Below are 71,203 nucleotides of genomic sequence, written 5' to 3'. Positions count from 1 at the left end.
GTAGTTTGCTGGGATGGCTATTGGATGTAATTTGTAAATCAATCTTTTGTTGTCAGCTTTCCATCAATGGTGAATTTCTCAAGTTCCATAAAATGCCTTTGGAAAAAATGATAAAGCTATTAGGAAAACGCTGTGTAAATGCTAATTTGTTTTTACAGTTTGGCTTAGAACTGGGTGGCACATTAAAATAATTCTTTGGCCCTTATGTGCAAATGAAATAAGCTGATAGTGCCCCAGGGGCACCCTCCAGAATGTACTGAGCATTGGAGAGCTGCTGTACGTCATTTTCGAGTCGTCTCGGTTTAAAAAACATCTGGAAACTGAAGGCGTACCTCAGGACCGAGCTGCATCGGCTGAGTGCCAGTCTGTGGTTGCCTCCATTGTGCTAGGTTTATGAATAAGCAGGAGTGGTCAGTCACACCACCACAAAAGCCTGATATATGTCAGCTGGATGAAAGAGAAATAGATGAGAAACAGTCTGATTGTGCATTGCAAGCTCCCTCTCTCTAGAAAGTCTCTTTTACTAATACACGTCTATTACAGGTATGGGCAAACTCTTGTCCTGAAGTGCCACAAGCAAGTCTGCTTTCCAGAGATGCCTATGGGGAACATTCATGAGATTTGCTCTTGGCAGCTCAAATTAATCATTAATTTACACAGTTATACTGTCCTGCCAACAAGGCCTGCTTGAGACAGGGCATAACTTGCTATCCTGTTCTAGGCTTCTTATCAAACCAATATTACGGCACAGCTGTCCACATTATCACGACTGTGCATAGGTTAGCAGTGAAGCCACAGACTGAAGCCCCGAGCGAGCCGCCTCCCACCCCCTTCAGGATAGGTTGTGCAACTACAGGCCTCATTATACTTACCTGGAAATGGGCCTGAAATGAATTTTTTTTTTTTTAATGCATTAAAAACTCAAATATGTTTTAATTTCTGGGAGGGACAAATGTCGAAGATACTGTATGGGCCAGCTAGGTGGCTCAGTTGATGAGTGAGGTGCACTCTTTGGTTCAATCCCCAGGGTGGGTTTTCTGCTCTCTGGGTCAGCTGGGGTTAGGGATGCAGTATTCACATCCCCCGGGTGGGGGTCATGGTTATTGCCTAAGGGTGACACCTAGTGACCTGATTCAGTGTCCGTGATTACAGAGTTCCAGAAACAGCCCTGGTGCATGGCCCCCAGCCCAGGACCATCAGTGTAATTTGTTTTTGGTTTTTTTTTTTTTTTCTTTTTTAAAATCTGCCTTTTGTGAAACTTCAAAGGGGATTATATTCAGGTTCTGTAGATGCTTCCCTATCCCCAGAGGGCTCACAGTCTAAGTTTGGACCTGAGGCAACGGGGGGGATGAAGTGACTTGCCCAAAGCCAGGACTGGACTGAACGTAAGTAGGGTGGGGGATATAAAATGGGGAAGAAGCCCCCCGGTAGTTGCAAATTAAGACTCGTGGCGCCAGATCCCAGCCCTGGTTCCGGCTGAGTTGGAAGTACAAAGGAGGAGGAGGAAACTGCCAGGTCTTAAAAAGAAAAGAAATAAAACAAGGTGGTGTGTAAGAGTGGGGCAGTGAGGGTAAGGTTTCCCTGCATTGCAGGTAGCAGAGTTATGTGCTCTCTGTTCTGGGCAGAACGGCCATGTCTCCAGTCACCTTGCACTCATACGTCGGCATCCCCCCCCCTCCCCCTCCTCCACTTTGTCTCCTTAGATGGGGGGGATTAGGCTCTGCTTTTGTCACGCTGAGTGGTAGTGAACCCTTGGACCGTTGTTACGTTGCCTCTGCCTATTTTGTGAAAGCACAAGATAGGCTTAAACAGGTGGCCGCTGACTTGCCAGGAAATGACCTTCCGCCTGACCAACCACCTCCCCCTTGGGTTGAGCCCTCAGGTTCTGGTGACCACCAGGACTTTCCAGGCTGAAGCAGAAGCGGAGCTGGGGTCCTGTCCAAGATCAGGCACGAGGAGTCAGACTAGGAAGACCAAGACACTGTTGAACACAGAAGGGCAGGACAAACTGAGGAAGGCAGGGACAGAGGAGAACCACAAAGCAAGCAGGAAACAGGACCACCAAATACACTCAGAAACTAGCACTGCTAAAGCAGGAGACCTGTTGCAAAGGAACTGGGTAGTGGCTCTGAGCTTCCTTTTATACAAGGCAGGATGTGATGTCATGTGAACATGTCACAGGGAGTGACCTATAAAAGGGCTGCAGGAAGTTTAGCCATGATACTAGGATGTCATATGATGCTGGATGTGCTTCAGACCGGAGGTGAGAGGTATTACAGCTCAGTACTGCATCTGATACCCTCTCCCCCACTATCCTGTCCTTCCACTCTCAGCCCTATTCTGTGTATTGTACCTTTTGCACGGGTTCCTACTTGCGTGTCATCTTATGATCTTAGGGCTGTGTCCTAGTCTACTGTTTTCTAAATTGCACTGGGCCAGCACAAAGCCCAATTTAAACAATCATCAGCTTGCCTCCTAACTGTACCCACTACACATAATCATGACCATCATCTCCTTCCACCTGTATCTGGGCCACCTGTGGACCATTCTGCGAGTTAAAATGACTTTACTCTTCTCCCCAAAGCCAGGAATATGGTTCTCTTAGCATAAGTTTAAAGCTTGTGAGCGGTTAACATCCCACAACTAACGAGAATCCAACAGCACGTTCTCATCCTGACCCAAGCAGCAGGATCTAGCCTTGGTTCCAGTCCCAATGTACTTCTCATGGAAAAATTCCCTAACTTTGCCCCCCCCCCCTCATCCAATGCACTCCCCAAGTTTGAAAACAGAAAAGTAAGGTTCCCCCGCCCACCTCCCAATGGCGTAGCAGCTCCACACCAAGTTTGGCTGAGCTAGATCCAGCCGTTCAAAAATTACAAGGGGATGGGCTAGGGGAGAGATGGAAATCACAGCACCCACAAGACATTGATACGTGCCGAATATATAAAAAAAAAAAGGGACATCCTGGAGGCTGGGGGTGTCACTGGATGCTGTACTGTGAGAGCAGAAATTGGAAAGAGATTGGATAAATGGTTCGAAGGTTCTTGCTGGGGGGGGGGGGGGGATACTTACATACAACACAAGCAAAAATGATCAGGGTTGGGTTTGCCTGTCGACTGCCCCCCTCTGAAGTTTGGGAAATGTGGGGGAAGGGAGAGGATCAGACCGGGGGGGGGGGGGGGCGGGTGTTTTGGAGAATGTGGAGGAGGTGAGCGGCCCTCCGATTTGGCAGTCTCAGTTGGATCATTAGTGCCTCCATCCAGGTGGCTTTCCAGTCACCTGAGCCCACAGCAGTGGACGGAGGATTGCGCGGACAGAACATTGCGGCGGCGCGCCTTCAACACAGTGACACCCCCCCCCCCCCCCCCCGCTGGGAAGGCTCGCCTCTGCTTCGTGAGCATTCTGGCTCTGGAGAGGACGCCGTGAAGAGGGGCCAGCTTCTCTGGGGGGAAAGCAGGGCAAACGCAAGACTCCCTCGATGAAGGGTATAAACGGACCTGCCCCACGCGCGTGTGCCGTTCGGTATCAGCTAGCTGGTGACCATCGCACATACTTCAGATGTGGTGCACTTTTGGCAGAGACTGTTATTATTTTATTCTGGAAATCAATATTTTATAATTTGACACATCCATCATATTCTATAATGTCAACGTGGCCATTCACACACAAGCCTGAAACGCATCAGACACTACTGTGTGGGAGGAGATGGCGGGAGCAGGTCACTGGAGGCGGGGGGTGGGGGGAAAGGAGTGACCCAAAGAGAAAGAAGGAAACAGATGGACCAAAGAAGCAATAGCAGCAGGCAGTCAAGCAGAGGTGGGATGGAAAGGGTCCAATGAGGTCCACCTTTAGGACTGGTGGCAGCCTGTGCAAGCAAGAGGAGCAGTGCCCGCTATGGCCGATGACCCCCCCCCCCCCCCCCCCCCAAGAATGATGTGAGTGGCGGTACCCTTTATTCAAGTTATATTCTGCCCATCCTTATAGGCCCAAGGCAGGATTTCAGAACACAAAACACAATAAAAAGACATGTAAAAATGTATTTAGGTAAAAAAAACCCCCCAAAAACATTAATTCTACCCTAAATCCTAGGAGAGTTACAACGACCTACAACTACATAAAAATATAAACGAAAGTTGACAAAAACATAATAATAATAATAAGCCTTTAAAGGCACCACTGTGCCCCTGAAGCAACAGCAGCATGTTCTCCCTAAAGCCGGTCCTGCGCAAAAGCAGGGGCCTGGCAGGACCAGGTTTCCGGCCTCCTTTGAGAAGTTAACGCAACCCCACCTCTGTGTCTGATGAGTCACCCTCCCCAAGGCAACTCTGCTCAGAATACACCTACAGTGTGTCAACCTTCTCTGTGAAATTTTGCAGGTTTCCATGTCTGTGTATATGTCTGTATAGAAACTTTGATATCACAGACCGGAAGAAATAGTAAGCTGTTAAGTTTAGAGTTAACAATCAGTATAAAGAGTACATCCCACTATAGCAAGGAGATTACCAGAGGGAGTTTCCCAGTACAAATAAAAACCCCACTATTGCACTCTCTCTGCCCCCTCACCCCTTGTAAAAACTTGTGGCACTCCCCTATGTCACAGAGTGTATAGGAGTTGAAATGTTTAAAAGGGTTATGGTAAAGTGGAAAGTTTCCCCTTATGGGAAACTTTTGGTGTCTAACAAGTCTGAACCATCTGCTAGTGGTGCACAGGATGTGTAGAGTGCAAATGGGTCTAGAGTGAGAATGTTCCAGTGCTTGCAGGTCATCTTTTGGTAAGGGAGTGTTACATTCCCTTCTTGACGGACAGTGAGGTACATCCCCTAAGGGCTCGGTCAACAGGGAGAGTGATGAAAGCCCTGATTCTATTGAATCTGGGCCTGCCCTCTAGATTTGGAAGCACAGAAACAGGGTTACAGAAGGGAGTGGCAGGAGTGGGGCAGAGATTTTCTCCAAAAATCTCAGGAGGCCTGAAGGGAAGAAATTAAAGGGTTGAAATACTGCTTGGAAGGTCCTACCGGACCTATCGTGCATTGGAAAGAAGTAGGGCAGATCTTAGAGAGTTGCAATTGGAGGATGTAGAGAGAGCAATATGTTATTCTAGGCAGAGAATCTATGAGTATGGGAACAAAGCAGGGGCTATGTTGGTTCGTTTATTGAGGTGTAGGAATCAGAGGACCTTGATCACTGGCATTCGCTGGGCTGACCGATCTTCAGTTCACACTAATAAGGCAATAAATGAAAGGCATACAGAATATTTTCAGTGTTTATATACTGCAGATAGGACAGTTATGGAAGAGATGATATCTAGGCATCTGGATGGTTTGCAACTGCTGACTTTATTGCAGTTTCAGAAGGACAAGTTAGCGGCACTCATAACTACTTTGAAGTTGCAGGAGGTGATTCTTCACCTACCAGGTAAGAAAGGTCCAGGGCCGGATGGTTACTCAGTGGACTTTTATAAAAGTATTTTATCTGAAGTGGTGGTTCCCTTGAAATACGTTTGAAATTATTTGCAAGTGCATCTAGATCAGACTGGTAGTTTAATGGATGCCATTATTGTTTTGTTACTTAAACCTGAGCGAGATAATCTCGAGCCTGAGGCATATCGGTCCAAATCCCTGCTAAATAAGGATGTGAAGATATTGGCAAAAGTTGTACAAATTAGATTGGAAGATTGTATGATGTCTTTAATTGGGGTGGATCAAACAGGCTTTATTAAAGGTCGTACCTCGATGAACAACACTAGGAGATTGTTTAATATAATGGCATTGCCAAGAGGGATAAGATTCCTGGGTTAGTAGTAAGCCTGGACATTGAAAAGGCCTTTGATAGGCTTGGAAGGCCTTTTTTGTTTTCTGTTATGGAGGAATATGGTTTTCCTGAGCAGTTTTGTGGTTGGGTGCAAGCGTTGTATGATCGCCCTAAGGTTAGAATTCTTACTAATGGGTATCTCTCGGTGTCTTTCTCTGTTGAGAAGGGCACTAGGCAGGGTTTTCCTCTGTCTCCATTGCTTTTTGATTTAGCGATTGAGCTCTTAGCCATGAAAATGCGAGCCAATCCAAGGATTCAGGGTTTTAGTGTGGGAGGTAAACAGCATCTTCCCTATATGATGACGATGTACTATTATTTTTGGCTAACCCTAAGAGGTCCTGGGTTGCATGTTGACCTGGCGGCATGTGGAATGGTGGCAGGATATAGAGTTAATTACCATAAATATGAAGTGTTTACCATCGTACCTGTAAGCCCAAGGGTATTCCTGGTTGTTTTGCTCCCTTCAAAAAAGGTGCTGTCTTATATTAAATATTTGGGTATCTGTAATCTTAGTCATCTGGGAGATTTATATAAATTCAGTTATGCTCCAGTATTCACTAAGATTAGGAAAGACTTATAAGATTGGAAGGGACATTACATATCGTTGGGGGGGGGGGGGGGGGGGGAGGGAAGAATCAATGTGTGAAGATGAATGTACTTCCCCGACTATTCTATTTATTTCAACATGTGCCTTTTTTTCTTCCGAACAACTTTTTTGCTTTGGTTAATAGAATGCTTTTAGATTTTCTCTGGGATGGTAAACCGGCAAGGATAAGATTACGCACTCTGTGGAGGCCCAAGTGTTATGATATTGAGGTGTTTTGTGGATTCTCAGGGGCAACAGTGATGTTATCTCCTACAGGGAGGAGCCCCATAGGGAACTGAAGCACCGGGCTAGACTCAGATGCACAAACACAGAGAATGTATTTTTTATTATACAGCTATTGTGGACCACCAGAGGTGGCAGTAGAGAGTAGAATAGATAGCAACAGTCTGTGATCCTTGGCGTAGGAGACCCGTCCTACAATGGTGGTGTAAGGCCCTGATGCAGATGTCCAGTAAGGCACTGTAGGAGAGACAGACTGGCAGATGTTATACACACCCCTTGTAGCTGAGTAGATAGAGTTCCCAGTGAGCAGTAGAGAGAGGATATGTATCAATAGTCGGCAGAGGAGACCCGTTCCACAATGGTGGTGTAGGGCCTGATGCAGATGAACAGCGAGGAGCTGAAGATGGACAGATGGAGAAGTAGTACTCACTCTCTGTAGCTGTAGGTAGTGTTCCAGCAGGTTGAAGAATATGGAGCAGGCACCAGGATAGACACACAGGCCCTCGAGGAGCAGTACCTGTATCAGGATAGGCACCTGGAAATAAGCAAAGGGCCCCCGAGGAGCGGGTACCCAGGTTAGTAGACCCCGAAGGGTGAAGGTGGCTTCCAGCAGAGTAGAAGCGGCAGAGCAGCTTCAGACCGGAGCGAATCCAATCTGTTGCTAACTTGGTGAGAGTCAGCAAATGGGCAAACCTTTGAAGGAGAAAGCAGTGACATCATTTGAGGGAGACGTCCCTGAGGTTCGCGCCAACACTGCTACAAGACGAGAGGCGTGCGCGCGCGCCCTAGGAGGCCTCAGGTCAACATGGTGGAATGCTGCGCCAGAGCCGCTCCAGGGAAGCCGGAGGGTGAGGCATGGAGATGCTACGGACGCCATTCTCCCGAGGCTGGTGGAAAAGGCTGAAATAGAGGTGAGGCATGTCGGGCGAAGCCGTCTAAGACCAACAGACGCAACAGTACCCCCCTTCAAAGGGCCTCCTCCAGACCCCCTACCTGGTCTTGGTTTCTGAGGATGTGAACGATGATACTGGTTCAGCATCTCTTTGTCCAAAATGTTAGATATAGGTTCCCACGAGTTATTTTCTGGTCCAAAGCCCTCTCATGACAGGAGGTATTCCCATACTCTGCCTCTCTTCCGTACATCAAGTATAGCGTCTACTTTGTACTCGAGGTCCTCTTCTGTGTCAACAGGAGGGAGATCTTGTGTCTTGGTGCTGAATTTGTTGAGTATGAGCGGTTTCAGTAAAGAGAAATGAAACGCGTTATGGATCTTCATTGCTGGAGGAAGTTTGAGACTGTAGGAGAGATTGCCCAGACGTCGAAGGATGGGTAATGGTCCGACATAGCTGGAGCGAAACGAGCAGATGGCAACTTCAATCTAAGGTGCTTTGTAGACAACCAGACCTTATCACCAGGCTTAAGTTCAAGAGCCTTGCCATGATGCATGTCATAGTGTCATTTTGCTCGAATTCCAGCTTTGATGAGCAACTCCTTTGAGTCTTCCAAAGTTGATGAATTTCTTCGGCAGTGGCTTGTGCTGCCAGGGACGACACGGAAAGTGGAAGTGGCAAAGGTGGTGAAGGTAGTCGTCCATATACCACTTCGAATGGTGTTGATCCAGTAGATGTTGATGGATGAGAGTTGATGGAAAACTCCGCCCACGGTAGAAGTTTAGCCCAGTCATTTTGGCGTGAAGAGACATAGGCTCTAAGGAACTGTTTGAGGGTATGGTTCATCCTCTCAGTTTGACTGTTGGATTGCGGATGGTAAGATGAAGTGAAGTCGAGAGTGATATCGAACTTCTTGCAAAGAGTCTTCCAGAAAGTGGCTGTGAACTGTACACCTCGTCTGAGACTATGCGCTTGGTTATTCCGTGCAGACGGAATATGTGGCTGATGAAGAGCTTTGCAAGTTCACTGGCAGATGGTAAACCAGGAAGCGCCACAAAGTGAGCCATTTTTGAGAATCTATCCACCATTACCCAGATAGTGTTGTTGCCCCTGGAGAGGGCTAAGTCCACCACGAAGTCCATGGCAATGTGAGTCCAGGGCTCATCCAGTATGGGTAAATGTTGTAGTTGGCCCCATGGATGACCAGGTGGAGGCTTTTGTCTGGCACAGTTTGTACAGGCCGCTACATAAGCGAAGGCGTCTTCTCTTATAGACGGCCACCAGTAGAATTTTTGCAGCTTTGCCAGGGTTCTCCGTTGATCAGGTTGTCCAGCCAATTTAGAGTCATGAGCCCATGCTAGTACTTTCTTCCGGAGGTTGGCAGGCACAATCGTCTTACCCGCAGGTACTGGATGAGTGGCTGAAAGAATGACTCTCTCAGGTTCAATGATGTGTTGCGGAACGTCAGGCACATCTTCAGATAAGAAGGAGTGAGATAGAGCGTCCACTCTGATGTTTTTATCTCCAGGTCAGTACTTTAAGATGAAATCAAACCTGTTAAAGAATAGGGACTACCTCGCCTGTCTATGGTTGAGGCGCTGGGCGTGAAAAACCGTAATCTGGTGTTGAGCACCCTCGAGCCTGGGTCTTCACTCTTCAAACGCCATCTTTATCACCAACAATTCTTTATCTCCAATTCCATAGTTCCTCTCAGCCAGTGTGAATCGTCTAGAGAAGAAGGAACATGGCCGCAGGATCTTGGAGTCACTGTTTTGACTTAATATAGCCCCTACGCCAATATCAGAGGCATCCACCTAGACAATAAAGGGGCGTGTAGGATCCAGGTGATGGAGACATGGCTTGCTGGAGAAAGCGTCTTTCAGTTTTTGGAAAGTGGTGACAGCCTCTATAGACCAATTGGCAACATTGACACCTTTCTTTGTCAGAGCTGTTAAAGGCACAGTCAGTGAGGAGTAATTCTTAATGAAGGTTCTATAGTAATTTGTGAATCCCAGAAACCTTCTGAGAGCCTTTAGACCAGTAGGTTGGGACCATTTCTGAATACTCTCCAGCTTTTGTGGATCCATCTGGAACCCCTTGTTAGACACTATGTACCCTAGAAACGGTACAGATTCCTTGTGGAATTCACATTTGGACAGCTTAGCGTATAGACGGTTCTCCCGCAGTCTTTGTAACACTCTCTTGACATCCGTAATGTGGGTACTCAGATCTTGAGAGAAGATCAAGATGTCGTCCAAATAGACAACGACACATTGGTAGAGTAGATCGCGCAGAATGTCATTCATCATGTTTTGGAAGACAGCTGGGGCGTTGCATAAGCTGAAGAGTGGCAGGAGTGGGGCAGAGATTTTCTCCAAAAATCTCAGGAGGCCTGAAGGGAAGAAATTAAAGGGTTGAAATACTGCTTGGAAGGTCCTACCGGACCTATCGTGCATTGGAAAGAAGTAGGGCAGATCTTAGAGAGTTGCAATTGGAGAATGTAGAGAGAGCAATATGTTATTCTAGGCAGAGAATCTATGAGTATGGGAACAAAGCAGGGGCTATGTTGGTTCGTTTATTGAGGTGTAGGAATCAGAGGACCTTGATCACTGGCATTCGCTGGGCTGACCGATCTTCAGTTCACACTAATAAGGCAATAAATGAAAGGCATACAGAATATTTTCAGTGTTTATATACTGCAGATAGGACAGTTATGGAAGAGATGATATCTAGGCATCTGGATGGTTTGCAACTGCTGACTTTATTGCAGTTTCAGAAGGACAAGTTAGCGGCACTCATAACTACTTTGAAGTTGCAGGAGGTGATTCTTCACCTACCAGGTAAGAAAGGTCCAGGGCCGGATGGTTACTCAGTGGACTTTTATAAAAGTATTTTATCTGAAGTGAATCAAAGGCAATCAAACAGCTCAGAGATGAGTGGTAAGAGATAGCGGTCTTTGACCGTGATCTCGTTTAGATCACGATAATCAATGCATGGGCGTAGGGTTCCGTCCTTCTTCCCCACAAAGAAAAACCCTGCTCCTTCAGGAGACTTAGATGGCCTTATGAAACCTTTTTGTAGATTTTCTTGGATGTATTCCGACATTGCTTTATTCTCCACCACCGAGAGGGGGTAGACTCTTCCCTTGGGTGGTTCGGTTTTCGGTTTCAAGTTGATCGCACAGTCATAAGATCTGTGTGGAGGAAGGATATCAGTGGCTTCTTTAGAGAACACATCTTGAAATGATGCGTATTGAGGTGGTAACTCAGGCATCAATGGAATTGTAGGCATACACGGTAGTGGTGAAACTTCCTTCAGGCATTTGCCATGAAAATCTGGGCCCCAATGTGAAAGCTCTAGTGTAGCCCAGTTGAATTGAGGCATGTGCTTTTGTAGCCATGGTAACCTGAGTACTAAGGGGTGCATAGCCTTTTCAAGCACGAAGAAGGAAATGGATTCCGTATGAAGAGCTCCAGTCCTTAAGCTGACCGGTTCTGTTTGTAGGGTTACTTCACCTGATAAGGGCTCCCCATGAATAGAGGATAACAGAAGCAGAGGCTTCATAATCATAGTGGGGATTCGCAGATGTTCCACTAGACGTCTCAGTATAAAATTCCCTCCGGCCCCAGAGTCCACTAGGGCAAGAGTCTGGAATTCAAGTGGTCCGTTTATCAAGGAGACTGGCAGAGAGAGTGGAGGAGAAGGTGCAGTTAGACCTAAGAAGAGTCCTCCCACAGGACTTAGGTCTGCCTGTTTCCCGGACAGTTAGGGCATGTTTGTACTGCATGGCCTGCTTGGCCACAATACATGCAGAGGCCTAATCTTCTCCGCGTTCTTCTCTCCTTAGAAGTCAGGTGACTACGGCCCAGTTGCATTGGTTCTTCTTCCCCACAACCGGTTTAGACTGAATAGGCTTAGGTATTGTCTTGACTTGGATTTCTCCCTGGCTAGGTCTCTTGGAACCTTTAACCTCTTGAACCTTATTCCAAAGTCATTGGTCAATTTTTGTGGCTAACTTCATCAGGTCCTCCAAGGTCTCAGGCATTTCTCGAGCTGCCAATTCATCTTTCAATCGGGAGTTCAGGCCTTCAAAGAAAAGAGTCTGCAGGCATCTCGAGTCCCAGTTCAACTCTGAAGCCAAAGTCTTAAACTCGATGGCGAAGTCTGGTAAATGTTTATTACCTTGCTGTAGATGAACAAATGTGCATCCTGTGATTGTGTACCTGGCAGGGTCATCAAATACGGACTTGAATAGTTCAAAAAACCCAGCAAGGTCCTTCAGAATGGGGTCATCACGCTCCCACAGAGGAGAAGCCCAAGTTAATGCTCTTCCATCCAGATAAGACAGGATATACGAAGTCTTGTGGGATATATGTAGGCTGTGGGAAAATTGTTAGGTTGAAGTGCAAAATGCATGCAGCATTGGTTGACGAATCCCCTGCATCTCCAGGCTTCCCCTGAGAAGCAAATAGGAGCAGAGAGGGGTACAACTGTTTTGACCGCCACTTGTGGCGGTGTTTCTTCTTTACCTGAGGTAGTAGAAGCGTTCATCTGTGAGTGCAGTAGATTAAAGGCCACAGTCAACCTATCCAACGATTCGCTGGGCCAGGCCTGGAATGGCCTGCAACGCGGTGAGCTGAGCCGAATCCATGGAATCTGTTATGATCTTGAGGTGTTTGGTGGATTCTCAGGGGCAACAGTGATGTTATCTCCTATGGGGAAAGCCCCGTAGGGAAATGAAGCACCTGGCTAGACTCAAATGCATAAACACAGAGAATGTATCTTTTATTATACACCTATTGTGGACCACCAGAGAGTAGAGTGTAGATAGATAGCAACAGTCTGTGATCTTTGGCGTAGGAGACCCGTCCCACAATGGTGGTGTAAGGCCCCGATGCAGATGTCCAGTAAGGCACTGTAGGAGAGACCGGCAAATGTTATACACACTCCTTGTAGCTGAATAGATAGAGTTCCCAGTGAGCAGTAGAGAGAAAGGATAGGTATCAATAGTCGGCAGAGGAGACCCGTTCCACAATGGTGGTGTAGGGCCCGATGCAGATGAACAGCGAGGAGCTGAAGATGGACAGACTGGAGAAGTAATACTCACTCTCTGTAGCTGTAGGTAGTGTTCCATCAGATTGAAGAATATGGTGCAGGCACCAGGATAGACACACAGGCCCTCGAGGAGCGAGTACCTGTATCAGGATAGGCACCTAGAAATAAACAAAGGGCCCCCGAGGAGCGGGTACCCAGGTTAGTAGACCCCGAAGGGTGAAGGTGGCTTCCAGCAGAGTAGAAGCGGCAGAGCAGCTTCAGACCGGAGCGAATCCAATCTGTTGCTAACTCGGCGAGAGTCAGCAAATGGGCAACTTTTTGAAGGAGGAAGCAGTGACATCACTCGAGGGGAACGCCCCCGAGGTTTGTACCAACACTGCTGCAAGACGAGAGGCGTGCGCGCCCTAGGAGGCCTCAGGTCAACATGGCGGAACGCCGCACCAGAGCCGCCGGAGGGTGCGGCAAAGAAATGCTACGGACGCCATTCTCCCGAGGCTGGTGGAGAAGGCTGAAATAGAGGTGAGGCATGTCGGGCGAAGCTGTCTAAGACCGACGGACGCAACACCAAGGAGTGGGGAGGTATGGCATCTATGAATTTGCAAGCTTCTTTTTGGGCAGCTCGATTAATTATGGTATTTTCATGGTTATATAGGTATTGAACTTCTCAGTGGTATGCTTTAGAAAGAAAACTGGCAGAGGGGACGAATTTAATCTTGCTTATAACATCGCCGTCCCTGATGCCTGGTGGGAGACGGGATTACCGACATTGCCTCCTTATTGCACGCAGAGTCAAGGTTTGGAGATCCATATGCAAGGGGATGGGCATAGCTGGTCAAGGTCCCCTGGCTTTTTCTTCCCTCTGGCCAAACCTGGCATTGACAATTCACTCATTTAGTCATGAGGCTAAACAGTGGTGGGAATCAGAGTTATATTGCCGGGGCCATCGCTTCAAGGAAAATAGATTAAAGCCCTTTGCAGAATTGCAAGAGAAGTTCAATATTCTGGATCAATCTCAGGTAATGCTATGATAACCTGAAGAGAGTTTTAGATAAATTGGAAAATGAGGGATGGCGTTGGGTGAATCCTACCCCTATTGAGATTGCTTTCATGTTGGGTTTGGTCAAATGGAAAGCGTGTTCTGTGCTATATCAGGCAAGAATTCAAACATATTGATACCACATTTATTGCATGCTGCTTGGTTTGCCATTGTTTGGAAATGGAAGTCTGTGTCTACACTGGAAAACTGGCCCAGATTCATTCAGCAGCTTTAATAGAAAAGTTAACCCATAAGTTACGCGATAATGTTGCATTTTATGGTAAGATATTGGATCCATACTGGAAGCTTTATAATTCTGTTTGAATGTGTCTGGGAGGTAATATAATAATGTACCTATTCTTGCTCTGTGTGTTTTTGTTATGTGTACATATGGGCTTTGTTTGTTGTCTGTCAATAAAATAAAAAGTTAACAAAAAATAAATACTGCTTGGAAGATGTAGGGAAACTTGGGCTTAACTGCAGCGGGCACCTGTCTGGACCAGGAGGACAGACTGTACCAGAAGTGACTTTTTGCAGGGTTTGGTGGGTTCCTGTCTGCTGCACCAGAGGGAATCTCTCCTTGAGCTGAACAGGACTGAGTGAGCAACTATTTTACCTAATGATGGAAAGGAAGAGAGGACCAGGCCTGGCATTGGAAGAGACTGAGAAAAGCAAAGGAACAGACACTGGAGTAATAGGAGAAATAAATTGTACCAACAGCACAAAAGATTGTAAACCAATGTTCAGGTATTGTATGAAGAATGGTTTATTCTGTTGTTTACTTATGATGGATGGCGACACTAATAAAAAAATTTTAAGTTAAAAAAAAAGAAGAAATAACTTGTACCAAAGGAAGAGAAGTTTGAAATGAGAGGACTTCAGGAGTTTGTCAATATGTTAGCCTCTGAAGAATCTACAGTAAACTATTTTTATTTTGGAACACAACTTATGTCTGGACATTGTTTTTTGTGTATGGAGTGGCCTCGGTCCAGTACTGGCCCTGCAGGTTATTCCAGTGGCACAGCCACAGGTGGGCCCTGGCCCACCCACTTTGAACTCAGGCCCAACCACTTAGCATTGCTTGGTGGCTAGAGAGAGGCCCTATCGCAGGGACCCCCAAACACACCAGGTGTGCACACCCAGCGAAGCAGTGGCTGAAGAGGGGAAACAGCCTAGGAGGCCTCCGGTGGGCCCTGTCCTACCGGCGACCGAAGAGATTAGGAGGCCTGTGAGGCAACCGGTGGCTCCCATCCACTGGCGACCAGGAAAAGAATGAGGCCTGAGAGACTGCCAATGGACCACGTCCCACCCGTGGTCGAAGAAAGAAGAGGCCCGAGAGGCCGTATTGGACACCATCCTACCAGTGACTAAGAAGAGAACCCTGCCAGGAGAGAGTCCATTTGACTGCTCCTCTTCTTGTGCTGGTCCTTCGGAATTCCAGACTCTTGCAGCTAGCGTGTGCTCTATGCTGATCTTGCGATGCACGAGATCAGCATAGAATTGCTAGCTGCAAGAGTTTTGTATAGCGCAGAGGCCAGCACACGAGGAGAAGCAGCAGAACAGCTCCGCATTCTGCTCCCGATGGGGAGACTGCCTGGGTTTTGTGTTCATGAGTGAATGGGAGCTGCCTGGGTATGTGTTTGTGTGAATGGGAGCCTGACTGGGTGTGTGTGTGAATGGAAGCCTTCCATGGGGTGAATGGGAGGCTGCCCGGAGGGGGGGGTGTGAATGGGAGCCTCCCTGTGGAGGGAGATGTGAATGTGAGCCTGCCTGGGGGTGAGTGTGAATGGGAGCCTGCTGTGCCGTGGGGTGGGGTGGGGTGGGGGTGTGAATAGGAACCTGCCTGGTGTGTGTGTGTGTGTGTGTGTATGGGAGCCTGCTATGGGGTGGGGATGTGAATGGGAGGCTGTTTGGGTGGGGGGGAGGTGTGAATGCAAGCCTGGGGGGCTGCCTGGGGGGGGGGGTGTATGAGAGAGAACATGTGGGAGTGGAAAAGCAATGTGTGTGTGTGAGAAAGAGATTATGTGGATGTGAGAGCCTGTGTGTGTTGTGAGGGAGCATATGTGTGTGGAAGTGGAAGCCTGCATATGAGAGTGAGATCCTCTGTGTGTGAGCCTGCATGTGAGAGAAAGCATGTGAGAGACTGTGTGTGAAAGAAAATGTGAGATCTTGCGTGTGTCTGAGGGGGAATGGGAGCCTGCAAGTGAGAGACAGTCTGGGGCGGATTTTAAAAGTGTTAACACGCGTAATATACACGCGGAACCCTTTTAAACCCGCTTCTGCACGTGCTGACCTATTTTGCATAGGCCCACCAACGCGTGCAAGCCCCGGGACACGCGTATGTCCTGGGGCTTGAAAAAAGGGGCAGGGAGTGGGTGGGGCAGGGGCAGGACCGAGGCCTCCGGCACAGTGGCTGTGCCGGGGGCAGGACCGAGGCCTCCGGCACAGTGGCTGTGCCGGGGGATTGCGCGCCGGCATTTGGCCGGCGAGCGCAACCTACGCCTGTCCAGAGGCAGGCGTAAATAAGAAAACAAAGGTAGGGGGGATTTAGGTAGGGCTGGGGGGCGGAAGGAAAGTTCCCTCTGAGGCCCAGGCCGATTTCGGAACGGCCTGGGAGGGAACGGGGAAAGCCATCAGGGCTCCTCTAGGGCTTGGCGCTCGCAACGTGCACAAGTGTGCACCCCCTTGTTGTACGCCGACCCTGGATTTTATAACATGTGCGTGGCTGCATGCGCATGTTATAAAATCTGGCGTAGATTTGTGTGCGCCGGGTTGCACGCACAAATCTACGCCCGCGCGTATCTATTAAAATCCGGCCCTCTGTGAATATGGGGGGGAGTGGGGGAAGTGGAAGCCTACATGTGAGAGAGAGCATATGAGAGTAGGAGCCTGTGTGAGAGAGCGCATGTGAGATAGAGTCTGTGTGTGTGTGTATGAAGGAGGAAGGAAAGAAGACAAGAGGAGCGAGAAGAAACAAAGAATAAAAGAGCCCCTGAAAAATGAATTAGGAAAAAACAAACAAGGGAAACAAAGAGACTGGGACCAACAGATTAGAAAAATAAAACGTATTAGACAACAAAGGTTAAAACAAAATTATTTTGACTTTCAGTGATTGAAATGTGCCATCTTTGGGAATGTGCATTTCTTATATATTTGTATTTTGCCCTTTCTTCAGTATTCCAGTGTTCACAGAATCTAGTTTCTCAGGCTTTCCATTTCAGTTTTGTTTCTAATTTGTAGCCCCTTATTCTGTATTGAATAGGGGTCTGTCTGTACTGTGCATGTAGAGGTACGGTGTTTTGGCTGGCATGTAGTTTCTCTGTAGGGATTTGTAGCAATTCAGCTTGTTTTGTTTGCCCACTAGGTGGTGTATTAGTGTTCTAGGGCTTGGTGTAATGCTTGCCTTTGTTGTCTTTTTGTAGATAAAGTTGCTGCTGTTTGAGTTCTGAGAACTACTCCTGGTATGGTATGGCAAGGTTCTAGGCATTGGTTTTTGTTGCAGGGATTTGTCTTACTTCACAAAATGTTTGGCATTAGAGGGAGTTAGTTTTATTGTCACTGAGGTGGCACCAGACTTTGAATATATTTTTTGCATGTCCTAGTTCTGTTCTGTACCTGTTGCAAATCTTAAGTTCTTATGATTATGATTATTGCTGTTTTATTGTAGTTTTGATATTCTCTGCATTTTTTGAAAAAAGGATTCATAAAAGAATACGTTGACATTTGTTTTATTACATGATTGGATCTGATGTGTCTGTTACATGTTTGTTTTCTTTTTACACGATGTGTATTTATAAACTGCAATAAATATAAAATAAATTAATACAGATTAATAAGGTATTTTTAATGCTGGTAATTGCTTGAAATAATAGAATTAAAATATTTTAAAGCATCACTCATGATGAAACTGCTTAGAATCCCATTGCAGGTGCACTCTAAGCCATTATTTATCGCTAAGAGTACAACTAATAGCCTGTATGTCAACTGCCCACAAATGTTAACCTTGGGCCCCCCCCCCCCCCAAAAAAAATCAATTTCTGGCTACGCCACTGGGTTATCCTGCTCCCAGTTCATAGCCCTTGGGACCTGATCCCCCAACCTTGAGAGAGTGAGAGGAGAGGATCACCTTGCTGGTGGCTGAAAGGAATCACTAAGTTTTTGCTTGGGAAATTTTCTTTTTTAAAAGTATTGGGACGAAGTTAACTATTTGGGAATATTATTTAGTGTGTTTGTGCTTGTGTGCTTTTAATAGTCAGTAAGGCAGGGAATAAACTGAAGTTAGACTGTTTATATTTTTAAATAGTCAGTCAGTAAGGCAGCTAATACGCAGTAGTTAGTGTGTTAGTGCGGTAATAATGGGAGATTTCAATTACCCCAATATTGACTGGTTAAATGTATCATCGGAACACGCTAGAGAGATAAAGATCCTGGCTGGAATAAATGACAGCTTTATGGAGCAATTGGTTCAGGAACCGACAAGAGAGGGAGAAATTTTAGATCTAATTCTCAGTGGAGCACAGGATTTGGTGAGAGAGGTAATGGTGGTGGGGCTGCTTGGCAATAGTGATCATAATATGATCAAATTTGAATTAATGACTGGAAGGGGGACAGAAAGCAAATCCACGGCTTTCGTGCTAAACTTTCAAAAGGGAAACTTTGATAAAATAAGAAAAATAGTTAGAAAAAAACTGAAAGGAGCAGCTACAAAGGTAAAACGTGTGCAAGAGGCATGGTCATTGTTAAAAAATACCATCCTAGAAGCACAGTCCAGATGTATTCCACACATTAAGAAAGGTGCAAAGAAGGCAAAACGATCACTGACATGGTTAAAAGGGGAGGTAAAAGAAGCTATTTTAGCCAAAAGATCTTCATTCAAAAATTGGAAGAAGGATCCAACAGAAGAAAACAGGATAATGCATAAGCGTTGGCAAGTTAAATGTAAGACATTGATAAGACAGGCTAAGAGAGAATTTGAAAAGAAGTTGGCCGTAGAGGCAAAAACTCACAATAAAACCTTTTTTAAATATATCTGAAGCAGAAAGCCTGCGAGGGAGTCAGTTGGACCATTAGATGATCGAGGGGTTAAAGGGGCAATTAGAGAAGATAAGGCCATCGCGGAAAGATTAAATGATTTTTTCCTTCAGTGCTTACTGAAGAGGATGTTGGGGAGATACCCGTATCAGAGAAGGTTTTCATGGGTAAAGATTCAGATGGACTAAACCAAATCACGGTGAACCTAGAAGATGTGGTGGGCCTGATTGACAAACTGAAGAGCAGTAAATCATCTGGTCCGGGTGGTATACACCCCAGAGTTCTGAAGGAACTAAAAAATGAAATTTCAGACCTATTAGTAAAAATTTGTAACCTATCATTAAAATCATCCATTGTACCTGAAGACCGGAGGGTGGCTAATGTAACCCCAATATTTAAAAAGGGCTCCAGGTGCAATCCGGGAAACTACAGACCAGTTAGCCTGACTTCAGTGCCAGGAAAAATAGTGGAAAGTGTTCTAAATATCAAAATCACAGAACATATAGAAAGACATGGTTTAATGGAACAAAGTCAGCATGGCTTTACCCAAGGCAAGTCTTGCCTCACAAATCTGCTTCACTTTTTTGAAGGAATTAATAAACATGTAGATAAAGGTGAACCGGTAGATGTAGAATATTTGGATTTTCAGAAGGCATTTGACAAAGTTCGTCATGAGAGGCTTCTAGGAAAAGTAGAAAGTCATGGGATAGATGGCGATGTCCTTTCGTGGATTACAAACTGGCTAAAAGACAGGAAACAGAGAGTAGGATTAAATGGACAATTTTCTCAGTGGAAGGGAGTGGGCAGTGGAGTGCCTCAGGGATCTGTATTGGGACACGTACTTTTCAATATATTTATAAATGATCTGGAAAGAAATAGAACGAGTGAGGTAATGAAATTTGCAGATGATACAAAATTGTTCAGAGTAGTTAAATCACAAGCAGAGTGTAATAAATTGCAGGAAGGACTACTGAGACTGGAAAATTGGGCATCCAAATGGCAGATTAAATTTAATGTGGATAAGTGCAAGGTGATGCATATAGGGAAAAATAACCCATGCTATAGTTACACAATGTTAGGTTCCATATTAGGAGCTACCACCCAAGAAAGAGATCTAGGCGTCATAGTGGATAACACATTGAAATCATCGGTTCAGTGTGCTGCAGCAGTCAAAAAAGCAAACAGAATGTTGGGAATTATTAGAAAGGGAATGGTGAATAAAATGGAAAATGTCATAATGCCTCTGTATCGCTCCATGGTGAGACCGCACCTTGAATACTGTGTACAATTCTGGTTGCCGCATCTCAAAAAAGATATAGTTGCGATGGAGAAGGTATAGAGAAGGGCAACCAAAATGATAAAGGGAATGGAACAGTTTCCCTATGAGGAAAGACTAAAGAGGTTAGGACTTTTCAGCATGGAGAAGAGACGGCTAAGGGGAGATATGATAGAGGTGTTTAAAATCATGAGAGGTCTAGAACGGGTAGATGTGAATCGGTTATTTACTCTTTTGGATAGTAGAAAGACTAGGGGGCACTCCATGAAGTTAGTATGTGGCACATTTAAAACTAATCGGAGAAAATTTTTTTTCACTCAACGCACAATTAAACTCTGGAATTTGTTGCCAGAGGATGTGGTTAGTGCGGTTAGTGTAGCTGTGTTTAAAAAAGGATTGGATAAGTTCTTGGAGAAGTCCATTACCTGCTATTAATTAAGTTGACTTAGAAAATAGCCACTGCTATTACTAACAACAGTAGCATGGAATAGACTTAGATTTTGGGTACTTGCCAGGTTCTTATGGCCTGGATCGGCCACTGTTGGAAACAGGATGCTGGGCTTGATGACCCCTTGGTATGACCCAGCATGGCATGTTCTTATGTTCTTATGCTCTCCAAGGCTAGGAAGGTGAACCTGAGTGGAACTGGGGTTGCAAACTTATGCGAGCAATTGTTTGCAGGGTCCCCATTGCTACTGGCATCCAGCTAAAATGAGGAAACTAGACTGGTGGGGTGGGGGGGGGGCGGAATGTATGAATTTGAGGCAAAACTTAATGCTTTTGGAATATTTATTTATTTATTTATCAAGTTTTATATACCGTCGTTTGGTTTCGCCATCACAACGGTTTACAAAGTATCGATGTTTAACAGAGTGTATAGAAATTCACGTACTTGTAAACATTATCGTAGACGTTATGAGCATAGTTCATTTGATAAACTGTACAGGTTAATTACGTGCATTGGATTGGTTCTGCATGTTTATATGTAGCATAGTGTCATTGGGTGTTTTGGTAGGCTTTAGTGAACATCCAAGTTTTTAGTTCTTTTTTGAAGGTTTTTAAGTTTTGCTGTGTTCTCAGTTCGGTTGGGAGGGTGTTCCAGAGTTCGGGGCTTCCTAGGGAAATGGCTCTCTTCCGAGTTGAGGTAAGTTGTTTGTGGCATGTAGGTGGAATTTTTAATAGACCTTTGTTAGCTGAACGGAGATTTCGGTTTGGTGAGTGGAGTTTTATGGATGCACTTAGCCAGTTTGTTTGTTCTTCATATATTATTTTGTGTATTATGGATAGTATTTTGTAGTCTAGCATGTATTTTATTGGGAGCCAGTGTAGTGAAATGAGAGTTAAGAGTAATGTGATCGTATTTTTTCGTTCCTGTGAGTATTCTGGCGGCTGTATTTTGAAATTTGAAAATCAAAATTCACTGGATTTGCAATTTCAGGGGAAAAGGTAAATATTTGTTCCCTTATATTTTACATCAAAGGGAGTAAATGCGCTGCCTCATCTCATTTCTCTACATTATTTTACCCCAGCAAAATCTTCTCTGGTTTCTTTGAAAGATGGCACATTCAGTTGCAGTTGTTATACCCTAACCCCCTAATAGTGCCTGTGGCAAACCACCAGACCAATGGAGTCCTAATAACTGGGCCAACCCTCTGCTCCATGCCAGTGCACCAAAGGGAAGCTCCCAGTTTGATCCCAGAGTCTGCTCTTCCAGTCGGCTGGAGGCAATGCTCCCTGCCCCTGGAAGGGGAAGAGGGTAGCAGGGGAGAGATGGGGGTCATTGCTTCAGGGGTTAAAAAGCTAGTGGCCAGATTCGGGGCCCATGGCTTCCAACAGGAAGACTTGAAAAATCCAATCTACATTCATTTCCCTGCAATTTAGCTAAAAGTTACCTTCACTGTGGGACTCTGCATGTGCTTCTATCCGGACTGAGCAACTTGCAGAGACAGGATTCACCCAGGTAAATCACTTTTGACAGTAGTCCTCTTTAAACATAGCATAAAATCAATAGGGGGGGTGGAAAAAAAAGGTTTGGTTGTTTCATTTGTATTTAATGCGATGAGCGGGCCTGCCTGTTCCCTTTACCCTTCCAAGCTGGATCAAAAGATGAAAGTGCTGCTCATGTATCAAGTCTGTCCTTTTGTTTGTAGGGCTCACCCCTCCCCCACCCCCCTACACACACCACATCCTTTGATAACCCTCTCACCCACCAACCCACACTGTTCACTCTATCTACTCACCCTCTTTCATCCCTCCAATTGCTCAGTTTCACCCACCCCAGGTGCCAGAGCTCACTCTCTCCCACAGAGAAAGCCCGCCCCCCCTTAAAATTAATTTTTCTTTTCTCCCAATGTACTCCCGCCCCTTCTAGCAATCTTTGCAAGAATAGCACAAGCGCAGGGGCACAGCGTGGCTCAGTCTTCCAGAGAGCCACGTGGGGGGAGGAGCCACGAGTCAGCAGCAGGGTGTGTGATACACACGGAGCGCTTCCTCCCAGCCCCCACAGAACAGATGCAGAGACGGGAACAGACCCAGAGTTTAGAAATCACTGCCCGAGAGGAGAGATGGGGGAGGGAGAGATGACTCCAGGATATAAATCGAACATAAGAAGCAGACCTTTTTCAGAGGCAAGAGGCTTTAGTGGGGGAGATTTAAGAGCACATTGGGAATTATTTCTTCACAGAAAAGATGATGGATGCATGGAACGGCTCTCCTGATGGAGGTGGTGGGGACAAAACTAGGAGGGAGGAGAGCAGAAAGCTGCTAGCTGTAAGGAAGTGACGTCTTCAGCGGGAACTAATGGGATCCCAGTGTGTGAGGTCATTTGTGACAATCTTTCAAGCGTGGCTAGTCCCCAGGGTTCTGGGGAAAAATGGGGTGAGATTATATCTCCTAAAGGCAATCTAAGAAAATGTTACTTTAAAGAGAGGGCGGTGGACACATGGAACAGCCTCCTAGAAGTGGTGGTGGAGACTGGGTCAGTATCAGCATAGACGTTGCTACAGGATGGCAAATGCCACCCCCCCAAAAAATGGCCTGCCACCCCAATTTTATACATCGGGATTGGGCAGGAATAAATCAAACTCCTGCCTGATCCGATGCTTAGATGCAACACCAACAGAGGTCACGCTTAAACCTACATCATCGCCTGCTGTTCGTGAGGCCAAAGTTACAGCTCTTAGCATGAGACCAGCCCCGCGGCAACAGGAGGTAATGTTCATTAAATGTGACATCTGCTACCACCCACGCCACGACCTGGCAGCCACCAGTGAATCCTGGTGAAAATGGAGAGAGGCCTGCCAGGCTGCCATGGAACCCATCCCACAGAAGCCAAAGAGGGCATCAGACCCCATCCCGCTAGCAACCGAAGAAGAAGCCCAAGAGAGAATGTGTGTGTGTGTATGTGTGTCTTCCCCTCCTCTACCCCACTAATCCATGACAATCTCAGGGCATCTGGAAATCAAAAGTTTCCAGGTATGGAGAGAAGGATTTTTAAAAACCCTATTTGTTTTAATGATTGCTTGGTGATTGACATTTCTGCTGTTTTGAAATGTTTTATCGGTCTTTGGGAAGTTTTGGCTATTCTATTTAACTGTTTTGAAATATTTATTCTTTTTATGAATACGTTTACTAGTATGATTGATGTTTTATATTTCTTGATTTTGTTTGTTTTATGAGAAATGGTGACATTTTTGTTTTTCCATTGTTGCACTGCATACAGAGTCTGGCTTGTGGTTTCCAATTCAGTTGGACTGTGCTTTTCTGTTTATGGTCACTTTATTCTGCATGTGTGACCGAAGTGAGACATACTGCTAGTGAGTAGCTTCTGTACGGATCTTTTGCAGTACACGTATTGTGTGATCCACATAGGAGATTTATTGTTGTTCCAGACTTGGTATAATATTGTAGTGCTGTCTTTTCCTAGGTAGAGTGCTTGCTATTTGACTTCTGGGAGTTAGTGTGATTATAGTATGGCAGAGTTTCTACACAGGTAGAAACCTTTATAGAAATTCTGCGCTGCTGCAGAGCACAGAATTTGTGCAGAATTCCCCTTCTGTGCAGAATTTCCATTTTCTGTACAGAATTTGGAGCAGACCCTAGTGTACCGTGACTGGACCCCCATCCTGCTTTGGCAAAGATGGAGCAGACCCACTTGCGATGAAGAAAGAGCAGGCCCCGGCGCACCATATCACAGCAAAGAAGGAGGCTGCGGCGTGCCGCGTTGTGATGAAGAGGAAGAAGGTCCCAGCATGCAACGTCACGGAGTAAAAGAAGGTCCCGGCGTGCTGCAAGCGGAGCATGTACCACAAGCAGAGTGCATCCTGCTCGTGGCAAAGATGGTACAGGTCCCAGCGTACCATCAGTAGAGCCCACCGCACTCACAGCGAAGATGGTACAGTTCCTGACATGCTATGGCAAAGCCATCCCGCTCGCAGCAAAGAGAGAGCAGGCCCCGGTGAGAGGGAATTTGTGTGTAGAAGTTGTTTGTGTGAGAGACTGCGAGGCTGTGTGTAGAGGTGTGTGTGTAAGACTGCAAGCCTGTGTGTAGGGGTGTGGGTGTGTGAGAGACAGCATGTGTGAAGGTGTTTGTGTGTGTGCTAGAGAGAGGGAATCTATGTTAGGAGATCATGAAGGAATGTGTATATGAGTGAGAGATTGGGAGCTGGTGTGCGTGAAAAAGGAAGTGTGTGTAAGTGAGGGAGTGAAGGTGCTTGTTTGTGAGTGAAGCAGCCTGTGTGAAGAGATGTGTGTGTGTGAGAGAGAGAGAGAGAGAGAGAGAAGGAGCCTATGTGAGAGGGAGCCTGTCTGGAGGGGTGTGTGTGTGTGTGAGAGAGAGAGGGAGCCAATGTGCAGGGCTGTGTGAGAGAGAGGGAGAGGGAGCCTGTGTGAAGGTGTATGCATGAGAGAAAAAGGGAGCCTGTGTGAGGGGGTGCGAATGTGCACAATGGAGAGGGAGCCTGTGTGTGAGAGAGAGGGATAGAGGGAGTCTGTGTGAGGGGCAGTACTGAGAGAGGGGTCAAACTCTGGGAGTGGAGATAGAGTGGAAGGGGTTGAGCCTAGCAGGGAAGGGGAGAGATAGTGGAGGGTAGAGAAGCTGGGGGACCTGAGAAGACAAAGTGAAAGGAGACTTGCCAGGGGAGCAGGGAGACATTCTTACAATGTACTTCTAGGGAAATTCTGTTCAAAATATTTAAAACTCTGCATCTTTAAGTAATAACTTTTTTTGTATTACATTTTAAATTATTTACTTAAAGACTGTCATGTATATTTTGTTCTACTTACCAAATTTTGCAGATTTTTCAATTTTTGTATGCAGAATTTTCAATTCCCCTATGAGTACACAGGTTCTGAGCATTGTTTTTGCAGGGTTTTGTGTTATTTCACAAAGTATTTTGCATTGGCAGGTGTTTGTGTTGCTGTTACTGAGGTGACACTAGAATTTGAAAATATTATGTATGATGAGTTGTAAGGGGAAAACATCCAAAAGTCTTTTATTGAAGAAATGTATATGGATTCAAAATATGTTACAGAACTGTAGGTGCAGGGTTTTATATTGAGATTATGTCCCTTCATGCACAGATTCCAGACTTCACTCTGGTATCTGTACCAAAGAACTGGATGAATGAGGATATCATATAATTTAAATTTTATTTTTACTGAGAAGATGAAACTGGCCAGGTTTTAAAAAAATTTTGCAGAAGGCAATTGGGTTTTTTTCTTATTGCATTTTATAGCCAGTTTAAAAGCAGGGGACCCTGCTATGGGGGTTGGGTGTGATTTGTGGAAATCTTATTTTGCTTTGCTCCTCTCCTCCCCTCCCCTCATAGCTCCATCTAGTGATGCCACACAGTATCAGAATTCAAAAATACATGAGACAAGCACAGAGGATCTCAAAGGGTGGGAAAGGGATTATAAACCGGCCTGGTATGGATGGGTCCCTATGGTGTTTATCTGCTCTCATGTTTCTATTTTGCTCGCACCCTACAAGTTATTTCATAATAATTTTTAATGGCTGTGAGAAAAATAGAAAACAGGGAGAAAAAAAATAGATGATATCCAGCACACACTTCTCTTTGTTATTCTATAAATCTAATAAGTTGCTTACCTTTGTAGTTTAAATGAGATCTCTAAATTAGGTTCAACTGTATCTTGGACCTGCAGTTCTCACCTAGGTGCAACTGCAATTATATTTGGTGTCCTTTCCTCCAGTGGGCACCATCCCTCAACAGTGCCTAGGATGCGCACACTGGAATATGGTATTTAAAAAGTTAATTATGCAAAGCAAAGTATGGTCATTGCATTTAGACTAAGTGGTAGCAAGATCGGCGTTCTCCTGTGCATGTATTTTTTTATGATGAAAATGCGGTTTTCAATGCTAAACATGGAACATGTTAAAAAAAATAAAATTAAACGTTTTCAATATGTACACTAATGAAAACCTAGTGTTTACTGGTTTAAAAAAGTACATTCCTTCAGTTTTTATTTCACACTTGAGAGATGCGGGACGTGCATCACTAGAAAAACATTATAAGTCGAATTGGGTGCGCTTCTTAATATTACCAGGTCAGAAAAGTGAAATATAATTAAAAAAACAAAAAAAACCCAGCAAAGGCCTTCCTTTTCTACTCTGATTTTTGAGAACGATTATAATGCAGCAAAGTCATGCAATAGACTAATTAAACATAAAAAGGTAAACTAAAAGTTGAGTAGAATCCGGCAAAACAAGCTAGAAACTGTCGACTACAAGGGTAAAAAAAATAAATAAATCAATGACAATCGTTAGTTCTGAGAGTTCTTGCATCTGGTGCCGTGTTCCTTGCAGCAGCGGCGAACGGGTTAAGGCGTAAAACGTGCAGAGGGCGCCGGCGCTGGCTGTCTCTTTAAGGCTCTGAAAGGCTTGCAGGGATAATGTGATTGGGGCGGCAGGATCACTTACTTCTGACGTTCCGAAGCCTCGGGGAGTTGGCTGGAGATTGCTTCCCTTTGATAAGGTCCTGGCAAGTTAGTAGCAAGCTCCCGCTACGAAAGCCAGCGTCTAATCCACCCTGCCACGCACGGAAAGAGGAAAGGGGGCTTGATCGATAACAGCACCCTCCTCCCCCCCACCGAAAAGAAACCCCCCAAAACAACATATCTATATCTATGTATGCACACATGTCAATGCAGCCGCCCAAGTCACGCTGCAAGGGTTTTGTCTGGGGAGGAGGCAAAGCTGTGTGGCTAGGCGCCAGATTTTGTTGGGGGAGGGGTGTTGCACTGGTGGTGGAAAAAAAAAAAAGCGCTTAACTCCCTTGCAGGACCCTCGCGTCGGCTCCTGGCTTTGATGTTCACAGTTAAACCCACAGCTCAGTTTTTGTTGGAATAGCCTGGAGGACATTTGGTGCATGGAATGACTGCTTGAAACAGGACCTGCGTCGAAAGGGAGGGGTGGGGGGGGGGGGGGGGGATCAGATCTTTTGTATGAGGAGGAGAGGGGGAGAAAAAAAATCACATTCAATTCTTTTTGATCGTGTGTGTGTGTGTCTCTCTTTCTCTTTCTCGTTCCCCCCATCCCAACCCGAAGCCCCCACCAAATGGATCTGCTGCTCCCGAAGCGGGAGGATCCCGCAGCCGCTTTGTAAAGCGGAGGGGGGAGGGAACAGGACCCCCCCCCCCCCTTCCCTCACCTCCTGGATGAATGGTAAGTTACTAGAATGTATGTGATCCCGCTGGTGGCCCCTCTCTGGCTCGCTTTGATGTGCTCTTGGCTGGCTTTGAAGTTTTGTTGGGTTTTTTTTTCCTTCTTGTTTTAAGGAAAGCAGTTTCCCCGAGCTGCAGAATTTGCAGAATGCGCCGGTTTCAGGGTAAGGGGCAGAGCGGGGGCTGAATCCTGGGTTGTTGTGGGAAGGGGCGAGGGGGTTTAGGGGTGGTGGTGTTTTAGAAGGTGTGATAAAAGGCCTCCCCCCCCCCCCCTCACCCCGCTTTCTCCCCTCCTCCTCCCCTCCCTCCTTTTCCCCTCCTCCGCCGCCCCCATCAGCACGCCCCGTGAACTCAAAAGAGGCGCTGCATGCTTAGTTAGGGGTCAGTTGTTGCATGAGACTCGAAGAGGGGAAGCAAGTGGCTCGGGACTTTTTTTTTTCTTCTTCCAGGCATCGCCAAACCTCTATTGAAACCCGAGATTTTCCCAGCCTGTCGCCATTGCTGCAGCGTTTGAAGGATTATAGTTTTGTGTTTGGCGCCCGGTGGATTGCTTTTTTGTTTGTTTTATTTTTTTGTGGGGGGTATGTGTATGGTTTTATTGGGGGGTTCTCCCCCAATTATTTTTGGTGGGTGTATGTATGCATGCATGTCTTATTATTTTTTTATGGCTTGTTCCTCCAAACTACTTTGAAATCGGAGGGGATGAGAGAGCGCGCCCCGGTATGCGGTGCATTAAGGTAGGGCAGGACTTTTATTTCGGTATTAAAATTGCAGAGGCTGCTTTCGGAGCAGGTTTTTGCCATGCACTGAGCTGCTGCTGGCTCCAGCAGGTCCGTTTTACATGTTCTGTAATGTGGCGATCGTGCTGAATGTTTGCTGCTTTTCCTGAAGCTTTGTAGGTATACGATGACATTTTGTTGTCAGGCGGATCGTCTGTGCTGAGGCATTCGACTTTTTTTTTCCCCCAACTTCTTTTGTGACACCCCCTGGGGAGGCATAATGCTTTTCTGAAATGTACCCCAGAAGTAATCAAGCCTCCTAGCACACTCCCTTTTCTTGTCTCCCCGCGACCCCATCGGTCAACATTTGCATGTGGGTAACTACACAATTAGGGAAAATCCACGAGATCGTGTGTGATTTGATTTTTTTTTTCTTTGCAACGCATTTTACAATAAATATTGTGTACACTTTTTGATGCCTTGGAGCAACATTTCGCATTACTCTGGAGGGGGTTTCTGTTAATCTCAATCTAACGTTTTTGATGGAAGGAGATGGAAAGCAGATGCCGGAGTAGGCAGGTTTTTTACTTGCTTTCGAGTTTCTGATGGGGAGCGTTTGTATTCAAGTCCTCCTTTTTTTTAAGTATAGCCGGCATAACCGATGCAAGTATTTTTTTTTTATTTTTTTTTTGTAATGTTCACATAAAAGGGGAAGGTGTGCAATGTAATGAACCTTTTAATTTACAATTGCTTGCTCGAAGTCATTGCATGTGGCCCTTTCTGTACAATAGCAGACTGGCTTCGTTTGCAACCTTCCCCAGGTACAAAATAAATGTAGAATTGGTAGCTTGGATTGCACTTTAAAAAAACAAAACAAAACACATCTGCTACTTTTTGCTTTTCACTGTAGATAGTTGCGTCGCCTTATTTGAATGCGAGGAGTTGAAACGCCTGTTTACTTTTGTCTTTGATGTTGGGCGGATCTGGTTTTGATTAGATCAATGCTTTCTTCTTTTTTTTTTTTTTTCCCTTTCTTTTCAGAGGGAAGACGGCTCAGAGGATCCCCTGCTGACTTGAGAAAAGAGAGAGAGAGAGAGAGACTATTACTGTGGAGCTTAAAAAAAAAAAAAAAAACCCCCACCCACAAAAAGCCACCTCGCTAGGAACTTGAAGAGCCATGAGCAGCGCCGTCTTGCTGCCTCACCTCCCGGATCACGGCGGCGGCGGCGGCAGCTTCCGAGAAGACGCCCCGCGGCCCCCGGTACCCGGGGAAGAAGGCGAGGCGCCATGCCCGGCCCCCAAGAACCGCAGCGCCCAGGCCGCGTGGCTCTCCCCCGCCCCCCGGCGGAACGAGGACGGCCTGGGAGAGCCGGAAGGCAGCGCCACCCCGGACTCGCCCCTGGCCCGGTGGACCAAGTCCCTGCACTCCCTGCTGGGCGACCAGGACGGGGCTTACCTGTTCCGCACCTTCCTGGAGCGGGAGAAGTGCGTGGACGCCTTGGACTTCTGGTTCGCCTGCAACGGCTTCAGGCAGATGGACCTGCGGGACGCCAAAACCCCGAGGGTGGCCAGGGCCATCCACAAGCGCTACGTGGAGAACCGCGGCGTGGTGGCCAAGCAGCTGAAGGCCGCCACCAAGAGCCACATCCGGGAGGGCATCAAGCGGCAGCGGATAGACTCCCTGATGTTTGACGGAGCGCAGACGGAGATCCAGACGGCGATGGAGGAGAACGCCTACCGGATGTTCCTGACTTCTGACATCTACCTCGAGTACGCGCGCAGCGGCGGGGAGAACCCGGCCTGCCCGGGCAGCCAGGGGCTGGGCAGCCTGAAGCTGCTCTGCGGCTACCTGCCGACGCTGAACGAGGAGGAGGAGTGGAGCAGCGGCGGCGCCGACTGCGGGGGCAAAGGGCCGCCGCCGCTGCCCTCGGTGCTGGGGCTGTCCGGCAAGGCGCTGAGGGCCACCGCCGGCGTCCGGGCCACGGAGACGGTGGAAAATGGATACAGGTAGGTCCCGTTTTAGGAGCCTTTTTACTCCCTTTTACTCCCTTTTTTTGTGAAAAAAATAATAAAATAAAATATGTGCATTAGCGATTGGTAACCAGCACGAAGCTGGGGGGTGGGGGGGGGGAGATAACGAGAAAAGTGGCTTTAGCTTGACTTGTTGAACTTTATCGCTTGTCCCTTCTGAAGGTCCTCCTTTGTAGATTTATTCGGTGTCTGTGGGTAGATTTTTGTTAGTTTTTAAGATGGATTTGTGAAAAAAACAATAGTGGATCTGATCAGTCGTGGTGGCAAGTTGATGGTGCGTGCTGTGGGGCTTGTGACGGGCTTCCCAGGGACTCACGCGTTTACCTGTCATGTTTGTGTTTTAATGATGCCTTGAATGGAGCCGGGACCACCAGGGCAACCTTCCCTGCCGACTGTGGTCCATGAAACGCCAGTTATTTCACACCTGACACGGGATTGATTTCTGCGGAGGGAAAGTCCCCCTCCCCGATAGGCTGTGCTCTGCTTTAATAGGTTCTCCCTAAGCTGGGCTCATCTGCCTCCCATTAAATCTTGTATTTCAACATCAGTGAGAGTGGCCTCTCGCTTTAAGTATGTCGGGGGCTAACAGATGGCCCTCGGTTGGCTCAAACTGCTTCCTGTCCTTTGAAAGAACTGGTTGATGGAGCTCATTTTGTGTGAAGTTATTGGACCCGAGTTTGGCTTCAGTTATCAAAGTAAATGATGGTTTTCTGAACCAGTGATTGAAGTTCTGTTCCTCGGTTCGAGTATGCAAGTTGTGATTAACATAGTTTGCTAAAATACACTTTTTTTTTTTTTTTTGCTCCCGATTGCTCAATGCTGTTTCATTTGAAAACATAAAGAGAATTTTTTTTTTAAACAAGTGTTCTACATAGCTTTTTTTTTTTTTGGTGTGCTTTATGCAAAAGCTTTGGCAACTCTTGAGGCTTTATTTTGGAAACCCTTAATTTGACAATGGAATTGTCGCTGGGGGAAAACCACAATAAATCAACCTGACAACCAATGCAGAATGGAACACTAGAAAATGTAATGTAACATTTCATATCGCTTAGGAGTTGGTGTAAGCACTGTCATACAGAGGACTGCAAATTGTGTCTCTCACAGTATCAAAAGCTGACAATAGGCTGAAGTACATCATCCATTTATCCTTGAGGCTCTGAAGCAACTGTTACCTGACAGCTGAGAACTTCCCATGTTGAGACTGAAGTGGGGGTTGGAATCTTTTCAAGTTACTTTAAAAAAATTTTTTTGGGGAGCTTTTTTTTAGTTTTGGTTTAGTTTGGATTTTTTTTTTGTAGACTTGGACTGAGGAGGCCACTAGTTTCCAAAGGAATTAAAACATTCTTGCAGACACCTTGATAGAAAAAAGTGTTTGAGGATTGAATCAAACCATCATCTGGGGCAATTACAGTAGGGCGGTCACTCTTTTTTTTTTCTTAAGACAATCCTAGGATCCGCCTTGATCAGTTAATTCATAAAAGATCATGTAGGGATTTCTTCATAGCTCTGTGGTAGGAACTGAGCAGCCTTATTTGTTTAAAATGAGATAACAGGAAAACAAAAATGGTTTTTTTTTTCTTCCCTACAATAATTTAGGTTGCTGGGTATTTAGTGGTGACACTATTGTATAATATAAGGAGCATATTTAAGATGTAATCTAGATAGAAGAATGTTAATTCAGTGGGGGGGGGGTGTGAAAGATTAATCTTTATTGTCACCAAAGTGTTGAGTTTTTAAAAGATTAAGCAGTGGCTGCTGTTCTGCAGAATCAAGAGAGTAGCATCAAACAAAAGATAGTTAACCACTTAAAAGCAAGAGTTGGTTATGTGCAGCGGCAAGGGTCTTGAAACCAAATACTCTAGCCCAGTAAACCGGCTGGGCCTGGGTTTTGTAAAGTCAGACATGTGGCAACTCCCAAGCACATTGATTAAAAGAGAAGAACTGGGGCTATGGAAAACTTAACAGGAATGAACAGGGGGATGTCTTGGGGTGGGACCTCACAAATAGCCAGGCCTCATGAAGACGAGTCACTCTTTCTGAGTTTCCCCTCCCAGCTCTCTTGTGATGTAATCCCATCTTTCATCAAAAGCATGTGGAACTAATTTATTTTGCAACTCGATTTTCTTTCCTGTGCCATTCATTGCTATCTCCCATTTAAAATCCCCCCCCCCCACCTCCATTTTATTTTTTTGTTTTGATCTTCCCACTGAAATAACTGAACATGCTTTCAGAAAGAATGTAATTCCCAGCTGTGCTAAATACCTGACTCTGCAACAGGGCCTCCTGCATTGGTCAAGTGAGAACTGAGGCCTAAAACTTTAGTCATGCTGTTTTGTGGTAGCAGGCCTCTCATACTGAAGAGGCCCATCTCCCCCCCCCCCCCCTTCCTTTTTCTTAAAGCCTGTGCAAAAAAGCTCATGTTTTTTCTTCTTGCCAGCAGAATAGAGGAATGCGACGCAGCAGGGGAGCCAGGAGAAACTTGTTGTTTTGTGCGAGCAAGGGAGTAAAGACTGCTCAAGAGGTCGAAAGTGGATAACCAGGGGCAAGGGAAACAAAGGGACCAGAGATACCAGAGGCAGGGGAAGTGCTGCTTTCCATTAAGACAGCTGTGCTGCTCACTTAAATCAAACTCTGCCACCTCCGAGCCCTGCAAGTTGCTTTGATGGTGGGAGAAGGGAAACTTGAAAGGCCCTAAGACACCCACCGGGGCCTGCTGTCACCTCCCTGGGGGGGTGGGGGGGGGGGCGCGTTTCTTGTCTAAATGCGTCTAATTATTAAAATCAGCAGAGCTTGGCAGAAGACCAAGAAGTTTTACTTTTTTTTTTTTTATATTCACCCTTCAGAGCTTAACATCCCCCAGAGCAGCATTTTGGATCAGCTGCATAAACAAAGCACATTCCGAGGGGAGTGCAGTTGGTACAAAGAGATTATACTCTTTCTGGTTAATGGTTACAGGTATTTTGATGGCTAAAAGTGAGTCAAATTTTTTGCCTGTTGAAAGGCAACATCCAGGCAGGAAAATACGGGTAGCAAACCTTTTAAAGCAAAACCACTCTTGCTACGGGTCCTCTGGTGTGCACTGGGAAGTGATTTTCTTCAGAGTTATCAGTGGGTTTTATCTGGCTGCATTTTGCTGATGTGAAGCAGCTCTTGGTAGCAGTTTCTGGGCAGTGGGGCCTGAAGTTAGTGAAAGTGACTCTTGCAGGTATTTGCAGTGGAGAGTTCAGATACCGATAGGGGTTTTGTCTCCTGGAGATTGTGCTCCAAAATTGTTCACACTTCTTCTGCTTTCTTCTTAGGTCCTACAAAAGAAATGATCCGGTTAATCCATACCATGTGAATTCTGGCTATGTTTTTGCACCTGCAACCAGCGCAAATGATAGCGAAATATCTAGTGATGCTCTGACAGATGATTCCATATCCATGACGGATAGCAGTGTGTAAGTATTCGATTTAAGTAGAATATTTCTGTCCTTCTCTCATTCACTTCTCCCCTCTCAAAAGGCAGATGCTGGGAATATAATGCACAATAAAAATCCATTTCTCCGTAATTCAGGTTGCCTAGTTTTTTTTGATCTTGCTATTTAAGTCTACAAGATGAATGTCTGCTTGGGATATGTCATCCCTGAAGAGCCTTCAACCAGTTTGAGCCCAGGGAGGTTAAGTGAACTTGTTGAAGGAACACAAAGTGAGTGATAGAGGTATTATTTGGGACTAAGGATAACTCCAATCATTAGGCGGAGGGTAAGGCAAGATCAGGAAAGGGGGGGGGGGGTGTTCTGGTTTTCAGAGGCTTGGCTAATTTGCATGTGTTGGCTAGCAGGAAAACCAGACGGGGGTGTTAGGCAATCCAGTCTTTCAAGAGTCCATCTCTGCACAGGGTTATATTGCCTGTCCTGGGTCATACTAGTGACTTTTTTTTTTTTTCTTCTTCTTCTATTCTCCTTCCATTTATCTTGGACCTAAGTTTCAGGCTCATTTTAGAGGGCCTGCTGAAATCCAGTATCAAATCTCAAAAGGTTTAAAGGCGCCACACAGTGAGTTGGTGAGTGCGGTGGCTTTATTCCAGAATCATAGCTAGCTTGGTATGTGCAACACCCATTTAGTGATGGGAGTATGTGTGAGAGTTTGCTGAGGAAGCATTCTGATTCAACAGTTTAGTAGAACAAAGCTGTTGGCATCCAGGCTGAGATAACACACAAGTAGGAACTGAAAACATTGACACCTACCTTTTTGAGTGTATTTGTACTTATAATTTTTGTTGCTTGCACTTCTTTTTTTTCCCCTGGGACTCTTGCCTGCCATCATTAAATACCAGAGCATACATAATATTCTTGGTTCGGAACCATGAGCCCAATTGGAGAACCCTACTACCATTAAGGCACTGAGGGAAAAGAGCTATAATTCTCTCTCTTGAGTATTCTGCACTTAAGTCTCCATTTAAATATAATTTGACAGAATTACACGTGATTTAGAGAGTATTAGGACCACAGGCACTTACTTTGAAGAGGTGAAAATATGTGACTGGAAAATAAGTCTTTCTATCCCCGCTCAAAGTGAGGGTTTTTTTTGGCTTGGGGTTGGAGAAGTGTGGTAAATACACCCATGAATTTGCCAGCCCACACTTGTAACTACATCTGTCCTCGGCAGAGTGAGGAACGACACCAATGTCTCTTATCTCTTCATTGGTGTCAGCGTCTGATGCATGGTTAGATTTCTCATCTGGAGCTCAGAGACTTACTTAAAATGATTCCAATGGTCCTTTTTTTTTGACTGGATGGTTTTTTTTTGTTTTTTTTTAACAATATTATTGGTATTTAAATTAAAGAGACCCCCCCCCCCCTGTTTTTTTGTTTTGTTTTTTTGGGGTTTTTTAATTTCTTCTCACTGGCCCCGCTTGTATGTGATCATGTGTCAACGGAGCATTCATCGGGTTAGTCATTTCTGGACCAGAGTTGGGGGTCACCGGGGATTTGCAGGGTTGGGATTATAGACCTCTCTTCACATCCATGCCAATTGTAGGCTGTATACAGATGAGAGCACTGATTGAGAAATAAAGTGCTTTTGGTGGATGAAAGGCTTAACTGAATCGCTTTCAGCCTATTGTTAGTCTACGGGAGCTTAGAGGGGATAAGAAGGTACCAGGCTGCTTTGAAATTTACTTGAACAAGTGAATGGGAGATGCCCCATAAAGCAGCCCATGAAAGGCCCCCGGACTGTTTTTTCCTGCCGTAACAATAGGCAGGCAGGCTGTGAGTGGCTGGGGGAAGCTTGGCTGATTAAACTCCTGGGAGCTTCAGGTTTGAGGGGCGGGGGGAGGGGGGGGAGCATGTGTGACTTCTTTGAATAGACAGCAAAGGGGGTGTTTGTAGGGGATAGGAAAGAAACCTCTTCAGCTCCTGCTGCAAACGAATCTTGGTAAAAGTATTGGTGACAATTGCAGAGTGGGAGATAGGCTGGAGTGACTAGTGGTGAGTGTATGCTTACAGTAAAGGCTCGCCACGAGTTCCTCTAGTGGTGGTCCTGCAGCATAACATTCTGAACTGTGAATTTTGGATGAAATGTGCAGCTTTTTTCTTATTTTAAAAACATTGTTAAAGCTTTAGTCTCATTCCTCTTTTCTTGATGTGGTGTGTTTTGTTTTTATTTTGGGTTTTTTGGGTTTTTTTTGGGTCCCTTCTAATAGCAGTCAGAGGCAGGCTGTTCAGTTACCCACTATGACTTTTATGCACTCCCAGTAGGCTTCAAACACCTACTTCAAAGGGGTTAAACCTGTCTGCTCTGTTATGTTCTTAAAGAGTAGAAAGGCCACACCCCAGCGCCCATCCGTTCAGCGTAGAGCCGGGCTCCATCACCAGAATCCTTACCTTTTCCTTTCTGAAAACTATCGGCGTTACCATCATGCCTTGGGATAATGAGATGTAGTCAGCAAAATCGCTTTATCATTGGAAATGGGCTTTTTTTTTTTTTTTAAATTGCCCCTCTTGCATATGGGCAAAACTTCCCGGGCGTAGTGCCCGCAACATGAAGATGCTTTTTTTGAGGACCGAGATTTGGAGGGGTTTGTACCCATGCATACACTTCTGAATATTCAAAGTGAAGTGTTTTTGTCAGAAAAGCTAACCACATAGCTCAACGGATGTTCATGCGAGCCAGTGGCTCTCTTGGAAGACGTTTGTTTGTTTCAAAGTGAAAAGGAAGCGGATACTGGTGCAGAATCCAGCGGCAAAACTTACTCACAGACTTTGCCCCAGTGCGGGCGGTTACGAGGCTGTGTATTTCGGGAATGGGGGAGGCATGTAACTTTGTATTTCAGAAATCATGTAATTAACAGTGGTCAGCAACAGATTATATGGATCCTAGGAATAAAATCACCAGAAGTGATGGGTATCCAAAAATTGAGATGTTGCTATTCAAAGTCAGTCGAGAGTCAAGGGTGCTGCTGTTGCTTTAAGAGCATAAGTCCTCACCTCGCTAGCCCTGAACTGTTCTGTATCTGAAATTACATAAGGGCCATTTTTATTTTTTTTTAGTTCCTATGGTAAGATTGCCCAGCATCGTTGCTGGCTTTCTTTTCCAGTGGGGGGGGGGGGATTTGATTTGTCTAGCACTTGCCAAGTGCCATAAAGCATCCTAGAAATGCATTTGCCATTTTGTGCTCAAGGGGGGAGGGATTTCTTTCTCGAATCCTTATTTATGGATTTACTTTGGACGCAGGGGAATGGCTGCTGAGTGAACTTCAAACATTCCCTTATCTTACAAATCGGGCTTTTGATGTTGGCAAGATCAGAGGTGCAATTCCCTCTGCCTTTGCCAAAACTTAAGTTGGGAGGGGAGGGCTCACATGCATCTGATCTTTCAAAGCATGAGTAAAACCGACATTCAGGTTGGGTTGGCACATTTTGGAGTCAAAAGAGCTAAGGCGATTGGTTCAGCTTTGTCAGCTGACTTGGAGAGCAGACTTCAAACCAGAAAGGGCTTGGCTTCCTGCCAAACTGGTCAGCTGAAATGTTCATCATTAAACTCCATGCTCTTTCGTGCCTTAAGTTCTGAAGCTTTTCCCTTCAGACCACAGTATTTTTGTATTTATTTAGATTCTTCCTGGGGAAGAGCAAACTAAACCAAAGATCTGATTACAGACAGACTTTAACAGATCAGTCACATTCTCTTATGATTTCTAGCTCAACTCCAGCAGGATTGCCATGGAAAAAAATTCAAAATTGTATGCATATTTTTAGCTTGAGGACACTTTTTTTGTTTTTACATCTTTTTGCTAACCTTGGTTTGGTGCTGAATTCACTCTTAAAAATGTGTAAAAGCCTTCAAAAGGATAGTGGATGGTATATAACCCTTTTTAGTTCTTTTGAAAATGGAGGTCAACTTTAAAATTGGTGTGCAAGTTTGTGTGGTTTTTTTTTGTCTTGTTTTAATTTGAAGCTTCCAGACCTTTTGCCACCTCTGTGGAATTTTATTTTAGACTTTGCACCTTCATGGACAGGATCAAGTACTGTGACTCTCTCAGGGAGCCAAACCAGTTTTATACTGTTCCCATCCAATGTGAATGACCACTAGGGGGCACTCCTAGAAACAGCATATTTATTAAGATTCTGAGAGTTTAGTAGCAACGCTCTTGCACTTTGCCACTCTTCTGTGGTCCTACATTCAGAAACCACAGTGAGATATATAAAAGTATCTGTGGCAGTGCTCAGATATACATGGAACAAACCCACCCTGGATATAGCATTAATTATCAAGTCAAGCTCCTATAGTATGTAAGAGAGCCCATCAGACATTGCTAAATTTTATCAAGGACACCATGATAACGATGGCCCTTTCATTCAGTTTTTCCTTTTGCACACTATTGCTTTCCAGATAGCACTTAAATATTGTGCTTGTTTGAATTCTTAATAATATTTACATCCTGTTAGATGTTTGGCTGATTTTACCCCAGAAGTCAACAGAGCTGAGTCAAGGGCATCTTCTAACTTGTATGCAATCTTAGAAAAATCAGTAGCTCAGTAATAGATGATGGTTAATGGAATTTTTAAGATTCACTATGAGAAATAAGACAAAGTTCACTCAGTTCCAGCAGGAAAGGAAATGGGATAAACCTCTACAAAAATATCTTTCTGAAAAAAAAACAAAACATTTTGTCATAGATGAGGTTAATGGCCATTCTTGTGCCACTGGACATTATTCCAGCCCATCTTGACCTATGGAAAGGGTCAGCCGAAGAATGGGATATAAAGGCACTTTTTTTTTTTTTTTTAATTAAATATATTGCAGTTATCTGAATTCTTAATTTTCATCTCGTTTAGTTATTGTTTATGCTAGAAGTTGAACAGATAAAGGAAAGAGAGCAATTCTGCAACAAATGAACATGTTAAAGGGTTAGGTAGTACTGTTGGTGAAACAAGATTTATTCACATAAGCACACAGTACACCAAATTTAGGCAAAAATGAAATGTAGAACATGAAACATTTTGAACAGATACACAGGCATTATGCAATCCATAATGTTGAAGCAAGCCATGCCAAAGATTAGCTTAATGGGCAGCTGGTTGAGCAGTATCAAAGGGGGATTGGTAGCACTTGGGCCAATTGATAACTGACAGTTTAGGCTTCACTTCTAACCCATCCTCCTTAGCTGAAAGTAACTACGGCCCAGCTGTGACATAGATTATTGAAGGAGGGAGGACTTCTTCCAGGAAGTTCTCCCTTCTTCAGACAGACCATGTTGAATGACACTGGTATCTTTGTACATGCTGATGGGAGGACATTTGCACACTACCCATTGGTGCCTAATCAGATGATATATTGCAATCTAAATTAGGATTTAATTCTCCCTGGAAGTTTTGGTCACTTTTATTTTAGTCTTTGCCTTGTGTCTCACCAGCCCGGGCACGACAGTCTGCCTTTCTGTTTGTGGAATTTACTTATTTGGGATTACCCAGCTAATACCTAGTTGTTTCCTTATCATCCAGTGCTGTATGTGGCGACATCATAATTGTAACTCCGAGGGTGAGCCTGAGGAGATCCACCGTGATTTAGAACCAGCAGTTGTAAGCAGTTTATCATTGTTGCTGCATCCTCAAATTCTGACAGATCCGTGCCTCATTTCTGGCTCAGCAAATCCCAACCTTGTCAGTATATGCAATACTTAGCCTTAAACTGTAAAATAAGTCGATCTGTTAGCTTAGATCTTATCAATTCTGCTGCAGGACAGAGGTCTTGCTGAGTCCATCACCTTGTGTGTATGTTTGGGGAAGAAGGGGTGCATCCCTCAACCTCTACTCGTCACTGACAATATACACTTCGCGGTATCCTTTTTTGGTGGTTTAAGAACTGATTTGGCCACCAATTTTCTAAGTAGGCGCTCGTGTTCCTACATTCTTTCAGCAAGGTTTTTCCAAGTAATCAGGTAACTGCTGTTGGCGAGCAGTAGCTATAATGCAAAACCAATTTGGCTGTCTTTTTCTATTACTCCTAGACTTCAGTCACCAGGTATGATTGGACTTTCTGCACTTTCGGAAGGCCTGTCATTAAAGTTAGCTCACTTTGAAATGTCATGCCTTGTTTTGAAGACATTAAATCCCTTGCAGTTCAGTCCATGTGCTTTTGGCAGCTGTTGTTGAAACAGACGTTATTGGCCAAGATAGTTCAACTTACTGCCCTGCCAGCAACATGCCACCCTCGTGCCCCGCTGCACCAATCCCTGTGATGTTGCAAGAAGGCGACCACAGTAATGTGTAACCACTCTCTGTTATGTGTCGCGCAAGACAGACCACAGTAATGCAGAGCCATGGCCAACAAAGCTTGTCGCTTGTATGAAGAATTATTTTTAACCCATTGCAGAATTGTGAAATTTTTGTTTGGTGTGTTTTTTTTTTTTAGAGTCATTTTCTTTGCATGATCATTCACTCTGCCACCCACTTGTTTACAGCCATTGTACTGAGAACAGAGTTTTGGCTTATGTGATGATTTGGCATGATGAAATATGATGCGAAAGGAATGACTGGAATGCAAGGCCAACTTTATTGTGGGCTTATGTACTATGAAGACTGTTTTAGAAGGGCATCTTGATCTGTTGATGAATCTTGAAGCAAGGAATTTTTTTTGTTGTTGTGGTTGATTTTGGATGTCCTATTCAATGCTTGCAGTGATGGAATCCCTCCGTATCGACTGGGCAGCAAGAAGCAGCTACAGAGGGAAATGCATCGTAGTGTGAAGGCCAATGGTCAAGTTTCTCTACCTCATTTTCCAGTAAGTGCACAATGTAGTGTAGAAAAAAAATGTGAAAATGTCAGGGATAAAAAAAAAAGAGGAGCATGTTTCGGTATATTAAGAGAGTCCCATGCCTAGAGCAATGAGATGATGAGGGACAATGAGAACTTAGTAAGCCCTGTCATGCATGTTTAAAAAGAGAGCCTGGAGGGTTGGAGGGAGGTTTCTTCTGAGACTTACACTTGGGGCTGTTCCTTTAGCTACCAGGGGTTGCCAAAGTGGCATTGGCTATCTTCCTCATGTCCCCTCACCTCCCCAAACATAGCCGTCTTGGCATGCCTGATCCCCCCCCACCAGTTCAGCCATAATGGAAATTCCAACTCGCATCTATTGCCTTGCAAATTCAGGGTCTCATTTACTAAGCATGTTTCCCATAGACACAGAATGGAAGAAAAGCCTTAGTAAATCAGGCCTTCAGTTTGGCTGAAGTTATGGAGCAATGGTTTCCAAACACACATGCAATGTTCAAGGACTCTTCTTATTCTTTCAGCTGCATCGCTCCTTCCAACCTCTTTATTTGATATCTTATGGTTATGGCTAACTTACATACAGAACTCATAATTTTTAGTTCAGGCTCACTCTGATGCCTATTACTTCAAGAAAAGCATGCGTACTGGCAAGTTTGCCCTTATGTAGTCTTTAACATTTTTTAAATTCCCTTTTTCCTTCTGCTTTAAGCAACTAGGAACCTCCTGATGATATTTTTGTGTGGTGTTTCTTCTCTCTTGATGAGAGTTCTATAACTTGAGCTTGTAAATTAGATTATGTTGTCCCGGGGCGTGCAAATCGACTTTCTCCACCAGGCAGTGCTTTGATCAGGGACTGAATAGAGCCAGCTTGTGTAAAAGTGACGACTTCCAGCAGTGTGGCCTTTTTCTCCCCTCGCATCATTCCTGCAGCTAAGTGGTTGCCGTGGCGAAGGCCCTACCTCATCTTGTGGGCAGGATGCTAGGGAGGGCACAGGTCCCACTCTCAGCTTAAAAAAAAAACCCAAAACACACAAAAAAAACCCCCAAAATAAAATGAGTAAATAAAAACACTGCGGTTTAGGGCAGGGGGGGGGGGAGAGATGCCAGTGGGGCTTTGCTGTGGCTCCTTCCATTGGCAGCTGCTCTGATTTTCTGCTTGAGTTGGAGATGGCCCCCCCCCCTCCTTGATAGATCTGCTTCAGGCAGTGAAGGCTCAGCAATGCTCCACTAGTAGCCTGCAGCAGCTTTGTTCAATTTCTGTACAAAGAGAGAGAGTGGGGGTGGGTAGGGGGGGGAGAGAGATCTAGGACATCGCTGAGACAACACTACCTCAAAGGTGCCCAGTGTGTAGCCAGGAAATAAATTATCGCTTCTTCTCTGATCTGCAGCCGTTTGACTTCTTCTTTTTCTCCCTTATCATTTTTTTTTTTTTTTTTTTAAATTTTCGACTCCCTTTCTGTTTATGCTCTGCTTTTTCTTCCTTGAGTAAAAGACTCTCTCCTCCCTCCCACCCCCGAGCTTTTTTTTTTTTTTGATGTTTGACAACAGTCTTTGAAGATTTTCTACTTCAGAGTAGCTACTGATGGGCTGGTTGTACTACAGAGAGAACAAGCAGGGGCTCCTCGGAGTGCGACCAACTGGTCCGGCCGTAGGCAAATGCTGCCGGGAAGGATGTCACTCCATGAGGCCGCAGCGCTGGCTCATAAAAGTCCTGAGCAGACCGTGCCTGCTCGTGGTTGCCTTTTCATCCCGACACGGGGACACAACGAGCGCAGGGACGCTCGCGTCGGGGCATCCACCGTGCCTGCTGCCTGGGCTGAACATGGCCCGTCATTGCTGTCTCTCTCTCTGCTCTTTGTAGAGGACCCACCGTTGTCCTAAGGAGATGACTCCGGTGGAACCGGCCGCCTTCGCTGCAGAGCTCATCTCCCGGTTGGAAAAGCTGAAACAGGAGAAAGAGAGCATGGACAACCTGGAAGAGAGGCTGCAACAAATTGAAGAGGTAGGCGGTTTAACTCCTCGTGTGCCACAGTCTTCTCTGCCTGGAAGACTAGCTTTGGTAATCCAATTTTCTCTGCAGAATGCCATGGTTGTAGTGGGTTTTTTGTTTTGTTTTGTTTTGTTTTTTTCACCTGGTGTGTTAGCTTGTTACTGATATGATCTGGGGTTTTGTTAGGTGATTATATATATAATTTCTGTGGGATAATCAGAATTGGTTTCTACTATTTTTTTTGCCTGCTCAATCCATCTTGTTTGAAGCTCTGACTCTGGGTCGCATTTATTATTATTTTTTTTTTTTTCTTTAATGTGTTTTGTGTTTTTGAGGGTTTTTTATTTTGTTTTTTTTTTTAAAGGATGAAGAGAGAGAAGAATCAGAGTTATCTGTCTGCACGCAGACCAATCAGGAAGCAGCCGCTATCCAGCATCCGCTGACTCTCCTACCATCTGGCAACTACGAAGACGATCCTCAAGCGATCCTGGATGAGCATTTGTCCAGAGTGCTGAAAACCCCTGGCTCTAAGTCCCCTGGCATGGGGAGGCACAGTCCGCGCTCCCGGTCCCCTGACCCCATCCGCGCAGGGAAGGCGCCGCCATTGCTGGCATCCCCCACCTCTTGCCTGCTGCTCAGCAGGGGATTCGTCACGAAACAGACTACCAAGCATGTGCACCATCACTACATCCATCACCACACCGCCCCCAAAACGAAAGAGCAGATTGAAGCAGAGGCAGCTCAGAGAGTACAGTGCTACTGTACCAGCAGCACAGACTACTGCTGTTACTTGAAAAGCAGGGCACTTTCCAAGGGCATGGACTCTCCTCTTGGCCAAATGGAACCATTTGGGTAAGCTGTTGAAACTATTTTTTTTTTTTTAATACATTTTTCTCAGATTAACAAAGGTGAATTAAAAACGAATTTCCAGCCTGCACGGCTTAATATGGCTTCTATTTTATAACTGTCTGCGTTTTCCAGTGTGTTGGGGCTCTGGAATTGCATAACTGTTAAATACACCCATTTTGTGGCAAGTTTTGTGTGCATGTTAGGCATTTGTTTTTACATAGATATGTAAAGAGGCGTCGAAACGTCTAAATGGACTTGGCATCTTTCATGCCAAATCACCCGGTTTAAAAAAAAAAACCAAAACAAAACTGCAGAGTGCATTTATAAAGGAGATGCTCGGGGTCCTGCAGTGAGTGCTGGAGATGGGATTTGAAGGAGAGTGTCGCCCCTCTTGAGCTGTTGCCTCCTAGACTATATTGCCAGCAAAATCACTAGAGCAGAATATTCAATCTGGTCGCTGTATACTCTGCTTTGTGTGTGACTTTTTTTTTTTTTTTTTTTCTCTCCCCCCCCCAACCTTTGGGTTTTATTGTAAACCTACCTTGCAGCAGTAGAAGCAGCACGTTGTGCAGGAAGAGCGGCAAGGGTGCAGCGGAGAGCCCAGCACTGGCAGCTGGCGAGGGAGGCACCTCCCAGCTCCCTGGTGATGAAACAGACCGCTCGCAGAACGTCTGGCAATGGATGATGGAGAGCGAACGGCAAAACAAGCACAAGCCCCATAGGTAAACAGACCCGCTATCTCCAGTAATGCTCATGCCGGCAAATATTTGCACATCAACACGGTGCCGTCTTGTGTTACAATGTGCCAGAGCCGAACAACATCAAGCCTCGTGTGGGCTGAGCCAAGGGTTGCTGCATGCAAAGGGCTTGGACCTCCATAAAGCTGCTCACGTTGGCAGATAGCTATTTTAGCCTCGTTGTCATGTCAAGTTCAATTTTTATTGGTCTCGAGAAAACGTGTATTAGATTCTGCAGCATTTCAGCTAGGGCAGGTCTGGAACTGTTGAAACAAGGCAGCACAGGCGTATGAGTGAGTAACTGGGGAAATGCAAATAAAATGGGTGGCTGACCCAAGAGCTTGCAGTCTGATTCAGTGTGCACTACTGGTTTGCTAACCCTTGGGACTCTCTCTATCTGAACAGCATTGGTTCACCAGCTTAAGTTCATTGTTTTGCCTGCCTGCATTTGCACCAGCATCTGATCTGCGCTGACGCTTCTGAAAGTGATGGTAGTTTTGAGTGGGTGGTTTTATTTCCGATGGGCTGTGGGGGGCCTAGCCCTGGAGAAAGGCGGTCCTGTTTACACTTGATGACATCGTATTTCCTTTCTCTCTCTCCCTGTGTCTGCAGTGCCCAAAGCGGGAAGAAGGCCTATGCTTCAGAGTCTACGAGAGGGGCAGCCACGGAACGTGCAGGACGCCATCACCAGTGGGGCACCAACGGGCACCCTCGTAGTGTACAGCCAGCCCACCCCTTTATTCAGGACCCTGCCATGCCTCCTCTCACGCCACCTAATACTCTTGCCCAGTTGGAGGAGGCTTGCCGTAGGCTAGCAGAAGTGTCCAAGCCCCAGAAACAGCGGTACGGTCCATAAATTAGCATTATGGAAATGTTTTTTCCTTGGGGGGGGGGGGGAATGAGGGAGATGCATGTATATATCTTCCATAATTCTTTTCTTAATTTGGACACACCCCTGCTGGAGGTGTGCACCAGTCAACACCATGAGTCTCTTCAGGCATTAACTGCAGTCTTTTTAGCTCCCCTTATTACATGGGGGATTGTTGAGGAGCCCGGCACAGCTTTACTAGAAAGTGGGAAAGAGCTGCGCTTCCAGACTTGAAAGTGAAGAGACTTTAATAGTCCCGTCTTTGCATAACTACACATCTCTCGATTCAGAAACCTACCTTAATGTTAGCTGGGGTCTTGGAGACCAGTCCTGTTTTGCATGCAGAATGCATCCAATTCTACAGCTGTGCAGTATTTCACTGTGATCTGGTGGGGACTTACTTGGGTGATCTGCATGTGGTGACCCAGATGCTTTGGGTAGCTTTTAGTTAGGTTGTGAAGCTCTTGCATTAGGCATGTAGAAGTCTTGGATTGCTTTGGTGGCTCAGAAGTGGTGCATACTGGAAAGTCTCCAGTTTTTTGATCCCTGGAGTTGAGCCTTTTGCTCCCTGGGTTGGCTGGGACTGGAGTTGTTGTGGAGGCAACTTTTGTAGCCCCCTGGAGGGGGACGGGTGGTGGGAAGGAGGGAGTTGTCTGTCTATGATCCTTAAGTAATGGCCACATCAGATTCAGGGTCCAGGATTCCAGAAGGATCCCCTGGTGTGTAGCCCTTGGCTCATGTGCATCACGGCAATGGCTAGATTAGATATGTTGAGGATGGGAGGAAGATTTAGAATAGAGAAAAAAATAACCCTCGGTAGTTGCAAAAGAGAGTTCACAGAGCCAGATCCCAGCGCTGGCTCCGGTAGACCTGTAAGTACAAAGGAGCAGAAAAACTCTTGGGCCGAAAATAAAAAAAAATTAAAAAATATATATGTGGGGGTGCCTTTTTTTTTGGTTTTTTTTTTTTTCTTTCTCTTCATGATTGATTTTGGTGCTGGGGGGGGGGGAACAAGATAAGTGATCCTTTTTGTTGTAGGATTTAGTGCCAAACCTTTTATGCCAATAGTGGAAGAATGTCCATCTCCTTTTGCTAAAAAGAGCAAAATGTGTCTAGCTGTTATGAAAGGCATGCACAGTTAATGATATGCTAACGAACATTCACAGAAAAGCAATGCAAACTCAGGTCATTTGATGATGGTCTTTGGTGAGTTGATGGGAGGTGAAAAAAAGCAGTTAGTTTGCCCAGTTGAAAGCTCCTCATTTTGCCCACAGTTTGTGGCGGCTGGTGTGAGAGTGTCCACCACGTTTCTAGTCTCAGAATGCTGTCTGTGCCTGGGTGTTGATGTTCGGAGGACATTGATTATTGCTTGTATAAGACGCTGCAACTGTTGCTATGTTTGTTTATTTTTTACATATTCAGATCTTCAACATCAAATCAACAGCGGGACAGAAACCACTTGACCACTGCTCAGATAGGAAACGCATCTTTTGCCACTATCAGTCCAGTAATGGATGAGTGAGTATAACTTTCTGGGTAGCTTTTTCTCTGACCGTTCTATGAGATTTACACTTTTCACTTCTAAAGTTTTGGGGTTTTTATTTATTTATTTGGGGGGGGGGGGGGTGGTGGAGTATATAAAAGTAAACTATTTTTCCCCATCTTATCTCTTCTTTTTCTTTTTAACTCCCATTCCTGAAAAATGGAGAGAGATTTTGGCTTATGCTAATTACAGAATGGTTCTTTTTATTTAATGAAATCTGCTACAGTGAGGTCTAAAATAATTCAAGTTTATCTTGCTTGCCCTCTTCATCCTAAGCAATGGGTTACTTTTGAAGCTACCTGCTTAGAATTTTTCCATTTTTAATTGGTTGACCTTAAGTCTACCAGCTGTCCTTTTTTTCCTAGCAGCTTTTTATGAAACCTCTCTACAAAGACTTGGAACAAATTAGGAAGACTAAATTACTGTGGGCTAACACTGGGTGACCTCTTTGACATGAAGGCTATATGTTTTGCCTCAGAAGTAGCTCTGGATGTGTCTGCATGGCGTTTTATCTCGCTGTTCCATTCCCTTCAGTAGTAGTCTTTCTCTTACCATTCCATTCCCTGAGAATTTGCGGAATGCTCATTATTTCTGTAGCCTGTTCGTTTAACCTGGTGGGTACAGAAATACACAACTAGGCCATTAACCCTAGTGGCAGGGAGCATAGTTGCTTTAGAGGCAGCTTTGAGAATTCCAAGGCCGTAAGATGACAGGGCATTAAAAAAAATTTATTTATTTATTTTTTTTTTTAATGGAAGACCTGACCATCATGCCGGGACGAACATCAGAGTATCTTGCCTGTATAAATGTTGTTAATCCTATTCCAGAAGGCAAATAGGAAATGCATTAGAGAAGCAGGGAAACTGACAGGCATCACCTAATATGTTGTTTATCCTAAAGAGCACTGTACCTCTTTATCATATAATAGAGAGGTTCTGGTGCTGGTACCCAGGCAAAACACCACTGTAGATGTGGGGGGAGGGATGGAGGCATTGGTAGATCTGGTGCTTCATTAGGAAACTACCACACACGAGAGTAGACCCATTAGGCGCAAGAAATGGCGGTAAACCTGAATCTGGCAGATTTTTGCAATTTCCTGTTTCCCCTACATGAGTAAGAGTCTATGAATGGAGCTCTGGGAGACCCTCTCTTTGTTATTGCCTTGGGAGGTTCAGCATATTCAATGAGCTTTGCTTCAAAGCTCCCCTATGGAAAGATGTATGAGATCAATGTTGAGAGAGAGATGTACTATCTGACATATTAGGAACACACAGTATGTAAACATTGTAGAGTCTCTAGAGTTTATGTAGCTGCTGGTCCTTCATTTTCAGCCCTCTCTCTGATTTTAGAATGTAGCACAGTCATCCAGGGCGTAAAGCCTTCCCAAAACCCTTCTCTCCTCCAAAACACATGCACGCACAGTACTGATACCTGGGGATGCATTCACACAGCCTGTACAGTTAAATTCACTAATTACTTGTACTTCTTAACTCTTCTGGGTAAATCCAAGGCTTTGTTGCCTGCATGCCAAGCTCATACAAATCCATAGGTGAAGGAGGGATCTGTGTGAGCCCAACAGCTCATGTGATAAGTTAATAGCTTAGAAGGAAGATGTATTGGTGGAGCCCCTAACTGTCTCTGCCTCCACCCAGTTGACTGAAACTTCATTTTCTTTTTCATTCTGTTTACTGAGGAGGGGCTTATTTTACTTCTTTGCAATCAAACCAAGTTTTAGAAGCCAATAATTTTGATCCCAAAGTCCACGGCAACAATCGAGCCATCATGCGTGACTTCCGTATTCAAAGGACAGCTCATCTGGCCAAAGTCACTTCCCTGAGCACCAAATGTGTACAGAAAGCTGCCATTGGCCTCGAGTATTTGCAACTTTTGTGCAGATAAAAGGGTAGTATCCATGACCTCTTAATTTATTTGCTTAGATTTTGCACATCTTACCAAAACAAAATGGAGCTCAAAATGGAGCAGTTTGGTTGATGTTTTTAATCTTAATTCAGGCTGGTAAATGCATTGAATCTTTTGTTTAATAAAAAAAAAAGTCCAGAGGTAAGGCGCACCTCTCTGCAGGTTCATGTAGGCCGGGTTTGCATATAAGATGACTTCTGGCCATGGAATACCTTTTTTTTTTTTTTTTTTTTAACCTCTTTGTAATGCTCTCCTTTATACACCTGTTGTATTATGAAGCGGAATATGACCTTTTGTTTTATATGCTGCTATTTCAATATGATGTAAACAACTTTGGGTGAATTTTTTTTTTTTTTTTTAATATAAAAGGTGCTTAATAAATCCAAGCAATTGAAAGATAATATTTTCGCCTTGCCTTTGCCAGAGCCTGCAAGGGGTTGTAGAGTCTTCCCTCCTCATCCCCTTGCCCCTTCCTGTTAGCCTTGATTTAAAACATTGGGTTTTTTTTGTTTTCCTCTCACAAGTAACTTTTTTCTTTTTTTTTTTTCAGTCACAAAGAGCCAAAGAAACCAGCAGCAGTTCACGCTTCCCAGTCCGGTGAGCTGGTTGTCACATATTTTTTCTGTGGAGAAGAAATTCCCTACAGGAGGATGCTGAAATCCCAGAGTCTGACTCTTGGACACTTCAAAGAGCAGCTGAGTAAAAAGGGGAATTATAGGTAAGAGATTAGTGAGGTTTTTGTTTTCTACTGCTGGGTAATCTAGTTCTTTATCCCCTCAAGTGACCCAGAAATTAAATTCTATTGCATGCATTGCCCATGACTTTCTTTTCTGGGTGTTGTGTGGCTGGTGGTGGTGGTTTTTAGCATTTTCTTTTATAAACTTATTTTGAGATGTTTGATTGGAATATTCCCTTTCTACCAGGTTCTTGATCTAACTTATTTGAACTTTATTTAGAGTCCTGGTTACTGTTTCCCTACAGAGATGAGGAGAAAAATCCTTGCTGTGTAGAACCTTTAAAGCCAACAGTGCTTCTTAGGGGCATCACTAAAGAGTTATTACATCCTTTCTTTAGTGCCAGAAATCATTCTCTTACTGCTTGACAATGTTAGTTTTGATCTTGAAAGGTTATTTCTTTTCCTGATCAGTTCCCCCCACTAAAGTTTTCGGGCTGCACACATCTTTCTGTTTCTCCCCTAGGTCCTGTGTAACATCTCAAGGTCTCTCTCTCTTCATCCCTGCTATTTTGGACTATAGGAGCTAGCTTATCATAATGGCAGAAGAATAGGTAGGACCCTGAACTAGAAAAAAAAATGTTGATGGGTTCACCGGCGGTCATTTTTAAACTGGATCTTCAGAAATTACTCGCACCCACTCTTGTAAAGTTAGGAGTGAAAGAAAGAAACAGCTAGCTTGGTCAACTGGATGGAAATGACGTTATTCACTGACATTACAACGAAGCTGAATGTAGGTGTGTTACTGCCAACTTTTTCAGCGTTCTTTTCACAATATAGATATGAGCCAAGGATCCTAAAGTTTAAAATGAAATATGGAATGTGTGGGGTTTTTTGTTTTTTAAATCTTCAATTTCCTTCTCTTAAGTGTTGGTCTTTCATTCATTGCTCCTATGTATTTTCTTGGTCTCCTCATGTACTAGTGTATCTTTTTGGAAAAAGAATGCTGATACGGAGTTTGTGGTTCCCAATGAAGTTTTGGGTCTGAAATCTGAGGGTGCATCACAGGAATCAAACTTCTAGGATTTCCTGCTCATTTTAGAGCCTTGCCTTGAATAAGTAGCCGCATGATGTATGTTGGCCATGCGCTTAACCACTTTCATCTGAGCACAGAAGATCTAGACCTTTTCTATGCCTTGACTGCAAGAAGCCTCATGGCCAATAAGGGCCACCTCACATTGGTACCATCTTGCATTTTATTCTCTTTGCAAAACTGTTTTGAAGTGATGGAGAAGGCTTGTCCACCCTCTCCCATGTACACATGCATAGAAACCATGTGGATGAGAGGTTTCAGGGAACGTGCATAGTAGTTTTATTGTGAATATACACCAGGTGAAATGAATTGCAATAGATGTGTCTACCTCCGAGGGTTTGATCTAAGGTTTGCCTGCTGCCGCCTAGACTTTAAATAAAGCTGCAGGTGACCTTCAGAGGCAGGGGGGGGGGGGGGCGTACTGCCCAAAGTAGTTGGGAATGGGGAAGGATATGGCTAGGCAGTTTTTGGCCACATCTGGCATTGATTTCTTTGTAAGGCACGCACTTAATAAGCATGCCTTTGAAGCTTCTGCCTTTCATTTAGTGCACAAAGCTGAGCACAAATCGCAGCCTCTCAGATTCTTTATTGATTGCATCGGGCTACAGCCTGGGCACCTTGGGCTTCTTTGTTGCATTTAGTGTTTTTTGTTTTATTATAAGCCATGTATAGTGAACCATACCTTGTATACAGTGCGTGGCTCCATGTGAACAACAACAATCTTGTGTATGTGTTTGTTTTATGGCAGAGGTTCCAGGCGCGCGCACACACACACACTCACATACACACACTCCCACCATGCCTGCCAAACTCTATTGGTGCCAGATGCTGGAGAAAAGAGAGCTTGCCACTTAAAACATGTTTCAGTGGAAAACTCCATTTGTGTGAGCGAAGGACAGAGCTGCTTGATTGAAGAGGCTGTGGGGGAGGATGTTGCCTTGCCTTTCCTTTCTGAGAAAATAAGGTTGTAATTATTTTAAGGGTCATTGTGTGTGTTTTTCCCAAATAAAGATGTAGCATGCTCAAACAAAACCTCTGGATGCCAACAGGGACACAACTTGGGAAGGAAGTTGCTGGTGAGAGAGGTCTGTAAACTATTGGGTGGGGACTGGCGGATCTGTAACCAGTTCAGAGAGCTTTCTTTTTTTTCCTTTTTTGCAGTCTTTGCTGCCTCTTAGGCATCCCAGCATGCTGTGGTTGTGGTAATTGTCAACCTGCTAACTCTGAACGCGTTAGGATGGGGACTGAGGGGAAAACCAGGCCTGATGGCCCAGGCTGGCTTGGAAATAGGTCAGTGAGGGTAGGAGCGTGTTGGAGTGGGTGCTACATGGCCAGACGTTTTTAGGTTGTCTCACCTCTTAAGGTTCTTTCTTAGAGCCCTAAAGCTGCGTGTGTCTTAACCTGTTTTTTTATTTTTTTTTTCCTCCCACCACAAGCGTGAGTTTAATAAAAGGAATTCAAGCAAATGTCTTGCAGAAGAGCATCCTTGATTTTCGGGGGGGGGGGGGGTGGGGGGAAGGATTTCACCATCTTTGAAGGCGCTTAGGTTGATTATGGTTCCCTACGGGCGTAATGCGCAGAAAGAGAGTGGCCATCGCCCATGGGCGCCAGAAATAACTTTTTTTTTTTTTTTTTTGGAAAAAGTTGCTCCGTATGTAGTCCCAAGGGTTGTGTGTTAGTGCGGCCCGGAAGGGAGGCAGGCGTAATATGCTGAGGAGAGAGAATTCCCCCATCCCTCTACCCGTGTACACACTCACACTTTCCCCCAAGTGCATCCAGTGCTGTATTTTACTACTTTTTTTTCCCCTTTCTCTCCTCCCCAGAATTAGTAAAGCTTTTCATCGTACGTGATTTATGTGCAACTTCAAATAACGTAGCCAAACCCCTGTTGCCTTAAATGATAAACTCTCCAAGTCTTGTTGCTGCTGTTCCTTAGGGAAGTCAGCAGTGTCAAAATGTGTAGCTCTGGAAATTCTCTAGTGTCCCCCCTCCTAAAGGTAGAAAAGAAACAACCTGCCCAAAGTAGTCTTTATATGCACCACATTTGGGAGGTGACTTCCGGCTAGGATGGATACCCCCTCCCTCCTTGTTTGCCCTCTGAGCTTTTCCCACAAGGCACGTTGCAATTAGTACATTCAGATGCAGAAGAACAAAATTCAGTGGACCTTTATATATATTTTTATGGTGCCAATTAAACTTTTTTTCCTTTTTTTTTTCTTTGTATCTGATGCTCAGATATACCAAGCCCAATTGTCCCTGACTTAAGGGTGGAAAATGCTACCTTTTTAAGGTTCCCTGCATCCCCCCACCACCTCAAATTCACTAAGACACTTGGTTATTTGAGATGGGGGGGGGGGGGGGTGGATGTGACTGCATCCTCCCCTCTGAACCTTTTTTTCTTTCTTAAATTATGTGATCTTTAACCCTCTGGATCCTTTTGTTCACTGGAAATTACAAAAAGGATTTGGGGGTGGGTGCTTTTTAATCTTAGCAGATGAGGATTTGTCTAGCTGGCAGTGGGTATGGCAGAAGTGCTTTTAAGTCACTAGGGCAGGAGCGAGGAGGTGTGTGGGGAGAGGCAGACGCACAGGCACCCTAAATTCTAACCTTCTGAATGGAAGCCCTTCATTTGTGTTCTATGCAATTAAGCAGCCTTAGAAGGCAGAAAGCTCCAGAGGGATAAAAGGAACCTTTAATCAAGAGGCGGAACGGTCTAATTCAGGATAATGGCGGGGTCCTTGCTGTTTGACACAGTGGGGGTGGGGGGGGGGGGGTGGAGGGGCATTGGTGCCGGCTTGTCATGATCTGCCGACCCCCAGAGTCCGAGAGAGGTCAAGTGGTTGAGTCTTGCATTCCTTTCTGTGTCAGATGTTGCGCACTAAGCTCAAAATTATCCTTGGATACTTCCTAGTGGTGACATGAAAAGAACAAATACAGCAATATCTTTTAATTAAAACTTGATTTTTTTTTTTTTTTTTTTTAAAAGACACTACCAGATTTTGCACTATGGTCCTCTAAGAAGTATGATGTATGTTTAGATTTTAAGATTCTTGAGAAATGTAATGTTTTAAAAGCAAGTGTTGCAGCTGCAAGATACTTTTTATGGTTTTTAAAATTATTTTTAATGATAAAATTATAGATGCAGCATGGATTGCCATCAAAAGATTTTTTTTTGTTGATCCCAAGTTAAACTGGATAGCTGTAATTTAACATTATATAGCAAAAATTCTTAAAGAATATTTGATTTTGGAAATATTTATAAAAGCCCCATATCTGGCATTATGCCTGCCTTTATTGCAGGCATCTGCAAGACAGCTGCAATTTTAAATACTTAAGAGCATTTATTTTATAACATGATTTAACTTTATTCTACTTGCACTTTTATTGTATCAGTATTTATGTAGTTAGCCAGTGCTGTCCAGTGTGGTCAGAATCCTGCTTGCAGAGTTTGCTGTTTTTAGATTTTGAATGTAGAGCTGGTATGCAGTGACAAGTTCACACTGAGATTGGAACCCAGACCTCAGGTTTTAAGGTTGTGTTGCCAGCACATGGCTAAGAACATAGGTATTGGATCGGACAAAATGGTCCACTAGCCCAAGTCTGTCTTTTGACAATGTTAGGTGGAAGATGCTTAGATGCACCTCTGACTATTTCTTTAAGAAGAATTCAAGTTCTAGTAACTAGTACATTTCTTGCTTTTTTTTTTTTTTTTTTTTTTTTATGGTGGAGATGTGCATGTCAGGGAAGAAAGTTTGAATAGGGTCACCTGTGATTATTGCGACCAGTCATCCTTTGACATTTGGAAATCCTTTCAACTTGGGGTGGCCACAGGAAATTTTCAGTTTTGATATTTGGCATTGGAATGAAATAAAACCATATTTCACCCACTAAGCTTAACTCTCAATTTTTTTTTTCTTTTTATGTTCTTATTCCTAGGTATTACTTCAAAAAAGCCAGTGATGAGTTTGACTGTGGTGCAGTTTTTGAAGAGATCTGGGCCGATGATGCCGTTCTGCCCATGTACGAAGGTCGGATTCTTGGGAAAGTGGAAAGAATAGATTAGGGGTTGTTTTTTTTTTTTTTTGTTTTTTTTTTTTTTTTAATAAAGGATGGATGTTGAAGCTAAAGTCATTTGAGGACAAAAAAAAAATCTTTTGAAGGAAAATGAACCAATGAAGAAAATTAAAAATGGAAGTGGTCCATGAGGACCTGTTTGGCCTTTAGGAAAAGAGAACTATATCTTCATTGTTCATAAACTTTTATAGGACGAAGAGGAAGGCCCATGAACTATTTATTAAAAACATGACCACTGTCAACCTTTGAAGATGCCAACCACATTTAAGGGGACTTCCACCCATGATAGGACTTCTGGTGATCTGAAATCTGTTACTATGAACAAAATGATATATATTGTACTTTTTAACAGTAATCCTTTCTTGATATTTATTAAACATTCTATTTCCCTAAAAAGTCCAGTTAATGGACATGCTGCTTTTGACAACTAGGAGGAGAGAATGCAAGTGTGAGGGGGTAGGGGATGTGGGGGTGGGGGGAGAGTGTGGCTTATGGTCTTATGTTCCCACTGTCAAAACTTAGTCAACTTTTACAAGTGAATCGGGTACATTCACCATTGAAATAAGGAATTGTACTGTGCCAGTTGCTTCTCCCAGGTGCGCTGTGCCCTGTTTTTTAAGTTTTGTCATTTGTTCATATAAAAAAAAGAAAATCAAGCTTTTTGATTTGTGCTGCTGTGGTATGATTTTTCATATCATTCTTTTGTTAGCATTTGGATGCCTCCATTTTCCATGCAATGGAAGCATTCTTAATTCCATGGCCATTCATCAGGTTATATCTCAAAAATGAAGGCAAATACTTCTGTCTTAATATATAAAATCAGCAGATTTTTTTTGTTTTTCTCTTAGAATGATTTAGAAAGTGATGAGTAGCTGGATAGGGGAGAATCTGTGGCCAGCATAATAATGCCTCGGTCGCCTTTTGGTTACGAGTATGTCAAACTGAACCTTCAGAATGTGTGAAGCGGCCTTGTAGGGTTAAGGCTCATTCATGTGGATGTTGACCTGTAAAAAGTCTTCAGAATGGCATGTTAAGTGTTGGAAAAGGGTAATGGCTTACAGAAGGGATGTGCACTGACATGGTAGTATATTAATCCAGCCAGAGTAGTGCAACGTTTTCACATCGGTTTTGCCATAAATTGCTTCCCTCAACCAGTAAAGCAGGTTCTAGCGTCCATCCTCTCTGAGTTTATGTAGTATGCATGGGATGGAGGGTGAGGGTACACCTTTTGTTTGTTTTAGGGGTGGGGGTGTTGTGGGGTTTTTTTTTATTTTGGGGTTTTTTTTTTTTTTTACATTTTTTAACTGTTTTATTCCCATTTACATCTAGTGCCTGTCTCTGGCCAGGCTTTGTACAGTGCAATTTATGATACAAATCCCAAATGTAGGAGAAAAAGGTTATGAGATAAGCTAGACAAGTCCCTATTTCCCATATTTATACAGCACACTGACAAATCCTGAACAGCCTAGCTAGAGTGTGTGTGGAATCAGTTTGATCTGTTACTGCATCTTGTACAGTGTCCTGCCTTTCCCTACCCTACAGTTTAGATTTTGTGTTTCAAAGTTTCTCTGTGCATTCTTTTTTTTTTTTTTTTTTGCTACCATGTACAGTAAGTCTGTATATATTGTAAGAAATGTATGGTGAATGAATAAGAATACACTATCTCTAGTGTTGAAGTTTTAAATCAGTACAGTACCTGTGCCTGCATGGTCCTAATACACCATGCATCGCCCTATATTCAGGGTTCCAGCTCTCCCTTGGTTTTTTAAGGGGTTTATGTATAAATATATTTTATGCCTTTTATTGCAAGTCTTGTACTTTATGACTGTTGCCATGGCATTTTGTTCTACTTATACTGTAAATTATGCATTATAAAGAGTTTCATTTAAAAAAAATTACTTGGTACAATAATTATTGTAATTAAGAGATGTAGCCTTTATTAAAATTTTATATTTTTCAAATGAATATGTTGTCTGTGTTTTTGGGAAAAATTGTAGACTGGATGACTAATAAGAAAAACCGTGAGCTCATGTAAGAAGTGGTAATAACCAATGAGGCTCATGTTTCTTGGTTAGATAATGCCCTCATCTCCCCAGGTAGATTATAAAACGGCAAAAATATTAAAGGCCTAGGAAGTTGTCATTACTTGTTTTGACTTCCAGGATGCTTTCTAATTTTATTCAAATTTTAAACTATAAATTGCATGGTGTCCCCAGGGGGAAAGGTGATGTTTGGGGGCCTCTCACCACCACCTTTCTCCCTGTTCTCAGGTAAAGACTAGTGCTTTGGTTCCTTGACGAATGATGCTCTTCTACTGCCGTTGACCAGAGAAAGCATACCTAATGTATACTAAAATTACACATAACCAAGGCAAGTGAAGTAAAAAAAAAAAACTAATCACAAATTACTGCCCTGAATACTGGACTAAAATTTACATTGAAAAGGAGGAAAACACCTCCAGAAACTGAGGTGGTGTTGCACTGTTCAAACCGAATCTCTGCATCCACGGTTTCCAATCCTTGGTCAAAAACCTCCATCCAACTTTTTATATTTTCTCAAAAGAATATTTTTTTATATATAATTCTCTTTATTAAAAAAAATTAAATTCTTAAAGTAAAGTGAGGCCTCCTTGAATGTATTTGGTAGGAATGTATGTATGTTTGTTTGTTTGTTTTAATTCTTAAAATGTATATCTTCCTTTGGAATCTCACAAGCAAAAAGTCTTTTGTGGAAATGTGCAGCTAATATGCTCCATAAACTTTGCCAGTTTCAAGGAGGACATACTTTAAGAATAACCATTTATTGTGAGAAAAAAAAATGTTCTTTGGAGAAAATAAAAGGTTGGATGGAGGGTTTTGACCAATGATTGGAACCCATGGTTGCAGAGATTTAGTTTGAACAGTGCAACAGTACCTCAGCTCCTGAAGTCTCTTCTTCCTTTTCAAAGTAAAATGTAATCCAGCACTTATGAATATTTAGTGCAGTAATTTTTGTTTTGGCTTCACTAAAATTAAAACACAGCTTATAGGAAACTCATGCTTGGGTTGGCTCTTTGCCCCCATTCAGAGTGGATTTTTCTCATTTCTCTCTTTAAATACCTTTTTTCTAGTGCCCAGGTTTATGTGATCTCCCTGAAAATGTTAGGTTCCTGCCCTTTAGGTACTTGCAGGGCCAAGCCCCTGGTATTGGTGTGCAAGTGGGCCAAGTAAGGGCTGGGAAAAAGTCAACAGTTTCATCCAGCTGGATGGAAGCCTATGTCTTGGAGTTGTGCAGATAACAAGAGCTGGAACTGAACTAAGGGCCTCATTTTCCAGACGGATCACACGCAATAAGGGACGTTTCGCAAGCGAAAAGTCCCTTGTCGCGTGCGATACCAAGATGGGGGCGGAGCCGGGCCCCGGAAGAGGAGGAGTCGGGACATCACCAGGGCCGACTCCGTGAAGATGCCGCGGACGACGAAAAAGGTAAGGCCCTTTTCGCGTCAAGAGTTCACGCCCAAAAGCTACACCTTCTATGGTGGCGCTATTGGGTGTGAAACCAGCAGCGATCGCACCGCGGCGGTGCGATTGCTGCCGGCTGGCGCAGGCCTGCGATACTTTAGAAAATGAGGCCCTAAATCTAGAGCATTGCTGCACGCCAGCAATTGGAATCTGCAGGCAGGTTATAAGGCTGGAACAGGTACTAGATGCGGGATAGAATTTTATGTCAGGCAACAGGTTCCGAGCAGTAAAACTACTAGTAAATACTGGAACTGGTAGAGCTGTAGGAAGGAAGTGCAAGACTTTAACTACAAGACTACAGTGACAGACTGGAACCAGATCTTTTGAGACAGAAGCTGCAGATTCAAGGTTCGGCATGTAGCAAATCCGATGGTGAGAGGGTAAGTCGGCCTGCCAACAACTTCCTGTTCCTCTGCAACCCTTTTTGACTGAGCCCCAGCCAATCCTTAAAACCTGGAGGTATTGCCATGGAGGCTACCTGAAGCATTCTGCTGCGTCTCCTTGCTTCAAGTCCCCAGCTCTGAGGCTTCTGATGCCTATCCCGAATCCTGGGGACTGACCCTGGTTTAGGTCCCTGCCTGGGTATGCTATTGTGCTTTGGCTATCACTCTTATTGATTAGGTGCCCACCACATAAAGCCATACAATAGCATCGGTGGCCATATGCATGTACTCTGGCAGTGAGCAGACATTTACAATAGGCAATATGGACCTAGATTTTCATCAAAATGTTATAAATATAGTGGAAATAGCACCTTTTTTTTTTTTTTGTTTGTTTTTTTAAATCAAAGTGAGGTGTGGTAAGGTTAAATTTCCCTGTCCCCGCATTGCATAGGTAATTTCCGCAAAGTTTTCACATCGCATGCTGATTAATCCATTGCAGGCACATTACTGACCGAAAAGCATTTAACGCAAATAGTTCAAGAGAGAGAGAAACTTGATAGGGGCCAATATGTAAGTTTAACATTTATACCACTGTAAGAGGGGGCATTATTAACGTGGGGTGAGGTTTTTTTTTTGGGGGGGGGGGGGGTAAATTTTTGGTGGCAGTTGTACGAACAGCAATGACGACATTGAAGATTTTCTGTCATTTGGAGAGATGAAAGGTAAAAGATAATGGAGAAATTACTTACCTGATAATTTCATTTTCCTCAGTGTACACAGATAGACTCAGGACCAAAGGGTTATATGCTCCCCTGCTAGCATTGAGGGAGACAGTCAGGTTTCAAAGCTGACATCACCCTAGATACACCCCTGCAGTGACCTCGGCCCTTCAGTATTCTCTTCAAAAACCATGGTGGATATTCTATTGAAAAAATTTGATTAAAACTTAATTAAAACCAACTTGACTAAAAATGGATAACCGTAACTGTACTCAACCAAACATAAACGCTGAAATCCCAGCAAGATTATAGATGCCCTGATCTAGGAAGTGGGCAATGGCTTAACCGTAAATTCTTGGAATCTATATTCATTTCACGGGCGATTCCTTGGCACTGTTCTTGGGCAGCCGTGGGTGGGATGCTGAGTCCATCTGCCTACACTAAGGAAAACAAAATTATCGGGTAAGTAATTTCTCTATTTCTTAGCATGTAGCCAGATGGACTCAGGACCAATGGGATATGCACAAGCTACTCCTGGTTGGGGCGGGAGGCTTCCTGCGGCCTGGTTAGCACCGCTCTTCCAAAAGCTGCATCCTCTTGGGCCTGAACATCCAGGCAATAGAACTTGGAGAAGTTGTGTAAGGAGGACTACGTTGCTGCTCGGCAGATGTCAATGGGATAAAGCAGTCTAGCTTCTGCCCAGGAGACTGCCTGAGCCCTAGTCTAATGAGCTTTAACTTAAAAGGGTAATGGCTTTCCTGCCTCTACATAGGTTCCTGTGACTACCTCCTTGATCCAGCGAGCTATGGTAGCCCACGAAGCTGGTTCGCCCTGCCTCCTTCCACAGTGAAGAACCAACAAGCGGTCCATCTTGTGGACCGATTCTGAAACTTCCAGATACTGCACCAAAAGCCTACTGACATTTAAATGGCGGAGGAGGCGGTATTCCATGTCCTTGTGCCTATCTAGGGATGGAACGAAATGGACCGCTTCAAATGAAACTCCGAGACTACCCTGGGCAAGAAGGATGGAATGGTACGAAGTTGTGATGCTTTTGGAGTCATCTGGCGAAACGGTTCCCGACACAACAATGCCTGTAGTTCAGAGATGCGACGAGCTCAGCATATCGCCACCAGGAACACCATTTTCAGGGATAACAAGCGCAGCAGCCGAAAGGAGGACCCTGCCAAAAACTCAATACTAGATTAAGATTCCACAAGGGAACCAGTCATTGTAGGGGTAGCCAGAGGTGCATTACCCCTTTCAGAAAACAGGCCATGTCTAGATGAGCCGACAGACGGGTTCCGTTCACTTCGCCCCTGAAACAGGAGAGAGCCGCTACCCGGACCTTCAAGGAGTTAAGAGTCAATTTTTATTCATGCAGTCCTGTAAAAATTCTAGAACCAGTGGGCTTTTGACCGTCCGAGGGGGAAACACCGCGTTCCTTGCACCAGGCCTAAAATACTCTCCAGACCCGCACATATGCTAAAGACATTGAGAACTTCCATGCGTGGTGCAAGGTGGTAATTACTGCCACTGAATATCCATGCTTCATCAGGCGAGCCCTCTCAAGGGCCAAACCGTAAGACAGTATTGAGTCGGATTCTCGTGAAGCAGGACCCTGTGCGTTGGGAGGTACAAGGGGGGTCTCCACCAGGAGTCTCCGCATGTCTGCATACCATGGATGCCTGGGCCAATCCGGAGCTACTAGTAGGACTAATTCCCTATGGTTCTCGATCCTGCAAATGACCCTGCCCAGCAGGGGCCACAGAGGGAAGGCATATAGTAAGTCCTCTTCTGGCCAGGTCTGAACAAGAGCGTCTATCCTCAGGGACCACTGATCTCTTCTGCGACTGAAAAATCGGGGAACCTTTGTATTGTGAGATCCAGCTGGCAGATCGATGGACAGGAGGCCCCAGCGATCTACCATCAGCTGAAAGCCTTTGGCCGATTAATGCCCATTCTCTTGGATCCAGACTCTCCCTACATATAAAGTCTGTTCTGACATTGTCTTTTCCTGCAATGTGGGAGGCCGAGATCATCTATACATGTATTTGCACCCATTCCATAAGAAGATCTTATCTCCTGTAACACTTGCTGGCTCTTGGTTCTCCCCTGGTGGTTGATGTAGGCTATCGTTGTTGTGTTGTCTGACATTACGTGAACCGCTTGATCCTGGAGTATGTGGCTGAACTTTTAGACATGCCAATCTGACTGCCCGGGCTTCCAGGCAATTTATGTTCCAGGGTGCCTCTTCCTTGGTCCAACACCCCTGGACCATCAGTTCCTGACAGTGAGCTCCAGAAGCTCGCATCTGTCATGAGGACCAGCCAGTTCGGCGGGAACAGGGTTACACCCTTGCCCAGGTGAGCTTCCTGTAGCCATCACTGGAGCTGAGAAAATACTTCCATCGGTAGGTGGAGAAGAATCAAATAGTCTTGAGACAGTGGGTTCCAACGTGACAGCAGGGGTGGTGGCCAGGCCAAAGAGCAGCGCCCAGAACTGATAATGGCGGCCCAGTACCGCAAAGCATAGGAAACACTGATGTTCTTGCCAGATGGGAATATGAGGGTAGGCCTCAGAAAGGTCGAAGGAGGTAAAGAACTCTCCCGGTTGTATGGCCATTATTAAAGAGTGCAGAGTTTCCATGTGGAAATGACTTACTTGTAGGTGTCGGTTGACCCTCTTGAGGTCCAGGGTAGGAGGAAAGGAACCCTCCTTCTTGGTACGACGATATAGATGGAATAACGCTCCGTATTTTCCTGGGGTGCAGGTACTGGAATTATAGCCCTCAACCTGAGGAGCCTTATCAAGGTAGACTCCACCGCCTGCTTCTTGAGCTGGGAGTGGCAAGAGACATCATGAACATGTCCCGAGGAGTGCTGCAGAATTCTAGCGTGTATCCTTCTCGTATAACATCCAGTACCCATGTGTTCGACGTGATCTTGACCCACTGCTGGTAGAAGAGGGATAGTCGACCCCCTATCTACTTGTTCTGTGGATGGGTCTGCAAAGTTTCATTGGGGAGTTCGGGCCGAACCTGAACCTGAACCTGCCCCTCTCTTGGTCGGTCGATTCTGAAAGAACTAAGACCTCCCAGAGGAATGAGACTTCTGAAATGTCAAGTTTTTGTAGGGCTGAAAGTGGGAGCCCCTGGATCAATCCCTCATGGGCGACAGGCACTGTAACTGCTTTCTCTTATCTAATGGTAGCTGGGGCACTGGAGATTCACGCCATTTACTGCGGCGCACAGTGTGTGCGCAGAGCTGGCATGCATCATGCGTACCAATGCTCTATGGTGGGCAATGGAAGATGCACAAAAATACACATAAGATGGCGCCGCCATGGCCTACCATGTGGTGTGCCTTCCAAGCCTAAAGTGGGGCCTAGCCTACTGGGGGCCGCTCAACCTGCTCAGAAGCCCACTTCCCTTTACCCCAACGGGATTGGGTACGACGTCGGTACGGCGTGCTGAGCAGGGAGACCAGAGGAAGTCCCATCGAAACCCCTCCAATGTCTCTAAATCGTGAGGAATCCTCTTCTCTTTTTCTTTTTACTTACCTGGACTCAGCGCTTACCAGGTGAGTACAGAGATGGTCTCCGGCTGCGGGGGGAGAGGACTTTGGCCGTCACTGCTGCACTCAGCTTCCTGCACCCGCTGCCTTTCAGCTGCTTCAGCAGTAAAGTCCATGCTGGGAACCGGCTACCAGACCAAGGCACACCTCGGAGGGATCTCGGAAATCACCTCAGGAATTCTCAACTGGGGGAAGGACCTTTAGGTATCACCACAGGATAGCGGGGCTCAATCTTTCTCCAGTTTAAAAGTAGAATTTCTTCTAAGGGTACAGCGATCCCCATAGGGAAATTATGTCCACATCTGCTACGAGACAGAGAGTTACTGAAGAGCTGAGGTCACTGCAGGGGTGTATCTAGGATGAGGTTAGCTTTGAAACCTGACTCGGTCTCCATCTGCTAGCAGGAGAGCGTATAACTCATTGGTCCTGAGTCGAAAGTTGATTTGTACAATGTGCTCTCTACCTAGCTTGATTGCAGCTAGGTAGAGAGTGCATCAAGCTAGGTAGAGAATACATTGTACAAATCAACTTCTCTTTTACCTTTCATCACTCCAAATGACAGAAAATCTTCACCGATGTCAACTTTGCTGTTCGTACCTCTGTGTATGTAAAACTGCCCCCTCTTACAGTGGTATAAATGGTAAATTTACATATTGTTCCCTCTAGAGAGTCTCTCTCTTTCTCCTTCCCTCTCTCCCCCCCCCCCCCCCCCCCAGTTGAAATTTGGTCTCCAATAAAAGACAAAGAACCAATTTTCCCATTCCAAGAATGGAAAATTATATTTGTATGATGCATTTTAAATATTCAGTCCTTACAATTTATCATACAAATGTTTTTTTTTCCCATAGGAAATAGAAGTAATGTAAAATTTACTAATGTGGTTATTTAACTCTCTTGAAAGGCACTAAAAGACCTCCTAGTTATTCACAACCCAAGTGTAGTAGAGGCAGCTGTTTTGGCTGAGGTAGGATGCCATGTAGTGCTATTAAGCTTACATAAATATGCAAATTTCCTTTAGGGTCTGAACTCAAACGCTTTTTATTTCTAAACCTCTCTTAAAAACAAAATCTGAAGTCAGAAGTTGTGATCTCAAAAGTTGCTGTGCAACAATCTTTTCTTGAGCCACTTAAAGGTATGACAATATAAATTTAAACAATTTGTGTCTCATTTTTATGAGAACTGCCTTTTAATATGTCCTTGCACTTCAGTATCTAGTAATAGAATTGATTTTTGTTGCATTTTTCCTTTTTTTCTGTAATGTAACAGTATCCTGCTTAATAATCTTATACTTTTTGAAATATTTTTTGATTTGGTATATCATTACCGGGACAGAAACTGGAGTAGCCTTCTTAATCAGGGTATGCCATGAAGGATAGTGACTGGAAGGAGGGAGAGGAGCAAACTTCCGTCTCTTCTAGCTGTCATAAGACACCAGTTCCTAATCTGGGTTTTACATTTTTTAAACTGGAGTTTTATTGCGTAGGTAGGAAGGTGAGGCTCCATCCACATTGGCTAGAGCTGGTCAGTGTGCAGGCCACCCCACATAATCTTTGCCAAAATACCTCAGTTATTATTATTATTAGGCTTGATGAATAGCAATTCTTACATAAGTATATCAATGCGATGTACATAAATTAAAAAATAAGCATGCCATACACTAAAGCTAAAAGTGAATAACACAAATTATAGATTCAAAATCTAAAATTTAAATTTAAAAATTGACTTATAAAACAATGAAAATAAAAGATAACTAGAGTAAACCTTAGAAAGTATGTTGTTTTTTTTTTTACATTAAATATCTGTATAAATACTTAGAATATAGATATCTGTAAAATCAGAGGAGCAGTTTGTCTTGGAAGACTTTGTGAAAAGGAAAGTTTTAAGGGTTCTTCCTAAATTTGACAGTTTTTTCAAGATGAAACACCAAAGGAAGAGAGTTCCAAAGTCTAGGCACCAGATAGGAAAAGCAGATTTCACAAGTGTGTTCCAGTCTAGCATTACCCTACCTCTTCAAGTCCTTGAGCCTCACATGAACAGAGTGCCAATTGGCACCAAAATATGTGATGGCTTTGTATTGTGTGCAGATCTCTCCTCATTGGGAAAGTGGGTTGAAACATCAAGAGATCCATATTCAGCCACTGTGCAGCTTGGCAAGTTAGCCGAATAAACTTATCCTAAATCTATCCAGACAGCAGGATAAGTTTGTCAGATAAATTCTGAATTACCTGGCTAAATGCCTTTGAATATGGACCGCCAAGGAATGTGTCATTCTTTGCAGCATAACCCGGTGTTGTTCTGTTTTTAAAAGCTGGCTTGTGCTCAGTTGTATGGGAATGATGCTTTCTGTTTCTGTTGTTTTTCAGAGCAGTGCTAATAGGATAGCTGGGTTTTTAGTGCAGCGTCCCTCCCCAACCCCCAGATCAATTGGGCATTCATTTCCTACCTAAGGGTTCCAACTGCATGCAGAGTTCAGAGAGCTAAGAGCTGAACACCTGAGCAGGAAAATCTGCAAAGTATCTAGCCCCGTTTCACAAGTTGAAATTGATGCATCTTATATTAAACACCTCATAAAGTAGATGGGCTTTATCATAATTGATGTTTATTAATCTGGATGGTGGTAGGTCAGGAGATGAACTTCCAATAGCATGAGTGGGGAAGTTTATTTTGAAGTCCCTTTCATCAAAAGTTCAGAACTTAACAGTGTTTTGTATATTATATTTTCGCTATTAAAATGAATCCTACTGTGCCAAGTTTTCCTTCCTGGGAAGATGAATGTCTTAGAGGCAACTTGAAGCCTTTTGCTGATATCCAGTTCCTTGCATCTTTATCTGTGCTCCAAGCTCCTGCTACCACACCATTTTTGGATGTTTCTTATAAACAAGAAGCTTCAAGTGCTTGACGGTCTGTTTAACTTAAATAAAAAAGTATTTGGACTTGCTTTTAAAAGCAATGGTGAGACCAGCACCTTTTCTACTTTACTGTGGAACAACCTAATTATTTAGACAAATTACCAAGAAGTTGGCTTAAAAAAACCTCATGAGCTCAGAATAGAGTAAGCCTAGGATGCCCTCAGCTAATGGGTCTTTCTGATGTTTTTCCTGATTTACTGGGTTCAAGTTTCCTAAATGAAAAGATTATGCAAAGATCTGAATTACCCCCAGTTGTACCAGGGGACTCTGATTTTCTGGGTTCTTTTGTATTAAGATCTGCAACTGTAGCCCAACAAATGCTGCCATGGGCAAATGCCTTCTAGATAATGGATGGTATTTGTAGTTGTGGATCATGAGTTTTCAGCCTATTTCTTATATATTTAGGAAGGTGATGTCCTATGGCCTTAGAAATGATTAGTAGTAATATGACTACTGATTTAGGTAAAGTTCCTATATGAAATAAATGACTGCTTCATGGAGCAGCTGGTATAAGAACCAACAAGAGGGAAAACTATTTTAGACCCAGTCCTCAATGGAATACAAGATTTGGTGAAAGAGATAACAGTGTAGGACCCACTTGGCAATAGTGATCACACCATGATCAAATTAAGTTAACTGGAGGGAAGACACTAAAGAAATCTATTGCTATAGCATTTAACTTTCAGCAGGGTGACTATGATAAAATGAGGACATGGAGCAGTTGCAAAAATTAAGAGTTTACATCAGGCATGGATATTGTTTAAAAATACCATTTTGGAAGCCCAGGCCAGGTGTATTCCATGCATTAGAAAAGGTAGAAGAAAGGCTAAACAACTCCCATCATAGTTAAAAGGTAAGGTGAGAGAGGCTATAATAGCTAAAAGAACATCCTTCAAGAAATGGGTAAGGGATCCAAATGAAGAAAACAGGCAAGTTAGATGCAAAGCATTGATAAGGAAGACAAAGAGAGAATTTGAAAAGAAGCTTGCTGTGGAAGCATAGACTCATAATAATCTTTTGTAGATACATTTGAAATAAAAAGCCTGCAAGGGAGTCAGTTGGATCATTAGATGTTCAAGGGGTAAAAGGGGCACTTAGGGATGGCAAAGCCATAGCAGAGACACTAAGGGGTAGATTTTTTAAAAAAGCGAGGAAGATGTAAGAGAGATACCCATGCCAGAAATGATATCCAAAGGTGATGATTCAGCAGATTGAAACAAATTTCAGTATACCTGGAAGATGTAATAGGGCAAATTGACAAACTAAAATAGCAAATCACCTGGTCTAGATGGTATACATCCTAGAGTGCTGAAAGACTGAAAAATGAAATTGCAAACCTGCTATTAGTAATTTGTAAACTATCATTAAAATCATCTATGGTACCTGAAGACTGGAGAGTAACATAGATAAAATTGTAATGCAAATTTTTAAAAAAGGATCAAAGGGTGATCCAGGAAATTACAGACCAGCGAGTCTGACATCTGTGCCAGGGGACATTCCATGTCAAGTGGACCAATTTAGAAAATCATCCATGCTCGATCTCCTTCAAATTGGATAAAATTTTGTGTGGATGTTTGCTAGGGCCTCAAACAAAACTATGCAAAATTTTTTGGCTGGATCTCTATTGGTTTAAAAACTAGAGGTAGCTGAATGAAGGTTATTCTTAGAGTACTGTGCTCCGCACAACACAAAACGGCCACTTCATCTGGGCACTGCAGCCAAACAACCCCTGTTCCTATGCAAATTTGGAACCTAACACGAGCTTTCCACCCTTTTTAAGGGCCAGCAAAATATGTGAAAAATTTAACAAAAGAAATTTAAGGCTTAATTTGACTCCTCATTGCTCCTGATGTATACTTCGATTCAGGCCATAATTGGATCAGTAGTCATGACCTATGACGTACATCTCAGATTTTCACTAGCAGGCTTTGCAGCCAACTGGAAGCAAAGATATAATTACATAAAGACATGTTCACCTTTTCATGCAAATTAATTGTTGCCATTTTTTGTGCAAATATCTCTACTGTGTAGTTTTTATTATTTTTCTTTCTAAAATCATTTGAAAGAGCTCCTTTTTTGCTATAAACTTCACCCTGTTTTGTCTTGGACCCAGCCTTGCTTTGGTCAGAATTTAAAGTCCCAAAGACAAGTATTTGCGTGAATGCACTATGTTAAAAAGAGCCATCTTTGGCACCCAACTGTGAATCATGCAAATGAGCTACAGATATGAAATTGTACAGTGCAGCTCAGTTTACTGTGCTTACCACACTTTTAGCTTTTGACATATTTGTTTAGACATATTGTTAATAAATTAGTCATCAAAGACAGTGCAAAACTTCATATGCTGATTAATTATCTTGCATTGGCCAGTGGTGGCTGAGCCACTGCAAGTTCAGCAAAATTGACAACCCCATTGCCTAGGGGCCACTCCAGACAGCCAGACAAGGTACCAGCCAAAGGTTTCCAACCTTTTATTTATTTATTTATTTATTTTTATTCTTTATTTATTGCTTTCCAAATTATTACAACAAATAAACAATACAGTTGAAATATCATAATGACTGAATCTTATCATATTCTATTAACCAAAAATTAAAATTATAACCATATCATTCCTTAATCTTTTCAGCCATTATTAATACATATAAGGAAATTCAAGTAAAATCTCTCTATTTGAATGGAGCACAAAGAATAAATCATAAGGAAATATGCATTATTTAAGACCCATTTCTTTTTTAAATACCGGTCATTTTGCTGCTAGAACACCCCTAAGTCCTTCTGGATCTGTAAATGAGTAGCTCATTCCATCTAATTTAACAATGCACCTACATGGGTACTTTAGCATAAAATACCCTCCTTCCTAGAATCTACATAACTGGGTAGATTTTATAAGGTCTGGAAAAATCCATATCCTTTGTGGAAGAAGGATTTCATTATGTTATCCCTATCAGTACTAAATGTGAACTTAATCTGCTTTAATTTCTAGGTCTTCCTGAGATTTTTGCAGTAAATCAGCTATTTCTATAGAGCTACCTTTGGAAAGTTTTAATTTATTATTTTTATATATGGACATTTGATCTCAATTGGGACATCATATCAGTTTACATTCAGGTACTGTAGGTATTTCTCTAAGTTTTTGTACCTGAGACAATTGAGGGTAAAGTGACTTGCCCAAGGTCACAAGGAGCAACAGCAGGACTTGAACGCTGGTCTCCTGGTTCATGGTCCACTGCTCTAACCACTAGGCTATTCCTCCTCCCTTAATGCTGATGTTTCCTTTTCTTTTCCCTTGTCATTCTTTATTAACTGATCTTGTTCCGTCTCCTTTTTCTTTGTCCCTAAATAAAAGGCTCTCACTATAATTGGTGAACATTTATCCGGAATTTTCAATATTTGTATTGAATAATTTCTGAATAATTCTAGTGGGTCCATCTTTTTTATAATTGGAAAGTTATTAACCCTTAAGTTTAAAGATCTTACATAATTCTCAAGATTTTCTAATCTCCTATTAACCTCTCCTTCAGCATTAATTTGATTACTTTGAATTTTTTCTATCTGCAAAGCATGCTTATCTAACACATTCACTTCCTTTCTTTGCTTTTCCAGCTCTACAGTGTTTTGTACTGAAGAATTTGTAGTTTTCATAACAACTTCAGTTAATTTATTAATTGACATATCCAGTTTAACCATATAGTTCCACAAACTTTCTAAGGTTATACCAGCTGGTTTCATTAACTGAATATCAGATTTTATTACTACTTCAATATTATCTTGTTTTTCTTTAAAAGGGCTAGTTAACTTCAGAGTACTAGTCTCTTTTGGAACTATAATAGAACTTTCCACAGTGCTCAATGGCATCATTTGCTCAGATAGTTCCAAAGTTTTAATAGACTCTTCAAACCCATCTCTCAGATCAAGAGGTCTCAGGATTTCCTCCTGCAGTTTTCCTGGACTCACTAGGGTAGAACCCTCTCCTCTTCCAGGTGGAGGAGGTGTAGCCGGTGCCCCTGGGTTCAATGATGTTTCTATGACCTGGGGTGAGACATTCCACTCTAACACCTCTCCCACAGCGGTCTGACCAACAGGGGTATTCTGTGTTGAGTCTATCCATTCTAATACAGTCCTTTGTCCAGTTTCTGCTGTTGCTACTCCAACTGGAGGCCTTAACTTGGCCTTCATTTTGGTATGTGGCATATTTGCTTGGAAAATTTTAGGTCCTACCTGGAGTGGTACCCGAATTGCAAGAATCAAGAATATATATCCACTAAGAAGGCAGATCAGGCAGAAACCCGGCCCCTTAAGCACAACGGCTTTAGCGGCACGCTGGCGTCTGCTGCTCGCCACAGGCAGTTCAAATTTATTGTCCACTTCTGGGTCCCGCCTCCAGAACACACCCCTCGAGCATCGAAATGCAGCTGGTTGAAGATATTCACCGTCGGGGCAACGCAGCGTTCACCCCCGGATTCCTCAGCTGAAACAGGTAATAGAATGCCTTCTCCTCTCTGCCTCAGTGAACTAAGGCAGGCAGCTCAAATTTATTGTCCGCTTCCGGGTCCCGCCTCCAGAACACACCCCTCGAGATCGAGGAGCAGAGGTGATATGATACAGACTTTCAGATACTTGAAAGGTTTTAATGATCCAAAGACAACGACAAACCTTTTCCGTCGGAAAAAAATCAGCAGAACCAGGGGTCATGATTTGAAGCTCCAGGGAGGAAGACTCAGAACCAATGTCAGGAAGAATTTCTTCACGGAGCGGGTGGTGGATGCCTGGAATGCCCTTCTGGAGGAAGTGGTGAAGACCAGAACTGTGAAGGACTTCAAAGGGGCGTGGGATAAACACTGTGAGGTAGATTTTAAAAATATACGCAGGCGCGAACAAAAGTATGCTGGATTTTATAAGATCCGTGCGTAGCCATGCATATTTTATAAAATTTGGGGTCGGCGCATGCAAGGGGGTGTACATTTGTGCAACTTGCGCGCACTGAGCCCTGCGCGCGCTGCCCGTTCCCTCCGAGGCCACTCCGAAATCGGAGCGGCCTCGGAGGGAACTTTTTTTCTACCGCCCCCCGCACCTTCCCTTCCCTTCCCTTCCCCTACCTAACCCCCCCCCCCTGGCCCTATCTAGACCCCCCCCCCCTACCTTTATCGGAGAAGTTACTACTGCCTCCGGCGCCGGCCGTATGGCCATATTGCCGTATTGCAAAATGGCGCTGGCCATATGGCCGTATGGCCGGCGCCATTTTGCAATATGGCAATACGATTCGAGTGCAGGAGGTCGCTTCCGGACCCCCGCTGGACTTTTGGCAAGTCTTGTGGGGGTCACTGGACCCCAGGTAATTTAAGACATTTTGGGGGGGTTTGGGAGGGTGGGGATTTATTTTAAAGGGTTGGGGTGGGTTTTAGGGTTGTTTTAGTGTGCCGGTTTTCCCACCCTCCCCCGATTTACGATTTACATGATTTTAAAAAAAACAAAACCGCGACGATCCGATTCCCTCCCCCCCCCAGCCAAAATTGATCGTTAAGACAATCGATCACACGATTCACATCTCTACTGGATATGCATTGAAAGTGAAGTATCAGACTTTCTCCCCTGCCGTTGAAGCAGAGAGCTATGCTGAATATGCATTGAAAGTGAAGTATCAGTCTTTCTCCCCTGCCGTATTGCAAAATGGCGCTGGTCATATGGCCGTATGGCCGGCGCCATTTTGCAATACGGCAATACGATTCGAGTGCAGGAGGTCGCTTCCGGACCCCCGC

At 44.2% G+C, this 71,203-nt stretch overlaps 1 protein-coding gene and 1 long non-coding RNA gene across 4 annotated transcripts; one reads left to right on the top strand and one right to left on the bottom strand.

The window, feature by feature from the left end:
- The first annotated feature begins 27,390 nt into the window (after positions 1 to 27,390).
- On the top strand, positions 27,391 to 56,323 carry AXIN2 (axin 2). Of its 3 annotated transcripts, none has more exons than XM_029599326.1 (11): positions 27,391 to 27,609; positions 29,369 to 30,334; positions 33,658 to 33,798; positions 40,519 to 40,621; positions 42,473 to 42,613; positions 42,966 to 43,453; positions 43,999 to 44,172; positions 44,800 to 45,030; positions 46,478 to 46,573; positions 49,069 to 49,236; positions 54,221 to 56,323. In XM_029599326.1, the coding sequence occupies exons 2-11, from the start codon at positions 29,505 to 29,507 to the stop codon at positions 54,345 to 54,347; spliced, it is 2,499 nt and encodes an 832-aa protein (XP_029455186.1). In that variant the 5' UTR covers positions 27,391 to 27,609; positions 29,369 to 29,504; the 3' UTR covers positions 54,348 to 56,323. The 3 variants fall into 3 exon arrangements, with proteins under 3 accessions (XP_029455186.1, XP_029455187.1, XP_029455185.1); XM_029599327.1 differs by lacking the exon at positions 27,391 to 27,609 and adding an exon at positions 28,007 to 28,345 and having other exon boundaries at positions 44,002 to 44,172; XM_029599325.1 differs by lacking the exon at positions 27,391 to 27,609 and adding an exon at positions 28,007 to 28,345.
- On the bottom strand, positions 28,998 to 29,925 carry LOC115090355. Its single transcript, XR_003856387.1, has 2 exons — positions 29,784 to 29,925; positions 28,998 to 29,399 (listed from the first exon to the last, which is right to left on the bottom strand). It is a non-coding gene; the product is annotated as an uncharacterized LOC115090355 (long non-coding RNA).
- Positions 56,324 to 71,203: the final 14,880 nt, after the last annotated feature.

Source organism: Rhinatrema bivittatum, chromosome 4 (assembly GCF_901001135.1).
Source record: "Rhinatrema bivittatum chromosome 4, aRhiBiv1.1, whole genome shotgun sequence".
In the NCBI taxonomy this organism is placed as follows: Eukaryota; Metazoa; Chordata; class Amphibia; order Gymnophiona; family Rhinatrematidae; genus Rhinatrema; species Rhinatrema bivittatum.
The sequence above is the reverse complement of the archived record's forward strand: the minus strand, read 5'-3'. Positions and strand labels throughout refer to the sequence as shown.

Bases quoted from the DNA above. Each gene is read 5' to 3' on its own strand.
- AXIN2 (XM_029599326.1), top strand. From the start codon at position 29,505: ATGAGCAGCGCCGTCTTGCTGCCTCACCTCCCGGATCACGGCGGCGGC. The intron at 30,335-33,657 runs GTAGGTCCCGTT...CTTTCTTCTTAG, and splicing joins ACGGTGGAAAATGGATACAG to GTCCTACAAAAGAAATGATC. The intron at 40,622-42,472 runs GTAAGTGCACAA...TGCTCTTTGTAG, and splicing joins TTTCTCTACCTCATTTTCCA to AGGACCCACCGTTGTCCTAA.